We start from the raw sequence: 72,089 nt of genomic DNA on the forward strand, positions 1-72,089 counted from the left end.
GCAAGTTTTTAGTGAGAGGAATGATTGCTCAAACCAGATCACTAATGTCCTATGATCCCACCGCTTGCCACCAATTGTCAGGAAAACTTGGTCAGACCTTGCAGCACTCTGGCACCCCCTTATCCTGCTGGTGAAACACGGTATTGACCGAGGATAAGCAACAGGGCGCAGCTGCTCTCATTTATGTCGACTATTGCGGCACGTGATGTGACAGGATGTATATATACCACCAGTTCCGTCCAGGAACGTATATATACCTCAATCCCACCACCCTCAACCACAATATCACATAAATACACCGTATGCTGCCACCACCGATCTCTTAACAGGTGGATCGGGTACCCGTTCGGTAACGTGAATTAGCGGGTGAGGAACGGGTTTGCTCAACATAGGACAAGAAGAACGAAGCTAGTAAATAATAATTTACTCCTGAAAGTTGGCAGTGTTTGCAAAAGATATACAAGATATTATAAAAGACAATTTACATATATGCACAAAACAGTTATTAAAATAAAAGGGGTAAATAATAGCAAAACCTGCGCCACGAGGTGATGGTCTCAGATTCTGTGGGGGGGGACGGCTCCCCGGAAATTAGGTGCGATTCCTCCACGCAGCTAGGAGTGCTTGCATCTGACGTCCCTTGGTCGGAATGAGCCAACATGGACGTTCTGGTTTTTAGTAAGGAGGCAAAACACTAGGACACACCCATGTTGTTTACCTCACACGGGGGCTCGGTTTTGTGAACCCACCCAGCTGCACAAGACATAAAAATCCTTCATCTTCCATATCTTGGTATGGGGGGGCCCACATCCAAGATGGATACATCATGTTTGCCGTCACCAATATTCACGGAGATTGATATCAAATTTGATATTTCTATGATGTTCAGAAGCTCAGAACCCATTTCCTAGGTTTCTGGTGGTTTCCCAGTTATGAAAGATACATCATAACTGGAAAAAGGTGAGCATCCCAAAAATGTGGTCCATGTGTTTGTGACAGTCATGTGCATTGTTAACCCCTTAACATTTGACGTACTAATACGCGTCTGTGCCCTGGGACTTAAGAGCCAGACCCGTATTAGTACGTCATGGCGATCGCGCGCGCATACAGGCTGTGCGGGCGCGATCGCCGCCGGGTGTCAACTGATTGTCACAGCTGACACCCGGTACTATGTGCAGGGAGCGGTCACAGATACTCACCTCCTCTTCCGGCTTCCAGCGCTGTCTGCCGTGGCTTCCAGGATGTTGCCATGATGACCCGATGTCATGACAACATCCGGGTCACCAGACAGCAGGAAGATTTTTTGGACATGCGCAGTGCATCTCCAAAAATCTTCTCCCTGTCCAGCGCTGACAGCCTGCATGACACAGGGATGGTGCTGCATTCCTGTGCCATGCAGGCGATCAGAGAAAAAAAAGTGAAAGTCCCATAGTGGGACAAAGTAATAAAGTATAAAAACTATCAGAAAGTGAAAAAAAAAATAAAAAAAATTGTAAAAATATATATATAAAAAAATAAAAATAAAAAAAAATAATCCACCAAAAATAAAAATATAATGTACCCATCAATGAATATTATTATATATTAAAAAAAAAAAAAAACAATAAAAGTACACATATTTGGTATCGCCACGTCCGGAACAACCAGACCTATAAAACTGTCCCACTAGTTAACCCCTTCAGTGAACACGTTAAAAAATAAAAATAAAAAACGAAGCAAAAAACAATGCTTTATCACCATACCGGCAAACAAAAAATGGAATAACACGCGATCAAAAAGACAAATATAAATAAAAATGGTACCGCTGAAAAAGTCATCTCGTCCCGCAAAAAACAAGCTGCCATACAGCTCCATCAGCCAAAAAATAAAAAAGTTATAGCTCTCAGAATAAAGCTATGCTAAAAAATAATTTTTTCTATAAAATTGCTTTTATTATGTAAAAGTGCAAAACATAGAAATACGATATAAATGTGGTACCGCTGTAAACGTACTGACCCGAAGAATAAAGCTGCCTTATCAATTTTACCACACGCGGAACAGAATAAAAAAAAATAAAAAAAATTCCTGAATTGTTGTTTTTTGTTTATTCTGCCTCCAAAAATCGGAATAGAAAGCGATCAAAAAATGTCACGTGCCTGAAAATGGCACCAATAACAACGTCAACTCATCCCGCAAAAAAAAAGCCGTCAAATGACTGTCTGCCAAAATCTGGAAAAATTATAGCTCTCAAAATATGGCGATGCAAAAACTAGATTTTACAAAAAATGCGTCTTTTAGTGTGTGACAGCTGTCAGTCATAAAAACCCCATATGATTCTGGTATCTCTGTAATCACACCGACCTGAAGAATAAGGTCATCTAATCACTTATACCGCATGAGGAACGGCGTAAAAAATAAACTCTCGAGTTGTGCTAGGGTTAGGGTTGTGCTACGGTTAGGGTTGTGCTACGGTTAGGGTTGTGATGAGGTTGGGATTTTTTTCAAAAGTAAGAAAAAAAGATGACGATATGGCGACTAGTGTTGAGTGCAAGTGCTCGCTACTTGAGTTTGCATCGGGTGTTCTGGTATGCATTGAGTATCGTGGGTATTTGAGTGACATGCTCGAGTCTCCGCCCCATATGCTTCACGGCCCAAAAAACTTTGCGGGGATTGCCTGCCATGCACGAGCGATCCCTGCATGTTTTTTTTTGGGTGTCTAATAACCGTGAAACATCCGGGCGGGGACTCGAGCATTTCACTCAAGCACACGCAGTACATGGTGCATACCTGAGTACCCGATGCAAACTCAAGTAGCGAGCACTTGCGCTCAAGACTAATGACAACTTATTCAATATGATGACCTAATGTTATCAAATTCTGTGTCGTACCTCCAAATGCAACATGGTGTCCACTAACAAATTGTCGGCTCAAATTGTTAGCGGACACCATGTTGCATTTGGAGAGTCCCTGTGTGCCCAAACATTGGAGCTCCCCCACAAAGTGACCCCATTTTGGAAACTAGACCCCCCAAGGCACCTATCTAGATGCATAGTGAGCACTTGGAACCCTTAGGTGCTTCACAAATTGATTCATAAAAATGGAAAAGTATTTTTTTTCCACTTTTTCATTTTTACGAATCAATTTGTGAAGCACCTGGGGGTTCCAACTGCTCACTATGCATCTAGATAGGTGCCTTGGGGGGTCTAGTTTCCAAAATGGGGTCACTTTGTGGGGGAGCTCCAATGTTTGGGCACATCAGGGGCTCTCCAAACACAATATGGCGTCCGCTAATTATTCAAGCAAATTTTACAATCAAAAAGTCAAATGGCGCTCCTTCCCTTCCGAGCCCTGCCGTGAGCCCAAACAGTGTTTTTTCCCCACATATGGGGTATCTGCGTGCCCAGGGGAAATTGCACAACAAATTTTATGTAGATACAAGTCTGTACATCAGTACAGGGGAGAACACAAGAGCGGTGTATGATCCGAGCTGCGGTAATACATTATACCTGTATAACAATTGGCGCAGGCTTTGGCACTTTCCGGTCTCCTTTCAGAGGCTGCCCGTTCTTCTGGGTCATTACTTGCTTGTTGCCATTTCCTAGAGCTTTTCTTGATGTTTTCCCACATGATACAGAACCGCGCACTTTGTCCTGGTGGCTTTTGACAAGTGACTTTACTTTAGGGAAATATAGATCATGTGAGGACGGTTCCTGAGCCAACCATGTGGAGCATCAATGGGCATGAAAGTGAAAGATTGCCAACACCAAAGCTGCAGAGGCAAAAGTCTTCCAATACACAAGGAACAGAATTATGCCCACCTGGATGTCAGGTGTACTAGTAATCCCAGCACCCAACCCTCATGCCCAAAAGGACTACGTCATTTCTGCACTAAAAGTATTTCACGTGTCAAAACCCCACTGAAGTGGCACTTTAACCCCTTACCAACATGATTTGCAGTTACATCATATGCCAGCTCTGACTTCTTGCCTGGAAGATGATGGCTGTGATATTTAGCCATCTGCCTTTAATAGCCACATGTAGAGCAGAGCTCCACCTGTTAGAGATGGACAGCAGCATTAACAGCGAACTGAGAAGGGAGTCATGCCATGTGCCCAACTGTGCCCCTGTAACACGATCGTGGGATGCCATCACTGCCAGGAAGGAGTCTGCTGAAAAGACCCATGCCTGTCATGACAGATCTGTGAGTGCTGGCTATATACTGCAGTATTGCTGTACATAACACAAGAAATCAGATGATTGCATGTTCACGTCCCCTAAGGCTATGTGCCCACGATGCAGAAATGCTCCGGATTTTTCCTGAGCCTTTCTGCATCTCTCCTGGCAGACAAAACGCATGCGGATTGTACATGCGGATAAGTACATGCGTTTTTCCTGCCAGGGACATGCGGATGTGAAGCGTTCTTCACATGCATTTCTGCATGCGGGTTGACAAGCGCTTTTCAAGCGATTTTAGCATCACTTGGAAAGTGCTTGTCAACTTGGTCACACTATATAAATCCATGCAAATGGAGTGTGACCCGAGAGAATGTCAAAAAAATAAAAAATAAATCTATACTTACCTTGCGATGGCGCCCGGAGTCTTGCTTCACTCGGTGCTGACTGCCGGCAGATCGCGGTACAGTGCACTGAAGGACCTGCCGACGTCAGCGTCGCGTGACCAGTCACAAGAATATGACGTCAGCGCAGGTCCTTCAGTCCATCGCGATTTGCCGGCATGAGAGGAGGAGCGCAACGGGGGCCGCCAGAAGGTAAGTATCATATTTATTTTTTATTTTATTCTTTTTTTCACAGTTTCTATAGTACCTGGGTCTGGAGGAGAGTCTTCTCTCCTCTAGACCTGGGTACCATCCGCACATTGGAACACGTGGATTGTGCATCTACATATACAGTGATGCGTAGTCCATGCGTTCTAATGCAAGTCAATGGCGTATAGCAAATGTGGTGCCAATATTCAAAAAGGGGACAAAAACTGAACTTGGAAATTATAGGCCAGTAAGCTTAACCTCTACTGTGGGTAAAATCCTGGAGGGTTTCCTAAGATATGCTATGATAGAGTATCTGAAGAAGAATAACCTCATGACCCAATATCAACATGGGTTTATGAGGGACCGTTCCTGTCAAACTAATCTGATCAGTTTTTATGAGGAGGCAAGTTCTGGACTGGACCAAGGAAATGCAGTGAATGTTGTGTATATGGACTTTTCAAAAGCTTTTGATACGGTTCCACACAAAAGGTTGATACATAAAATGAGAACATTGGGGATAGGGGAAAATATATGTATGTGGGTTAAGAATTGGCTCAGTGATAGGAAACAAAGGGTGGTTATTAATGGAAAACACTCAGACTGGGTCTCAGTTAACAGTGGGGTACCACAGGGGTCAGTATTGGGCCCCCTTCTTTTTAACATTTATTAATGACCTTGTAGGGGGCATATAGAGTAATATTTCAATATTTGCAGATGACACTAAACTCTGCAGGGTAATCAATACAGAGGAGGACAATTTTATATTACAGGAGGATCTATGTAAACTAGAAGCTTGGGCTGATAAATGGCAAATGAGCTTTAATGGGGATAAATGTAAGGTAATGCACTTGGGCAGAGGAAATAAAATGTATAATTATATACTTAATTGTAAAACACTGTGCAAAACTGGAACTGAAAAAGACCTGGGTGTATTGGTGGACGACAAGCTCACGTTTAGTGGCCAGTGTCAGGCAGCTGCTGCAAAGGCAAATAAAATAATGGGATGCATTAAAAGAGGCATAGATGCTCATGAGGAGAACATAATTTTACCTCTATACAAGTCACTAGTGCGACCACACTTAGAATACTGTGTACTGGTCTCCGGTATATAAGAAAGACATGGCTGAACTAGAGCGGGTGCAGAGAAGAGCGACCAAGGTTATTAGAGGACTGGGGGGTCTGCAATACCAAGACAAGTTATTACACTTGGGGTTATTTACTGTGGAAAAAAGAAGGCTTAGAGGTGATCTTATTACTATGTACAAGTATATGAGGGGACAGTACAAAGACCTTTCTACTGATCTTTTTACTCTGAGGCCTGAGACGGGGACAAGGGGGCATCTTCTACGTCTGGAGGAAAGAAGGTTTAATCATAATCACAGACGGGGATTCTTTACTGTAAGAGCAGAGAGACTATGGAACTCTCTGCCGCATGATGTTGTAATGAGTGATTCACTATTAAAATTTAAGAAGGGCATGGATGCCTTTCTTGAAAAGTACAATATTGCAGGTTATAAATACTAGATTCCTTGATAGGGCGTTGATCCAGGGAACTAGTCTGATTGTCGTATGGAGTCGGGAAGGAATTTTTTTCCCCAATGTGGAGCTTGGTGTTTGCCACATGGTTTTTTTTTGCCTTCCTCTGGATCAACATGTTAGGCTATGGGTTGAACTAGATGGACTTAGTCTTCCTTCAACCTTAAAAACTATGTTACTATATAATGGTGGCGAAAACGCAGCACTTCCGCAAAATAATTGGTAGTGCTGTTTTTTTTTCCGCAATGATAATCCGCAGCGGAAATTTCCACAGCATGTGCACAGCACATGCGGATCATCATTGGGGAACATGGCAGGCCTTCTACCATGCGTTTTTTAAGCATTTCTGCAGCGTTTTTGCCGCTGCGGAAACACTTAAAAAGGAATCGTGGGCACACAGCCTAAGGGGACAAAAAGGAAAAAGTTTAATCTGAATATTCAAATCACTCCTGCCCCTCTATGACCCATTTTAAAATAAAACATATGGGCGTTATCCAATCAAAATATAAAAATAATTAACCTGATCAGTGAACGGCATAAAAACAAAAACCCTCATATGGCTGTATGGACAGAAAAATAAAGCTACTGCTCTTAGAAGAATAAGAAAAATGCAGAGCCGGGAAATAACATGGTCAGGAAGGGGTTAAATTCTGCCACTTCTATAGAAAATTGAACCCATTTCGCTGACTGCCTTCAATGGCAGCCAAATAAGGCAGAGGGTTAGAGGAATACCGACCTTATATTGTAGACTTCTAGGATGCTTAAGAAGTGGACAATCCCTTTAAGCTACATTGTGCAGACAAAGCCATGGCAGTGCAGAAGGCCGACAAGATCTCAGTGGAAAGGCTGCAGGTTTGCGTCTGCATTAGGCAAGTTATAGAGGTAGAAGTGTTGGGACCTTGTTGCTGTGCAGGTAGAATCTGGAGCCTCGGCAGCGTCCTGCGGAGCCCATACTACAGGGAGGAGGAGCAGCGCCATGTGTAGTAATCTGAGCAGGATAGTCAGTGTTCAGCCAGCACTGATGGAGACTGACACCCCAACTCATTACCCAATACATGACCGGCTTAAAGACCCTCTCCCATCAGAGCTTATCCTCTTACTATATTGTAATCAGATTATACAGCACTGCACTTACAGCTGCTCATTATACCTTTCTACTGGGCTAATTATTCTCTTTTCTCTGCTCTATGTAGAATTAGCTGGGTCCCCTCCTGACCCAGCCGCTCTCATCCCCCTGCCAGGGACTTTTGCAGGGACTTATGACTCATACAAGGAAAACTGACCTCCTGTTTCTACATACAGCTTATAAATATTAGCAAAAATGTCCAATCACATTGTAAATATAACGACATCCAAAAATGTGTGCGTCCAATGGACATTCCACACGGACAGTGTAGAGCAGGGGCCTCAAACTCGGCTGGGTATATGGGCCGCATATGGAAAAAATTGGAATTTGGGGGGCCGCATTCTTTGCAGGTCAAAGTGACATTTTTAGTGATGCCATTTTTTTTGTATACACCGTCTGAACATTTTTGCTGTGTTTATTTTATTTTTTTATAGCTTGGGTCGTTACGGATGTGGCGATAATAAATGTGCACTTTTTGTGTTTACTTTAGTTTATATATAAAGCAGCATTTTTAGTGGCAAAATATTTTTTCATGCTTTATTTTTATTTTTACAATTTTGTTTCCCTCTTTTGGCCACAGAGTAATATAGTTTCAGAATTAGCACCATATATAGTAATTCTGGCAAACATCTAGTAATTTGCCCCATCCTGGTCCCCACCTTGTAGTAATATGCCCCATCCTGGTGGTCCCCATCTTGAAGTAACGTGCCCCATCCTGGTGGTCCCCATCTTGCAGTAACGTGGCCCATCCTGGTGGTCCCCATCTTGCAGTAACGTGGCCCATCCTGGTGGTCCCCATCTTGCAGTAACGTGGCCCATCCTGGTGGTCCCCATCTTGCAGTAATGTGGCCCATCCTGGTGGTCCCCATCTTGCAGTAATGTGGCCCATCCTGGTGGTCCCCATCTTGCAGTAATGTGGCCCATCCTGGTAGTCCCCATCTTGCAGTAATATGCCCATCCTGGTGGTCCCCATCTTGCAGTAATGTGCCCCATCCTGGTGGTCCCCATCTTGCAGTAATGTGGCCCCCATCTTGCAGTAATGTGGCCCATCCTGGTGGTCCCCATCTTGCAGTAATGTGGCCCATCCTGGTAGTCCCCATCTTGTAGTAATATGCCCCATCCTGGTGGTCCCCATCTTGCAGTAATGTGGCCCATCCTGGTAGTCCTCATCTTGCAGTAATATGCCCATCCTGGTAGTCCCCATCTTGTAGTAATATGCCCCATCCTGGTGGTCCCCATCTTGCAGTAACGTGGCCCATCCTGGTGGTCCCCATCTTGCAGTAACGTGGCCCATCCTGGTGGTCCCCATCTTGCAGTAATGTGGCCCATCCTGGTGGTCCCCATCTTGCAGTAATGTGGCCCATCCTGGTGGTCCCCATCTTGCAGTAATGTGGCCCATCCTGGTAGTCCCCATCTTGCAGTAATATGCCCATCCTGGTGGTCCCCATCTTGCAGTAATGTGCCCCATCCTGGTGGTCCCCATCTTGCAGTAATGTGGCCCCCATCTTGCAGTAATGTGGCCCATCCTGGTGGTCCCCATCTTGCAGTAATGTGGCCCATCCTGGTAGTCCTCATCTTGCAGTAATATGCCCATCCTGGTAGTCCCCATCTTGTAGTAATATGCCCATCCTGGTGGTCCCCATCTTGTAGTAATGTGCCCCATCCAGGTCCCCATCTTGTAGTAATGTGCCCCATCCAGGTCCCCATCTTGTAGTAATGTGCCCCATTCTTGTCCCCACCTTGTAGTAATGTGCCCCATCCTAGTGGTCCCCATCTTGTAGTAATGTGCCCCATCCTGGTGGTCTCCATCTTGTAGTAATATGCCCCATCCTGGTGGTCCCCATCTTGTAGTAATATGCCCCATCCTGGTGGTCTCCATCTTGTAGTAATATGCCCCATCCTGGTGGTCCCCATCTTGCAGTAATATGCCCCATCCTGGTGGTCCCCATCTTGCAGTAATATGCCCCATCCTGGTGGTCTCCATCTTGTAGTAATATGCCCCATCCTGGTGGTCCCCATCTTGCAGTAATATGCCCCATCCTGGTGGTCCCTATCTTGTAGTAATATGCCCCATCCTGGTGGTCCCCATCTTGTAGTAATATGCCCCATCCAGGTCCCCATCTAGTAGAATTGTCCTCTGCGCTGTTCTTCACACACCTAAAAAAGTAAAAAAAAAAAAAAAAAAAGATTCCTTTCACCTGTCCTCCGTTCCCTCTGCTTCCTTTGTGCACATGTGGCCCGTGGGCCGCATGTTTGAGACCTGTGGTGTAGACGGTTATGTAAAAGAATGGGAAGCCACTAGGTGGCAGCACAACGTCACATAACAGGATTTTTTATCCAGATGGCTGTGAATCTACTAGTCATTAGGTTACCTGACTCAAGTAATCATTCATAGATCTCCACAGCCCAATGTAGATGTATTGAAGTAGAACAGTGAGACCAGAACCAGTTAGGCTTGTATTTTACCATGGAGATTCAAAAACACAATTTAAACTTCCTTGACATTACAATAATAAATACCAACCAAGGCCGGTTACCACAACACTGAAAACTGACAGCCACAAGTGGGTTACTATCCTGGCAGAGCTACCATCCGGCTCCCCTATGTAGAGGAATACCGAAAAGCCAATATATACGCCTAAGGAGAAATTGGTCAACGGTGAATGAGTACATGATAAAATCGAGGGAATTACAAAAACGCTTCCTACAAAAGGGATGTCCTAAAAAAGTGCTAGGCCAACGCCCTTACAAGAGACAGAAATTCTCTATTGACCCCTAAAGCACGAGAACAACAAGATAATGAGATCCATCTAATAGGAACCTACGACGACCAAAATCAGGGGGTGATGAACATACTCTATGATCTTTGGGCAATTTTGAGATCAGATAAAGATCTGCAAGATGTGGTCCCTGAGAGCCCCAGGGTCACATACAGGAGAGGCAGGAACCTTAGAGATCACCTTGTGCGCAGCCACTTTGTGGAGGACAACACGGGCAAAACAACGTGGCTGAGCAGTGACACCACGGGGACTTATAGATGTGGTGACTGCAAAGCCTGCAAATACATCTGTAAAAGCAAGAAATGTATCAGTGCCACAACCAAACTAGAAGACCAAAATCGTGAATTCACAAACTGCAAGACGCAAGGAGTAATCTATATGGCAACTCGCCAATGTCCGATGAACTACATCGGCAAAACCAAAAGAGTTCCGGAGACGGATATTGCACCATATCGGTTATGTCAGACGTAGGGAGGACACAACTCTCTCGAGACACATGCTTGAGAAACACACCTTGGACCCGTTTTCTTTATACTTTCAAGCCATCGAAGTAGTACGCCCCCCCGAGAGGAGGTAATTGGGACCAACTGCTGCTTCAGAAAGAAAGTAGATGGATCCATAGAATGAAATCCTATAACCCACACTACATAAATGAAACATTGTCCTTCTCATGTTTCATTGACACATAATAACATTTTCACCCCCTATGAAACCTCTTGAACCTCGCTAGACCTAAAAACTCTCTAAAATATAATATGAAGAATCCAGTCCATGTTCTTCATAATGGATATTGGTCCACATAACTATCAAATCAGCGCCATATAGGACCAAAACTATTAAAGTTATTATACTTTAAAATCACAAAATGACCTCTTGAACAAATTGAACTTTGATAACAATTGGACAAATTTCATCAGAATTTCTTCCTTTGTTTTTAGATTATAAAATACTCATCTGAAGACTTAATACAGATACATCGATACAATCAGACACACTGATACAATCAGAATAAAAGTCATCCCAATGTCTATTATTATGGACATATTGATACGATCCAATGAAATGAACTTTGAGGAAATAGACGTCCGCAAGCGTTTGCTGGTGTGGAAGCAGTGACATAGCCAGATGGCATTTGTCACGATGAAAGGAAGTTCTGCATCGATCTAAGTGTAGGTGGGACGAGGTAGCACATGAAACAGGCAGATCTGTCTGTAAACCAAACAAATGACAAACTACGAACAAACACTATTAACAACTCATATCGCAACAAACTCGTAGAGACGACATTATAAGATGCAATGCAATATACCAGTCTCCTTCCCTAGATATAAAAGACATATTAATACTGTGAGATCGCAGTGCAGCCAAGACATCTGTGAGAAAAAGATCCTACTGGAAGAATGAGACGAGTCCCTGCATGATTATATGATCGCAACATGATACGCCTGCAACGCACCCGAGTCACTCGATTGGATGACAGAAGGGGGGCGCACAAGAGGTGGCACCAACTTTCCTATAAAGTCACGCTGGTTTAGCCGCCAGACGCTGCCGGCAACCCTGCCGATAAGTTTATTACAAAACCATCGTACTATCAAACCAAAAAAGATCATAGACTGTGAGCCCCTGATGACCATGAGAGTCTCATATAAGAATGATGAAACACGTAGGGCTGAGCATTTCTATAGAAAGTCCTACAAGAGATGATTAGCCAGGCTACCTCAATATAAAGCTCCTAGATCAGGAGAAACAAGCACCGCACCGGTATATGACGGCAGCACTATAAAGCCGTTCTGAAGAGAATAGCACAGGACATGGTAAAATGAATATTATTAATGCCATTATCAGACTGCAGACTCACAATGAGGAGAAATGAGATGGCATGATTTCTAATAGCCAGAGGCTAAATTGAAAAGGGAGTTATACATATAAATAAAGAGATACCCCTAGGAATTGTGACTAATCCCTGGCCTCCCAACAAGACCATATATATAAATGGTTAGCCGGTGAGATAAATTAAAACCATACACAATAGTCCTATGTTTAGGATAATTTTAGGAAATTTGTCACGGATTTTGGACACTTAATATCTTTTTAAAATATTGAATAAAGGTTATTTTTTATATTTTACTCCCATTGGATTTGACTGTGAAATACTGCAGAATTATCTTGGAGCATATTTATACTATATAAAACAGTGAGGGGTCAATATTGGTTTAGTAGTTTCCATATTACTCTGGATAGGCTTCTCAGTGTCTGCGGCATGGCAGGCTGGATGGCAGCGTTCTGCTACGATCCAGCCTGCCATCTCAATGTAGCAGAGCTGGAGCCATCGTGGGAACCATGGAAAGGTAAAGATGAGGTTCGTTAATTATTTTACAGCTATTGCAGGAGACATTGGCTTCAGCTGGAATGGGCGTGACGGTAAGTAGAGTTTAATTTAGGATATTAAAGTATTGTGTTTATTTCAATTAAAAGATTTTATTCTGGGTGTTGGTGTTTTATTCACTTTCACTATGGGGTTAGTAATGGGCGCGTCTTATAGACACCTCCTCATTACTAACCTGGGCTTGATGTCAGCTGGCATTATAAGCCGACATCAACCCCAGCCCTATTACCCCACTGCCACCGCTACAGGGCAGTGGGAAGAGCGAGGCTAAGTGCCAGAATTGGCGTATCCTATGGATGCGTCATTTCTGGGGCGGCTGAGGGATGGTGTTTCTAGCCTGGCAGGGGGCCAATATTCATGGCACCCTTCCTGGGCTATTAATATCAGCCCCCAGCTGTCTGCCTAGCCTTTGCTAGCTATTAAAATAGGGGGACCCCACGTCATTTTTTTTTGGGTCTCCCATTTTAAGATGGCGGATACACAGGTGCAAAATACTGATGAAACAATCACTCACAACCTACCATTTCATGGAGGGGGTGACTGCCTAGTATTAGAATTGCACAAAGATAGGCTTTTATAGGGTGCTGTTCACACTAGGGTAGTGCACAGTATCCGGCTTACAGCCTATTAGTTACGCCCATACTATTCGACTAGGCGGGCTTCCCGGTACTAGGGGGTGCCCACAAGGGACAGGTGATCGGGGCCCGTCTGCCCACAAGGGACAGGTGATCGGGGCCCGTCTGCCCACAAGGGACAGGTGATCGGGGCCCGTCTACATGGTGGGCGCTTCTAGAAGTACTCCTAGTGTGCAGTTCTAGAACTACCCGTAGTGCCGTGAGCAGTTCTAGAACTTCTAGTGTGCAGTTCTAATACTGCTCCCGGTGGGCGCTTCTAGAACTACCCCCCCGGTGGGCGCTTCTAGAACTCCCCCCCCGGTGGGCGCTTCTAGAACTCCCCCCCCCCCCGGTGGGCGCTTCTAGAACTCCCCCCCCCCCCGGTGGGCGCTTCTAGAACTACCCCCCCCCCCCGGTGGGCGCTTCTAGAACTACCCCCCCCCCCGGTGGGCGCTTCTAGAACTACCCCCCCCCCCAGTGGGCGCTTCTAGAACTACCCCCCCCCCCCCGGTGGGCGCTTCTAGAACTACCCCCCCCCCCCCCCGGTGGGCGCTTCTAGAACTACCCCCCCCCCCAGTGGGCGCTTCTAGAACTACCACCCCCCCCCAGTGGGCGCTTCTAGAACTACCCCCCCCCCCCGGTGGGCGCTTCTAGAACTACCCCCGGGGGCGCTTCTAGAACTACCCCCGGGGGGCGCTTCTAGAACTACCCCCGGGGGGCGCTTCTAGAACTACCCCCGGGGGGCGCTTCTAGAACTACCCCCGGGGGCGCTTCTAGAACTACCCCCGGGGGCGCTTCTAGAAGTCCTCTTAGTGTGCAGTTCTAGAACTACCCCTGGTGCCGTGAGTAGTTCTAGAACTTCTTTTAGTGTGCGGTTCTAATACTGCTCCTGGTGGGCGCCTTTAGAACTTCCCCTGGTGGGCGGTTCTAGAAGTACTCCTAGTATGCAGTTCTAGAACTACCCCTGGTGGGTGGTTCTGAAACTACCCCTGGTGCCGTGAGTGGTTCTAGAACTTCAACTAGTGTGCAGTTCTAATAATGCTCCTGGTAGGTGGTTCTAGAAGTACTCTAGTGAGCAGTTCTAGAAATACCCCTGGTGCCGGTGGGCTCTTCTAGAACTATCCCTCGTGGGCGCTTCTAGAACTACACATAGTGCCGGTGAGCGGTTCTGAAGCTACCTCTGGTGGGCGCTTCTAGAAGTACTCGTAGTGTGCAGTTCTAGACCTACTCCTGGTGGGCGGTTATAGAACTACACCTGGTGGGCGGTTATAGAACTACACCTGGTGGGCGGTTATAGAACTACACCTGGTGCCGTGAGCAGTTCTAGAACTTCTTTTAGTGTGCGGTTCTAATACTGCTCCTGGTGGGCGCTTTTAGAACTTCCCCTGGTGGGCGGTTCTAGAAGTACTCCTAGTATGCAGTTCTAGAACTACCCCTGGTGCCGGTGGGCGCTTCTAGAACTACCCCTGGTGGGCAGTTCTAGATCTACACCTGGTGCCGGTGGACGGTTCTAGAACCACTCCTAGTGTGCAGCTCTAGAACTGCCCCTGGGAGCGCTTCTAGAACTACCCCTCACGGGCGCTTCTAGAAGTACTCCTAGTGTGCAGTTCTAGAACTACCTGCAGTGCCATGAGCAGTTCTAGAACTTCTAGTGTGCAGTTCTAATACTGCTCCTGGTGGGCGCTTTTAGAACTACCCCCGGTGCCGTCGGGCGCTTCTAGAACTACACCTAGTGCCGGTGAGCGGTTCTGAAACTACCCCCGCTGGGCGCTTCTAGAAGTACTCTTAGTGTGCAGTTCTAGAACTACTCCCGGTGCCGATGAGCGCTTCTAGAGCTACCTCTGGTGGGCGCTTCTAGAAGTACTCCTAGTGTCCCGTTCTAGAACAACCCCTGGTGCCGTGAGCGGTTCTAATACTGCTCCTGGTGAGCGGTTTTAGACCTACCCTTGGTGGGCGGTTCTAGAAGTACTCCTAGTGTGCAGTACTAGAACTACCCCTGGTGCCGGTGTGCGCTTCTAGAACTACCCCTGGTGCCATGATCGGTTGTAGAACTTCTTCTAGATTGCGGTTCTAATACTGCTCCTGGTGGGCGCTTCTAATACTATCACTGGTGGGCAGTTCTAGTACTACTCATTGTGCTGGTGGGCACTTCTAGAACTACCCCTGGTGGGTGGTTCTGAAACTACTGGTGCCGATGGACTCTTCTAGAAATACCCCTGGTGGGCAGTCATAGAACTACCTCTGGTGCTGGCGGGCGCTTCTAGAACTACCCCTGGCGGGTGCTTCTAGAACTACCCGCAGTGTAGTGTGTGGTTCTAATACTGTTCCAGGTGGGCGCTTCTAGAACTACATCTCTTGGGCGCTTCTAGAAGTACTCTTAGTGTGCGGTTCTAGAACTACCCCTGATACAGGTGGGCGGTTCTAGAACTACTGCTAATATGCAGTTCTAGAACTACCCCTGGTGGGCGCTTCTAGAACAACCCGCAGTGTAGTGTGCGGTTCTAATACTGTTCCAGGTGGGCGCTTCTAGAACTACATCTTGTGGGTGCTTCTATATGTACTCAGTGTGCGGTTCTAGAACTACCCCTGGTGCAGGTGGGCGGTTCTAGTACTACCTCTAGTGTGCAGTTCTCGAACTACTGCTAACATGCAGTTCTAGAACTACCCCTGGTGCCCGTGGGGGGTTTTAGAGCTACCCCTGGTGGGCGCTTTTAGAACTTCCCCTGGTGGGCGGTTCTAGAAGTACTCCTAGTATGCAGTTCTAGAACTACCCCTGGTGCCGTTGGGTGGTTCTGAAACTACCCCTGGTGCCGTGAGTGGTTCTAGAACTTCTACTAGTGTGCAGTTCTAATAATGCTCCTGGTAGGTGGTTCTAGAAGTACTCTAGTGAGCAGTTCTAGAAATACCCCTGGTGCCGGTGGGCTCTTCGAGAACTACTCCCTCGTGGGCTCTTCGAGAACTACTCCCTCGTGGGCGCTTCGAGAACTACTCCCTCGTGGGCGCTTCGAGAACTACTCCCTCGTGGGCGCTTCGAGAACTACTCCCTCGTGGGCGCTTCGAGAACTACTCCCTCGTGGGCGCTTCGAGAACTACTCCCTCGTGGGCGCTTCGAGAACTACTCCCTCGTGGGCGCTTCGAGAACTACACCTAGTGCCGGTGAGCGGTTCTGAAGCTACCCCTGGTGGGCGCTTCTAGAACTACCCCTGGTGGGCGCTTTTAGAACTACCCCTGGTGCAGTTCTAGACCTACTCCCGGTGCCGTGAGCGGTACTAGAACTACTCCTGGTGGGCAGTTCTAGAACTGCACCTGGTGGGCGGTTATAGAACTACCCCTGGTGCCGTGAGCAGTTCTAGAACTTCTTTTAGTGTGCGGTTCTAATACTGCTCCTGGTGGGTGCTTTTAGAACTTCCCCTGGTGGGCGGTTCTAGAAGTACTCCTAGTATGCAGTTCTAGAACCACTCCTAGTGTGCAGCTCTAGAACTACCCCTGGGGGTGCTTCTAGAACTACCCCTGGGGGTGCTTCTAGAACTACCCCTGGGGGTGCTTCTAGAACTACCCCTGGGGGTGCTTCTAGAACTACCCCTGGGGGTGCTTCTAGAACTACCCCTGGGGGTGCTTCTAGAACTACCCCTGGGGGTGCTTCTAGAACTACCCCTGGGGGTGCTTCTAGAACTACCCCTGGGGGTGCTTCTAGAACTACCCCTGGGGGTGCTTCTAGAACTACCCCTGGGGGTGCTTCTAGAACTACCCCTGGGGGTGCTTCTAGAACTACCCCTGGGGGTGCTTCTAGAACTACATCTAGTGCCGGTGAGCGGTTCTGAAACTACTCCCGGTGCCGATGGAAGCTTCTAGAACTACCCCCCGATGGGCGCTTCTAGAACTACCCCTCACGGGCGCTTCTAGAAGTACTCCTAGTGTGCAGTTCTAATACTACCCCCGATGGGCGCTTCTAGAACTACCCCTCACGGGCGCTTCTAGAAGTACTCCTAGTGTGCAGTTCTAATACTACCCCCGGTGGGCGCTTCTAATACTACCCCCGGTGGGCGCTTCTAGAACTACCCCCGGTGGGCGCTTCTAGAACTACCCCCGGTGGGCGCTTCTAGAACTACCCCCGGTGGGCGCTTCTAGAACTACCCCTAGTGCTGGTGAGCGGTTCTGAAACTACCCCCGCTGGGCGCTTCTAGAAGTACTCTTAGTGTGCAGTTCTAGAACTACTCCCGGTGCCGATGGACGGTTCTAGAACTACCCCCGGTGCCGATGGGCGCTTCTAGAACTACCCCCGGTGCCGTGAGCGGTTCTAGCACTTCTAGTGTGCGGTTCTAATACTGCTCCTGGTGAGCGCTTTTAGACCTACCCTTGGTGGGCGGTTCTAGAAGTACTCCTAGTGTGCAGTACTAGAACTACCCCTGGTGCCGGTGTGCGCTTCTAGAACTACCCCTGGTGCCATGATCGGTTGTAGAACTTCTTCTAGATTGCGCTTCTAATACCATCACTGGTGGGCAGTTCTAGTACTACTCATTGTGCTGGTGGGCACTTCTAGAACTACCCCTGGTGGGTGGTTCTGAAACTACTGGTGCCGATGGGCGCTTCTAGAAAAACCCCTGGTGGGCGCTTCTAGAACTACCCGTAGTGTGTGGTTCTAATACTGTTCCAGGTGGGCGCTTCTAGAACTACATCTTGTGGGTGCTTCTATAAGTACTCAGTGTGCGGTTCTAGAACTACCCCTGGTGCAGGTGGGCGGTTCTAGTACTACCTCTAGTGTGCAGTTCTCGAACTACTGCTAACATGCAGTTCTAGAACTACCCCTGGTGCCCGTGGGGGGTTCTAGAGCTACCCCTGGTGGGCGCTACTAGAACTACACCTGGTGGGTGCTTCTAGAAGTACTTCTAGTATGCAGTTCTAGAACTACCCCGGTGCCGTGAGTGGTACTAGAACTAGTCCTGGTGGGCAGTTTTAGAACTTCTTCTAGTGTGCAGTTCTAATACTGCTCCTGGTGGGCGCTTTTAGAACTTCCCCTGGTGGGCGGTTCTAGAAGTACTCCTAGTATGCAGTTCTAGAACTACCCCTGGTGCCGGAGGGTGCTTCTGGAACTACCCCTGGTGGGTGGTTCTGAAACTACCCCTGGTGCTGTGAGTGGTTCTAGAACTTCTACTAGTGTGCAGTTCTAATAATGCTCCTGGTAGGTGGTTCTAGAAGTACTCTAGTGAGCAGTTCTAGAAATATCCCTGGTGCCGTGGGCTCTTCTAGAATTACTCCTAGTGTGCAGTTCTAGAACTTCCCCCTAGGGGGTGCTTCTAGAACTACACCTAGTGCCGGTGAGCGGTTCTGAAGCTACCTCCGCTGGGCGCTTCTAGAACTACCCCTGGTGGGCGCTTTTAGAAGTACTCTTAGTGTGCAGTTCTAGAACTACACCTGGTGTCTGTGGGCGGTTCTAGAGCTACATCTGGTGGGCGGTTATAGAACTACCCCTGGTGCCGTGAGCAGTTCTAGAACTTCTTTTAGTGTGCGGTTCTAATACTGCTCCTGGTGGGCGCTTTTAGAACTTCCCCTGGTGGGCGGTTCTAGAAGTACTCCTAGTATGTAGTTCTAGAACTACCCCTGGTGCCGGTGGGCGGTTCTAGATCTACACCTGGTGTCGGTGAACGGTTCTAGAACTACCCCCTGGTGGGTGGTTCTGAAACTACCCCTGGTGCTGTGAGTGGTTCTAGAACTTCTACTAGTGTGCAGTTCTAATAATGCTCCTGGTAGGTGGTTCTAGAAGTACTCTAGTGAGCAGTTCTAGAAATACCCCTGGTGCCCGGTGGGCTCTTCTAGAACCACTCCTAGTGTGCAGCTCTAGAACTACCCCCGGTGGGCGCTTCTAGAACTACCCCTAGTGTGCAGTTCTAGAACTACCCGCAGTGCCGTGAGCAGTTCTAGAACTTCTAGTGTGCAGTTCTAATACTGCTCCTGGTGGGCACTTTTAGAACTACCCCCGGTGCCGATGGGCGCTTCTAGAACTACCCCTGGTGGGCGCTTTTAGACCTACCCTTGGTGGGCGGTTCTAGAAGTACTCCTAGTGTGCAGTACTAGAACTACCCCTGGTGCCATGATCGGTTGTAGAACTTCTAGATTGCGGTTCTAATACTGCTCCTGGTGGGCGCTTCTAATACTATCACTGGTGGGCAGTTCTAGTACTACCCATTGTGCTGGTGGGCAGTTCTAGTACTACCCATTGTACTGGTGGGCAGTTCTAGTACTACCCATTGTACTGGTGGGTGGTTCTGAAACTACTGGTGCCGATGGGTGCTTCTAGAACTACCCCTGGTGGCCAGTCATAGAACTACCCCTGGTGGCCAGTCATAGAACTACCCCTGGTGGCCAGTCATAGAACTACCCCTGGTGGCCAGTCATAGAACTACCCCTGGTGGCCAGTCATAGAACTACCCGCAGTGTAGTGTACGGTTCTAATACTGTTCCAGGTGGGCGCTTCTAGAACTACATCTTGTGGGCGCTTCTAGAAGTACTCAGTGTTCCGTTCTAGAACTACCCCCAGTGCCGTGAGCGGTTCTAATACTGCTCCTAGTGGGCGCTTTTAGACCTACCCTTGGTGGGCGGTTCTAGAAGTGCTCCTAGTGTGCAGTACTAGAAGTACCCCTGGTGCCGGTGTGCGTTTCTAGAACTACCCCTGGTGCCATGATCGGTTCTAGAAATTCTTCTAGATTGCGGTTCTAATACTACCCATTGTGCTGGTGGGCAGTTCTAGAACCACCCCTGGCGGGCAGTTCTAGAACCACCCCTGGCGCCGTGAGCGGTTCTAATACTGCTTCTGGTGGGCGCTTTTAGCACTAACCCTGGTGGGCGGTTCTAGAAGTACTCCTAGTATGCAGTTCTAGAACTACCCCTGGTGCCGGTGGGCGCCTCTAGAACTATCCCTGGTGCCAGAGTGCACTTCTAGAACGACTCCAGGTGGGCGCTTTTAGAACTACCCGTGGTGGGCGGTTCTAATACTGCTCCTGGTGGGCGCTTCTAGACCTAACCCCGGCGGACGCTTCTAGAACTACCCCTGGTGGGCGCTACTAGAACTACCCCTGGTGGGCGCTACTAGAACTACCCCTGGTGGGCGCTACTAGAACTACCCCTGGTGGGCGCTACTAGAACTACCCCTGGTGGGCGCTACTAGAACTACCCCTGGTGGGCGCTACTAGAACTACCCCTGGTGGGCGCTACTAGAACTACATCTTGTGGGCGCTTCTAGAAGTACTCCTCGTGTGCGGTTCTAGAACTGCCCCCGGTGCAGGTGGGCGATTCTAGAACTACCTCTAATGTGCAGTTCTAGAACTACCCATAGAGAGCGCTTCTAGAACTACCCCTGGTGTCTGTGGGCGGTTCTAGAGCTACACCTGGTGGGCGGTTATAGAACTACCCCTGTTGCCGTGAGCAGTTCTAGAACTTCTTTTAGTGTGCGGTTCTAATACTGCTCCTGGTGGGCGCTTTTAAATCTACACCTGGTGCCGGTGGACGGTTCTAGAACTACCCCTGGTGGGTGGTTCTGAAACTACCCCTGGTGCTGTGAGTGGTTCTAGAACTTCTACTAGTGTCCAGTTCTAATAATGCTCCTGGTAGGTGGTTCTAGAAGTACTCTAGTGAGCAGTTCTAATAATGCTCCTGGTAGGTGGTTCTAGAAGTACTCTAGTGAGCAGTTCTAGAAATACCCCTGGTGCCGGTGAGCTCTTCTAAAACTACTCCTAGTGTGCAGCTCTAGAACTACCCGCAGTGCTGTGGGCACTTCTACAACTACCCCCCTTGTGGGCACTTCTACAACTACCCCCCTCGTGGGCACTTCTACAACTACCCCCCTCGTGGGCACTTCTACAACTACCCCCCTCGTGGGCACTTCTACAACTACCCCCCTCGTGGGCACTTCTACAACTACCCCCCTCGTGGGCACTTCTACAACTACCCCCCTCGTGGGCACTTCTACAACTACCCCCCTCGTGGGCACTTCTACAACTACCCCCCTCGTGGGCACTTCTACAACTACCCCCCTCGTGGGCACTTCTACAACTACCCCCCTCGTGGGCACTTCTACAACTACCCCCCTCGTGGGCACTTCTACAACTACCCCCCTCGTGGGCACTTCTACAACTACCCCCCTCGTGGGCACTTCTACAACTACCCCCCTCGTGGGCACTTCTACAACTACCCCCCTCGTGGGCACTTCTACAACTACCCCCCTCGTGGGCACTTCTACAACTACCCCCCTCGTGGGCACTTCTACAACTACCCCCCTCGTGGGCACTTCTACAACTACCCCCCTCGTGGGCACTTCTACAACTACCCCCCTCGTGGGCACTTCTACAACTACCCCCCTCGTGGGCACTTCTACAACTACCCCCCTCGTGGGCGCTTCTAGAAGTACTCCTAGTGTCCAGTTCTAGAACTACCCCTGATGCCGATGTGATCTTCTATAACTACCCTTGGAGGGCGGTTCTAGAACTACCCCTGGTGCCATGATCGGTTCTAGAACTTTCTTCTAGTGTGCGGTTCTAATACTGCTCCTGGTGGGCGCTTCTAGAACTACTCCTGGTAGTATACATCTATTCTATATTTTTCGATTTTAACTATTGTATGTACATTGGTGTGAGTGCCTGTCTCTAGGGTGTCTTACTTAACCGTGTATTTATTATAGGTTTTTTAATTTCCTATTTATGCATAATTTGACAATTTTGTTCGGTTGTTCTTGATTGGTTCTTTGACATTCCTAGTTTGCCTATGGGGTCAATGCACCAAAATGAGTCATCTAGCGTCAATGAACTTTAACCACCTTCACTGCACACGTCAGTGTTGTGCCCTTCTCCCCCGCCCCCCCAAATAGCTGCAAAGTCCCACCTGTATACTGGAGCCCAAGACCACAAGATCACAAGATCACATGCTGGATCTCTGGCACTCATGAAGTCATGTGCAGGGGCCTCAGGAGCCTCCGAACACCACACTGACATCTGTCTGCTCTCCTCCACAACTGAGCAGCATCAGAAACCCAGCTAACAGACATTGCTGTCACTGCAAACACTCATTGGATTAACTGACACGATGTCAGCAAGTTGCTGAAGATCTGGATACTGCAGCCATGAGATCTGTGGCAGCATTAGGCAGATGGGACACTGCAGCTAATAGAGAGTAAGAGTGCAACAGAGATGGCCCTAAACTCCATTTAAAGGGTGTCAGGAAAACTTAGTCAGACTTTGCAGCCCTCTGGCGCCCCCTTATCCTGCTGGTCAAACACGGTATTGACTGAGGATAAGCAACAGGGCGCAGCTGCTCTCATTTATGTCGACTATTGTGGCACGTGATGTGACAGGACGTATATATACCACCAGTTCCGTCCAGGAACGTATATATACCTCAATCCCACCACCCTCAACCACAATATCACATAAATACACCGTATGCTGCCACCACCGATCTCTTAACAGGTGGATCGGGTACCAGTTAGGTAACGTGAATTAGCGGGTGAGGAACGTGTTTGCTCGACATAGGACAAGAAGAACGAAGCTGGTAAATAATAATTTACTCCCGAAAGTTGGCAGTGTTTACAAAAGATATACAAGATTTTATAAAAGACAATTTACATATATGCATAAAACAGTTATTAAAATAAAAGGGGTAAATAATAGCAAAACCTGCGCCACGAGGTGATGGTCTCGGATTCTGTGGCGGGACGGCTCCCCGGAAATTAGGTGTGATTCCTCCATGCAGCGAGGAGTGCTTGCATCTGACGTCCCTGGGTTGGAATGAGCCAACATGGACATTCTGGTTTTTAGTAAGGAGGCAAAACACTAGGACACATCCATGTTGTTTACCTCACGCGGGGGCTCTGTTTTGTGAACCCACCCAGCTGCACAAGACATAAAAATCCTTCATCTTCCATATCTTGGTATGAGGGAGCCCCACATCCAAGATGAATACATCATTTTTTTATTTTTTTTTTAAGGTTGAAGGAAGACTAAGTCCATCTAGTTCAACCCATAGCCTAACATGTTGATCCAGAGGAAGGGAAAAAAAAAACCATGTGGAAAACACTAAGCTCCACATTGGGGAAAAAAATTCCTTCGACTCCATACGACAATCAGACTAGTTCCCTGGATCAACGCCCTATCAAGGAATCTAGTATTTATAACCTATAATATTATACTTTTCAAGAAAGGCATCCATGCCCTTCTTAAATTTAAAAAGTGAATAACTCGTTACAACATCATGCAGCAGAGTTCCATAGTCTCACTGCTCTTACAGTAAAGAATCCCCGTCTGTGATTATGATTAAACCTTCTTTCCTCCAGACGTAGAAGATGCCCCCTTGTCCCCGTCTCAGGCCTCAGAGTAAAAAGATCAGTAGAAAGGTCTTTGTACTGTCCCCTCATATACTTGTACATAGTAATAAGATCACCTCTAAGCCTTCTTTTTTCCACAGTAAATAACCCCAAGTGTAATAACCTGTCTTGGTATTGCAGACCCCCCAGTCCTCTAATAACCTTGGTCGCTCTTCTCTGCACCCGCTCTAGTTCAGCCATGTCTTTCTTATACACCGGAGACCAGAACTGTACACAGTATTCTAAGTGTGGTCGCACTAGTGACTTGTATAGAGGTAAAATTATGTTCTCCTCATGAGCATCTATGCCTCTTTTAATGCATCCCATTATTTTATTTGCCTTTGCAGCAGCTGCCCGACACTGGCCACTAAACGTGAGCTTGTCGTCCACCAATACACCCAGGTCTTTTTCAGTTACAGTTTTGCCCAGTGTTTTACAATTAAGCATATAATTATACATTTTATTTCCTCTGCCCAAGTGCATTACCTTACATTTATCCCCATTAAAGCTCATTTGTCATTTATCAGCCCAAGCTTCTAGTTTACATAGATCCTCCTGTAATATAAAATTGTCCTCCTCTGTATTGATTACTCTGCAGAGTTTAGTGTCATCTGCAAATATTGAAATATTACTCTGTATGCCCCCTACAAGGTCATTAATAAATATGTTAAAAAGAAGGGGGCCCAATTCTGACCCCTGTGGTACCCCACTGTTAACTGAGACCCAGTCTGAGTGTTTTCCATTAATAACCACCCTTTGTTTCCTATCACTGAGCCAATTCTTAACCCACATACATATATTTTCCCCTATCCCCATTGTTCTCATTTTATGTATCAACCTTTTGTGTGGAACCGTATCAAAAGCTTTTGAAAAGTCCATATACACAACATCCACTGCATTTCCTTGGTCCAGTCCCGAACTTGCCTCCTCATAAAAACTGATCAGATTAGTTTGACAGGAACGGTTCCTCGTAAATCCATGTTGATATTGGGTCATGAGGTTATTCTTCTTCAGATACTCTATTATAGCACCTCTTAGGAAACCCTCCAGGATTTTACACACAGTAGAGGTTAAGCTTACTGGCCTATAAATTTCCAAGTTCAGTTTGTCCCCTTTTTGAATATTGGCACCACATTTGCTATACGCCAGTCGTGTGGACCCTGTTATTATTGAATCTTTAAAGATTAAAAATAATGGTCTATCTATGACGTTACTTAATTCCTGCAGTACTCGCGGGTGTATCCCACCTGGGCCTGGGGATTTGTCAACTTTAGTGATTTTTAGACGCCGCCGTACTTCCTGCTGGGTTAAGCAAGTGACATTTAATGGAGAATTTTTGTTATCACTAATCATGTTTTCGGTCACGCGATTTTCTTGTGTAAATACGGTTGAAAAAAAAATCATTTAGCATATTGGCTTTTTCCTCATCCTCATCCACCATTTCACCCAGACTATTTTTAAGGGGGCCAACACTATTATTTTTTAGTTGTTTACTATTTATGTAGTTAAAGAATATTTTGGGGTTATTTTTACTTTCTCTGGCAATGATTCTCTCTGCCTCAATCTTTGCCGCCTTGATTTGCTTTTTACATAATTTATTTAATTTTCTATATTTATTTAATGCCTCATCACTACCTACATGCTTTAGTTCTCTAAATGCTTTCTTTTTGTCACTTATTGTGCCCCTTACAGCTCTATTTAGCCATAGTGGTTTCCTCCCATTTCTAGCTTTATTCCCAAAGGGTATATATTGTGCACAGGTCCTATTCAGGAGGTTAATAAATGTCTCCCATTTGCTTTGTGCAGCTTTATGTCTCAGGATATCGTCCCAGTTTATTGCACTAAGATCATCTCTCAACCGTTGGAAATTAGCCTTCCTGAAGTTTAGTGTCCTTGTAACCCTTCTACTACACCTCTTATTAAAGGTTACATGAAAATGTATTATTTTGTGATCACTATTACCCAAGTGACCCCCAACTCGTATATTTGATATGCGGTCTGGCCTATTGGTTAATATTAGGTCTAGCAGTGCCCCCCTTCTTGTTGGGTCCTGAATCAGTTGAGAAAGGTAATCGTCTCTCATAGTTGTCAAAACCTATTACCTTTGCTTGAAGTACATGTTTGTCCCCCAACGTATTTCAGGGTAGTTGAAGTCTCCCATAATAATGACTTCTCCTTGAGTCGCTGCTTCATCTATTTGCTTTACGAGGATATTCTCCGCTACTTCCATTATTTTTGGAGACTTATAACAAACCCCTATCAGTAATTTATTATTTTTTCCCCCTCCCCTTATCTCCACCCACAGGGACTCTACATTTTCATTAGATTCACATATATCCTCCCGCAAGACAGGTTTTAAGGATGATTTTACATATAAACACCCCCCCCCCCCCTCGCTTGTTTGTACGGTCATTTCTAAACAGACTATAGCCCTGTAAATTAGCTGCCCAGTCATGGCTCTCGTCCAGCCACGTCTCAGATATTCCTACCATGTCATAATTATTTTCCAACAAAATTAATTCTAATTCCTCCATTTTGTTGGTGAGGCTTCTGGCATTAGTGTACATGCATTTTATGTATCTCTCTGTACCTCTATTCCTTCTTACTTTATTGGCTGTTCTAACCCCACCCCCAATTTATTTGTGCCCAGGTCACTATCTGCACTATCTTCCCCACCTATAAAATGAATACCCCCCCCCCAATCCCTAGTTTAAACACTCCTCCAACCTTCTAGCCATTTTCTCCCCCAGCACAGCTGCACCCTCCCCATTAAGGTGCAGCCGGTCCCTAGCGTAGAGTCTGTAGCCAACTGAGAAGTCGGCCCAGTTCTCCAGGAACTCAAATCCCTCCTTCCTACACCAGTTCTTGAGCCACTTATTTATCTCCCTAATCTCCCGTTGCCTCTCTGGCGTGGCACGTGGTACCGGTAGTATTTCAGAGAATACCACCTTGGAGGTCCTTGCTTTCAGCTTGCAGCCTAATTCCCTGAAGTCATCTTTAAGGACCTTCCACCTACCTCTAACTTTGTCATTTGTGCCAATGTGCACCATGACCGCTGGGTCCTCACCAGCCCCTCCCAGTAATCTGTCAACCCGATCAGCGATGTGCCGGACTTGAGCGCCAGCTAGGCAGCACACTGTTTGATGATCCCTGTCTTTGTGACAGATTGCCCTATCTGTTCCCCTAATAATTGAGTCGCCCACTACCAGCACCTGCCTGGCCTGCCCTACTCTCCTATTTCCCTCTTTACTGGAGCTGACACTCCTCCGGCTTTCAGGATACATGCCTTGCTGCAGCAGTGCTACCCCTGTACCATCACTCCCCTCATCTGCCAACTTTGCAAACTTATTGGGGTGTGCCAGATCAGGACTAGCCTCCCTTGCACTCTTCCCTCTACCCCCCCTTCTAACTGTCACCCAACTAACGGCCTCACTGTCCTGCAGCTCCAGACTACCACCCTCCCCCACATCTACCCCAGTGAGCGGCTGCTCAGTGAGCAGCAGACTCCTTTCCATGTTGTCAATGGATCTCAGTATTGCCAGCTGCTCATTTAGATCCAGTATCTGGGCTTCCAAACGCACAACGTGCTCACATCTCGCGCAGCAGTAAGCAACCACGACCGGCTGTTCAGGATTGCCTACATGTGGCAAGATGTACACTGGATAGCATTGTCAATAATGGAGCTCATTTCCTAATGGGGATTGCAATAGACAGAATGTTAAGTAAAAAGAAAAGCAAAGAATTAATGAAATACAGACAGCAATTCAGTCCAAAGTCCTGCCTTCCAAACTTCCTGAATCCAAGTCACTGAAAAATAAGTCACACACTTACTTTCGTTCGCACTTACGCTCTGGTCACACTCCGCTCGTTCACACTCGCAAATTAAGAGATTTAAAGAGGTTTTGTTTTGTTTTTTCCCCTTTTCCAGCAATACACCCTTCACCTCAATGCACTTCCAAAGGCAAGTTTGCCGTCACCAATATTGACGGAGATTGATATCAAATATAATATTTCTATGACGTTCAGAAGCTCAGAAACCATTTCCTAGGTTTCTGGTGGTTTCCCAGTTATGAAAGATACACCATCATAACTGGAAAAAGGCGAGCATCCCAAAAATGTGGTCCATGTGTTTGTGACAGTCATGTGCATTATTAAACTTGACATTAAAAGTTTGTACAGTTACACAATAGGGCTTTGGAGGGGAAATCCAGTGTAAACCAGTATGCTTGCCCTGGGCTGAGGTTTATGGCGGTTATAAAAATTCCTTGTTTGGGGGAAGCAAGAGTAGAGTTCTATGGAGGTCCCTTCCAAGTGAACAGGGGACGGAGATTTAAGACATCTCTGGCTGTCCTTTCAACATTTTTAAAACTAGGACAAAAATACATTTTGCCTGACAAAGGGAATGTCACTAGGTTTATTGCCACCTGATCTGAGCACAGCACAACGTGTGGACAAAGATCCCCAATTCCAACGACATGTTGCTCTCTGGGCTGACTGATGTAGTTTTGATAAGTGATCCTCCACCAGCAGGAGACTGCCACCAGAGGACTAGTAAAGCTGCTGCCATGTAGTCCAACCCTGTCCCCACAACTGATGAATAGCTCTGTACACTGTGCATTGGTAGCTTTCTGCCTATCAGTGGTGTGGGTGGGGTTATACAGAGCCCAGCATTCAGAGAATTAGATCTGCAGCAGACACAGAGTATGTGCCCACGAAGCGTTTTTCAAGAGGATATGCTGCAGAATTTCTGCAGCGTAAAGGCTTTTTTAGCGCTATGTTATCCGTCCCCCATGGTCCCCAATGTGATTACGCAAGTTCAATGCCCATGCTGCGTTTTTTTCCGCAGCGTTTTTCCGGCGGGGAAAAATCCGCAGCACGCTCATTAATTTTGCGTTTCCGCAAGCGGAATTGCCTTTGCAGTGCAATTAAAAACTCAAGGCAATTCCGCATGCGTTTATCCGGGAGAGGACATGCAGAAATGAAGCAGAAAATTTCTGCTTCATTTCCACAGCATGGGAACATAGCCTTACTCTGAACTGCACCAAGCGATCCATCACTGTAATCAGGATCTCTGCCCCTAAATCACCCTGCTCTCAGATGGGGCAGCAAAATCCTGGTGACAAATTCACTAACCCCATCCAGCTTCAGATGCAAGTATTAGAATTGATTCTGATGCTCAAAATTAAATGTAATGGCCAGTGGCTAATGGCAGGCAATAGGTACAGCAAAGTGTGGAAAAGTTACCTGCAGGATTGTAGGGAACAAACTTCTCAGTGTCGGGGTACTGCTGCTCGTCTGTCTTATCAGAAGTGCCAGAAACCTAGTGGGGAACAGGAACCAGGTCACAAGCTTCATTTATCCAGGGTTTACCATTAGGTTCTCCATATAGGATCTGAAAAGTAGTGTTGAGCCACCCCCGTAGTGTTCGAGTTCGGTTCGTCGAACACCCGTATGTTCGCCGAACACCTTCGAACACTGTTAAAACCAATGGCAGGCAAACAAAAACACATAGAAAACACCTTCAAAAGGTGTCCAAAAGCTGACAAACTGCTCAGTAGACACAACTAACACATGGAAAAGTGACAAGTACAAATAGTCATGCGAAAAGAAAAGAGGTGGAGGAGTAAAAGGAGGGGGAGACACAGATATAGGCATGTCATGCCCTTCTAAAGCCAAAAAAATGCGAAGCTAACACGGCCAGTCCGTTCCTGCCCGTGCGACCTCCGTGACGCCGGGTTTGTGCCAGAGCTGCGGTGGACCCTGACGGCTAGCACCCTCTCCCAATACTGGTGCCTGTCCGCTGGTGGGTCGAGCGAGCCCCCCTGCGGTGGAGACAGGTCTAAGCTTTTTAATTTAAATTGTCTCTCTAATTTGAATGAGTACACTTTAAATCCTTTTACAAGGATCTATTGGAGGGCAAGTCTGATGCCAGCAGCCGCGGGAATTCCAGCTCTAGTAGCGTCCACTAAAGCTGCTGCAGTTAAAAAGCTTTTATAAGATCGAGCTCGGCGGTCCACCGCAAGGCGTCCTACCGCCAGTCCCAGGCCCTGTGCCTTGGGGTGCCTCCCCGATGCTCTTCACTGAGTGTCCCGGGGGCCCGAGGCATTTCCTTTGAAAAAATTAAGTGTCCAAACTACAGGTGGTGCAGCTTGCTTAACAGTTGGGATAATCCGCTGACTAGCAGACACTGCTACTAGGTCCAAAGTATTTCCTGGGCTAGATACAGTTAAAAATTTGTAATTAGATACTCTCGTTGGATGCTGAGAAAGCATTCCATAGAGTCTCCTGGCACGCCATATATTATTTTCTTAAAAAGCTTGGGGTAGGGATCTAGGGGACCCTTTCATAGGCAAAATCACAGCCCGGTATCGCAATACGTCACCTAGGCTGAAGATGAATGGAACATTTTCATCACCTTTCATAATCACCAATGGGACAAGGCAGGGATGTCCTCTGTCCCCTCTCTTATACATCCTAGTGATGGAGCACCTGCTCTCATCAATTCGCCATAACCCCAATATTAGGTGGATTGAGGTGGCAGGCACAGAGTACAAGTGCTCTGCATTTGCTCATGATGTCCTAGTATATAGCACTCAATCACATATATCCATCCCTGCTGTTATGGCTGAAATAGATCACTTTGTTACATGGTCAAATTTTAAAATCAATGCAGCGAAGTCTGAGGCCCTCAATGTCTCCCTCCTCAAATCCATACAGGATTCCATCCAGTCCAACTTTCCCTTTGCCTGTCCCTCACAGGGAATCAAATACGTAGGAATTCGTATTCATAGAGACCTCTCCCGTCTAGGTTATCTTAATTTTGGGCCCTTTATTGAACAACTCCATACAGACCACGGTTGGCAAGTTAGAACTGTAAGATTCACTACGTGAACCACTGGTGTTTTGTGGAAAAGCACATGTACACTGTGTTCCAAATTATTATGCAAAAAGTGTTTAGGAGTGATAAGGGAAGAATTTGTTTGTTTGTCAGTTAAACTCATTGATGGTGATGTGTGTCAGGGCTCTTTATATCACTGTAAGCAATTGCAGACACCTGTGCTAATTAGTTTGGCAGGTGTGTCCAATGAAAGGCAAGACTACTTAAGAAGGCTGTCCCACATTATTAAGCAGCCTACATTTTCTGCCAAAATGGGAAAGAAAAAGGATGTGTCGGCTGCTGAGAAGCAACAAATTGTGGATTGTTTAGGTCAAGGCATGACTACAATCAACATTGCCAAGACACTTCATCCTGATCATCGCATAATCAAGAAGTATGAAGCTGATTCACAGTACACATGTGTGCGTGCTGATAAGGGCAAATTGAGGACTCTTTCCTACAGGCAATTACGTCAGGTTAAAAGAGCAGCGGCAAAAAAGCCTTGTCATAGCAGCAGACAAGTTTTTGAAGCTGCTGGTGCCTCCAACGTCCCCCGAACAACAAGATGCAGGGTCCTCAGAGGTTTGCAGCTGTGCGCAAGTTATCCTGTCGACCTCCTCTATCTAATGTACACAAGCAGAAAGGGCTACAGTGGGCCAAACAATACATGAAGACTGACTTCAAAACTGTTTTGTTCACCGATGAGTGCCGTGCAACGCTCGATGGTCCAGATGGATGGAGTGGAGGATGGCTGGTTGATGGACACCCCATGCAAACACTGCTACGGCACCAACAAGGAGGAGGTGGAGTAATGTTTTGGGCTGGAATCATGGGGAGAGAGATTGTCGGCCCCTTTAGGATCCCTGAAGGGGTAAATATGAACTCCATAATGTATGTGGAGTTTCTCAAACAGCACTTCCTGCTATGGTTCAAGAAGAAGAACCGTGTATTCCGCAGCAAGATCATTTTCATGCATGATAATGCACCGTCTCATGCTGCACATAACACATCTGCATCTCTGGCTGATATGGGCATAAAAGGGGACAAAGTTATGGTGTGACCCCCATGCTCCCCTGACCTCAACCCCATTGAGAACCTCTGGAGCATCATCAAAAGGAGTGTCTATGATGGCGGGAGGCAGTTCACATCTAAGCAACAGCTCTGGGAGGGTATTCTGTCCTCATGCAAAACAATTGAAGCAGAAACCATCCAAAACCTGACAAATTCAATGGACGAGAGAGTTCAGAAGCTCCTTTCGAACAAGGGGTCCTATGTGCAAATGTAACATCACCTAGAATAAAGTTTTGAGCTGAAAACTGTTTGATTACAGTTTGTAATAACCGGCTAATGCTTATAATTTCAAAAATGACCATTTTTTTGCTCTTTATTAAAATGAAAAGGTTGATCGTAGAGTGTGGGGGATCTAAGAGTGTGGCAACCCAGTAGTCAGGATTATTTCGAATTCTGACAATCTGAGGGTCATGTTGCAGGTAGTGCAGCAAGAAGGCACTCATGTGTCTTGCGCATCCAGGAGCACCAAGTCCCTGTTGTGTTGGTGGCAAGGTAACAATCATGCTTCCTTCCTCTGCCCTCTCCCCCCAACCTCGCACAACAGAAATGTGATCAAGGTCTCCCTCATCTGATGAGTCTTCCATCAGTTCGTCCTCCACTCCTGCACCTTCCTCACTAGTTTGGCTGCTACCATGCGCCCTGGTAAAACCATCTCCCCCACCCTCACATGCCTGCCGCCTTGGTGCTGCCGACCATCTGGACCTTGCAGATGTTAGCCCTTCCTCATGAAACTCCTCCTCCTCTACTTCCTCCACCTCCTCTTCTGCCACCACCTGACTCCGAATTCTGTTTAACATGTGCTCCAGCATGTAAATCACCGGAATAGTCATGCTGATAATGGCATCGTCAGCACTAAACATCTTCTTCGCCATTTCAAAACTGTGCAGAAGGGTGCATAGGTCCCTGATCTGAGACCACTCCTCCAGCGTGATTTGCCCCACCTCTGGATCTCGTTGGCCCAGGCTATACGTCAGAACGTATTGCACCAGGGCTTGTCGGTGCTGCCACAGTCGCTGCAACATGTGCAGAGTTGAATTCCACCGGGTAGGCACATCGCATTTTAGCCGGTGAAGTGGCAGGCCCAACGACTTCTGTAGAGATGTAAGTCGCTGAGCTGCGGGATGCGAATGGCGGAAGCGAGCACACAGCGACCGTGCCCTCTGCAGAAGGCCATCTAGTCCGGGATAGTGGGCTAAAAGTTGCTCGACAACCAGGTTCAACATGTGAGCCATACAAGGCACGCGTGTGACATTGCCTCGGCAAAGGGCCGCACCCAGGTTTGCAGCATTGTCGCACACGACTTTCCCTGGTTTCAGGTCCAGTGGAGACAACCATTCATGAAATTGGTTCTCCAGAGCTGACCACAACTCCTCAGCTGTGTGACTCACATTTCCCAGACATTTCAAAGTAAAATCCGCCTGATGACGTTGAGCCCTGCTGCCAGCATAGTAAGGAGGTGTGCAGGATCCCTTCTGCGCAGTTAGAAAGCTTGTGGAATGACCAGACAGGCTTTGGGTGCAGGTGGAGGACCGAGAGGAGGTTGAGGAGGCAGAAGCAGTGGAGGAAATTCGAGATAAAGAGGATTGACGCACAACTCATGGGGACGGCAAGACTTGGACAGCAGCCCCTTGTCCTGCTGTCACCATAGTTACCCAGAGCCCAGTCAGCGACATGTAACGCCCCTGTCCATGCCTACTCATCCAAGTGTCTATGGTGAAATGCACCCTGTCACACACAGTTTCTCAAAGAAGCGGTGATGTTGTGTGCGACATGCTGGTGGAGGAGCGCAGGCACACCTTTCTTTGAGAAGTAGTGCCGACTGGGCATCTGGTACTGGGTCACTGCGACAGACATAAGGTCTCGAAAATCCTCTGTGTCCACCAGGCGGAAAGGCAGCATTTCTGTAGCCAAAAGCTTGCAGATGGTGAAATTCAACCTCTTAGCTTTCTCATGGCTAGGAGGAAATGGTCTTTTACTTGTCCACATCTGAGGGACCGAGGGCTGGCTGTTGTGCTTAGACGAGGTTGAGAAGGGTGTCCCCGGCAAACTGCCGGTCCGTGAGGAAGATGCAGGCGGACATGTTAGGTTGCCTTGATCCAAAGGTGGTGCTATCGATGTCGGACAGCGCTGAACACCAGCTGGTGTTTCCACCTAAAAAGAAAATGATGACCTGCCAATCACGCTGGCTGTTGCAGGTAAAGAGGTGGCAGGTCTGCGTCCCAAAACAGGTGTGACTGCTGTCCCCCCAGTCACAGAGGATGAAGAGGCCGCGGATGCACAAGATGTGGCAGACGGCGGTTGGCCCGGCCGGCTAGGCCGCATTGTAGCACAGTGAGCTTCCCACTGCAATTTATGCTTCATATCCATGTGCCGGTTCATGCATGAAGTGCTCAGACTATGTATTTTTTGGCCTCTACTTAGCTTTTGCTGACAAATGTTACAGATAACACAAGTTGGGTCATCCTTATCGATCTGAAAAAATGCCCAGGCTATGCAAGGCTTAGCACCCATGCGACCTGAAGAGCCACCACGACTTGTGGTCAGAGGCAGAGTTGTGTTTGAGGATGCAGTTGTTGACGTGCTTCCAGTACTACGTCTGTCCAGGAAGGCGCAACCTGACCTCGTCGTCACTAGCATCCTCCTCCACCTCCTCTGCTGACCTCATCGACTGGCTAACTGTGGGTTGACAGTAAGTGGGATCTCCAACCTCATCATCATCACCCTGTGTGTTATCACACCCGTCATCCTCAGAGCCAACCTCTTCCTGCCCTGACAAAAAACTAAAGTTGTCTCTCCAATCAGGTATACGAGTCTCATCATCATCTTCCTCATTGTCTCCACCAACAGGAGTTACAGTTTGGGAACGAGGGTCTACATTATGGTCAGAACCTTCTGCCTCTGGTCCTGGATCCGACTCAAAGATTCTGGGCATCAGTGCAGATCATTTCCTCGTCTGGATTCACAGAAGCTCTGCAGCCGACCTCTAATTCCCAGGCTATAGTATGAGTAAACAGCTCTGCAGACTCCACCATCTGTGTTACCCCATACTAAGACGGGCAGCTGGAGACTTGGGAGCTGTGAGGAAGCAAGTGCGATTGGGGTGACACCTCTGAGGACTGGAGTATTTGTGATGTTGAAGTTGAGGTGGAGGAGAGCCCACTTAAAGGAGCACTTGATATCTGTTGAAGCACATGCTGTTTTTGTGCCTCATCTGGAATTTGTAGCGATTGGCGTGGCCGTAAGAAAGGGATCTTCTCACATTGTCCGCTAAAAGAAGTAGACATCTTAGTTTGGCTGGAAGATTGTCTTTCTTCAGCAGATGTTACTGTTGCTTTAACACCTACCCCATGGATACAACCTCTTTCCCTTCCCAACATGCCTATTCCCCTTTCCACAAGCAGCAGGCCTTTTTCCACTCATTTTGGTGGTTAACTAATTGACAACTCTGGAGTTGTTTGCACAAAAACAATGAATGGGAACCGAGCAAAGCTGAGTGGCCAAACTGTGGTATTAGCCCAAAAGTATTGGCTGGGTTAGATGCAGAAAAAAATTATTTTGAATTTCCAACCTGGTGTAGGTAAGTATAGATGGACTAATAGAATGATGCTATGCCCAAAAGGTTTTCCTTCACTAGGTGCAGTAAAAAAATTTGCATTCTATACACAGGTGGTGTAGCTTGCAACACAGATAGGCTACTCCACTGACTAACACACACTGCAAGAGGCCAAAAAGGATTTGCTTTGCTAGATTTAGCCAAATGCTGTGAAAAAAACTTGCAGAGCACTAGTACAGACCTGCCTGGCAAAAAGTGATAGGAACTGATGTAACCTAGTCCTCAAAAGGACTGCAATCACAACTATTCCCTACTCCCAAGCTATCTGTAGATTTGTGCGAAAATTGGCTTGAAATTAACACAAAGTATAGCGCACACAGCAACAGCAGTGCAGTCTAACACGCAGCTGCAGCAGTGAGAAAATGGTGGTGACGGGGAAAATGGCTGGGTCTTATAGGGCAAGGACATGTGACATACACTGCCAATGACATGCCCTTGCTTGTGTGAAAAAAAGCAGTTCGCTCCATGTGTGCGCTGCTGATAGGCTGACAGATTGCACCTCCCTACTGTAAATGCGGGAAAGAGAAAAAAAAATGGAGATCTTCATTATTTATGCAGAGATCCATCCCCTGCCCCTCCCCCCACCCCACTGTACACTCAAACTGCGTATTTACATTAATTTTCAGCATTACTGAGAAAAAATCCAGTTATGATTTTGGTGCACGAACAGTTATCGAACATAACCTCGAACAGCCGAATTTTTCTCAAATTGTTCGTGTTCGCCGAACGGCTCGAACACCGCCCAAAACAGCTCGAAGTTGAGATTGGCGAACAGTTCGAGTCGAACACCGCTCCTCTCTACTGAAAAGGAGTCAGCCAAGTCCTTGTGGCATAGCTGTGGCCTGGCCATACACTATTTGGCTAGCAGCCATCTCTCCCAACATACAGATGAGTTCTCATGTGTTCTGTGGGGAGGAGGGTAATCGCCTGCCTCTAAGCAATTTGTGCCTAGAGAACAAGGAGCGGGTATTTGAACTGAACATTTGTTAGGGCAGCTAGATTAGCCAGATATTAGCCCACTTTAATCAAACAGAAAACAATGGGACTTGTAATTGTGGTGCCCCTGATGGTTCAGTCACCACAGAGATAGTGCACCTCACCCAGAGGTGTGGAGTCTCCTTCTCTCAGGTGAGGAGGGAGTGCTGCCCAGAACCCCAACACCCGCATTCAACACTACACTGCTCCAGGCCGGCTGGAGGGGCAACATGCATGAGCGCAACTGCTGAGCCCTGTCCCAGGCTGGAGTAGGGGGAACCCAGAGGTAGGGGGAACCAGTAGTGGGTGTGGGTGGAGGAAGTAGTTTAAGGGAGCACTATAGTAGTAGGTATATAAAGGGGAGCCATTTTAGGGTGGCAGGAGAGTTCGGTAGAGGAGTCAGTGGAGAACAGTCAGGGATCAGAGTCTCTTTAGGAGCTCTGCTCCACAAGCAGGGCCCAGTGCTAGAGGCCCAGGAGGGGAGCAGAGGAGTAGGCTCCGATCTAAGGAAGGGATCCTAGGGGGTACGGCGAGTGCAGGACGGCACCCGTATGCCCCGCATCTGTCAGAAGACAGGGATCGTAAGCCGCAGGAAGGGGACGGACCCCTGGTCCAGCCGTGTAACTCCAGGTCTTGGCTGGGAGGCTTCTGGCTTATATAGTCAGTTGCTGAAGCCTCATTCTAATCCCCGTGAGGGACAAGCAGGTCCGGGAACTCCAACGTACAGGAGGGGCTTCAGAGCACCCAAATGGGATTGAGAGTGGGAAGCACAGGGCAGGAGGGAGACAGACCCAGTGTGAAGACTGTCTAGCTAGGAACACAGAAAGTGGAGTTCTGTCAGGTGCTCCTAATCTACCTGAGGAAGTGCTGAACCCCTGCCTGGTGAACGCAGCGCGACGTGGGGAGGCTGACAACTGTACAGTGCACCAATGGAACTGTCATAAGAACTGTGAGAAAAGACTCGGATGACTGCATCGCACTGCCTCAGTCCATTCTTTATCTGCGCCATCTTTCCCTCCCTGCACTACAACGCCCAGTGCAACTTTCACTGCCTTACACTGCCCAGGAGCAAGCTCTACCTGTGGAGAGCCACACCATCCCTGCTGCCGTAACATCAGCTCCAGAGGACTGCTCCGCAGCGGCAGCTCCCTTTGGCTGCATTCCACAGGTGGCGTCACAAACACTTTCCCCAGATCCTCCAATATCTTCCCCTTTTTACTGACCGCCCTGGGTCACGGACCGGGCCAGCCACGGTGATATCCCCTATACCGGCATCCATAGGCCCAGCTGCCAGGGGGCGCGTCAGCTCTGGAGTCATGAACAAGATAAGTGACCAACCCGTTATCGGTGGGTGAAGTGTGCCTAAAGAACTGTGTAATGATACTGATGTGGTGCCCGCCCCAGAAGAACGGGCGCCATTATGTGCGTGATCAAAGACAACAGTATGGAACCTCCCATCGTGGGCCGGGTCCCAGAATGGCGCCAAAAGCATACCCTGCCCCTTGCAACAGTGACTGTCCGCATAGATGTGTCCGTCAAGGCAGGGAGGCCGTCACAAGGAGTGACCGACAGCAGATTGCCATGGGACCGACCCCGAAAGAGGAGGAGGAGGAGGAAAGAAGGAATGGAGACAGGGTGTGGTCTTAACCAGTCTAGACCAGGGTTCCCCAACTCCAGTCCTCAAGGCCCACCAACAGGTCATGTTTTCAGGATTTCCTTAGTATTGCACAGGTGATGGAATTATTGCCTGTGCAGGTGATGCAATGATCACCTGTGTAATACTAAGGAAATCCTGAAAACATGACCTGTTGGTGGGCCTTGAGGACTGGAGTTGGGGAACCCTGGTCTAGACAGACCGCACCCGGCAGACAACATGGACGGAAGTCAGGATCAAGCCTCCGCCTCTGGCCTGCTGCCGTGGCAAGCGACCCCCCTCACCCTGGAGGGAGAAGCCAGTAAGTTATCCCCGGAGGACGCGGAGTTCCTCCAGAGTGAGATTCTGGAGCTGAGCCAACAAGTGGACCGGGCCCAGCAAGCACCAGTTACCAAGTGGAGGAGCGAGCTGTTGGAGAAGTTTGCAGCACGGTGTAGAGCAGCACAGGATGCAAGCAGCGGCAACCCAGCGGAACCCGCTGAATACCAGGAGGCCGTGTGCAGCACAGGAGCAGGTGGGAAGAAATCCCCTGTCCCAGACGCTGCAAGCGCCGACCTGCTCCTGGGCTTCCTACACCAACACTCTCCGTACCCCGCCATGCCCTCCCTGGAGCAGCTGCTCAGCCCGGAACCTCCACCCCAGGGCACTGACTGAGGACCTTCCACTTGTTGCCCTCCCGGAACCTCCACTCCCAGGCACTGAAGTCAGGAACCTTCTGCTGGGTTCCCTCGCGGAGCCTCCACCTCCGGCACCTGAGTGGGTGTACGGCGCGCCGGGCTTCGATTGGTCCACCCGGTTTGAGGACCAGCAGCCGTGCACGCTAGTGTTGATCGAGCACTAAAATGCTCGGGTGCTCAAATCTCGGGCCGAGCTCGCCGTGATACTCGGGTGCTCGACCCGAGCAACGAGCCCAATGTTAGTCTATGGGAGACCTGAGCATTTTTGGCATGGCACTCCCGGCCGTCTTTTAAAAGCCTAACAAGTGCCCAAAACGATAGTGACAGTGCTCAAATGACATGGGGACAGCATGGGGATCGCCCCAGGAAGCATTTCTGATGCCCAGGTCACTGCTGTCAACAACGTGGTCAGAGGTATTAAGCCACTTTTAAGGGCTCACAATAAAACATTCAAAAATGAAACTGAAACTGCTTTCCTGTGAAATATGTTAAGGAACTTCCTTTCCAGGGTAAAGACTTGTGTATAAGGTAAAATAAATAACCCCCCCAAAAAAATACTCCTCCACACCTTGGGCTATGTTAACAAGTAGCATTTTTTAGAAGTTTTTGCACTTTTGTATTGCTTTCAACCGTGACAAATGCATTCACCGGGAAATGTCATTTTAACATTTTACAACCTTATCTGACCATGTGCTGTGTGACACATGCATACAGTGCTGAAAATACATGGGAACAGCATGGGGAATACCCCTGGAAGCATCTCTGACACCCAGGTCACTGCCTAAAAGTGTGCCCATCAGAAATGATCCTTGCCACGTCAGAAGATGCAGACTTGCAACTATCCCCGTGCAAGTTCTTGTCCCAGGGTATTGTTCAATTGTACCTCCCCCATTCCTTGCAATGCAAGCGCAAGTATGCAGCCTGCCACCCACCCACCCCCAGGCTGCAATACCATACTGCTTGCTTGCTTTCACTTGAAATTGGGCCTTTTAGGCATATGGAGGCGAAATCTGGCCACCACGTCATGGCTGCGTTGGCGGCCTGGAATCCATACTCAGTCCCCAGCCGCCAGGTAGCCGGGCATCCACACTGGGTCCCCAGCTGCCCCGCGGCCGGGTGTCCACACACGGTCCCCAGCCGCCTGGGGGCAGCCGGGTGTCCATAAACGTTCCCCAGCCGCCCCTATTTCTCCTGTCAACTTCCCCCCACACACTTTTCTTAGCCCAGCCTGCTTTAGGGCAGCATTGGACGACACCACCAGAGAACCAGACTCCTCTGGTAGGCCCTGGCTTCTCCATCAGGGGAGTTGAGAGTGCCAAGGTGAGGAGCATGATGATGATGAAAGTTAGCATCTGCTTTGTTTTCTTGGAATGCAAGCATAAGTGTGCAGCCTGCCACCCACCCACCCCCAGGCTGCAATGCCATACTGCTAGCTTGCACTTGAAATGGGGCCTTTTAGTTTGGAGGAGGCCGAAGCTGGCCACTACCTCATGGCTGCTTCGGCAGCGAGGTATTCAAACTCAGTCCCCAGCCGCCCCTATTTGTCCCTCTGTGCCTTATACATAAGATTAAGCGCGTATACCAAAACATTACCTGTGCCCTCCCCAGTGCATTTAGTGGGAAGGACAGCCTATTCCGCTGTAGTGTGTGCATGCCAAACCCCTGTTCATGGTACATGCGAAGATGCCTCCCACCCTGCACCTGTCGTTGCAGACTTGCAACTATACCCGTTCAAGTCCTTGTCCCAGGGCAGTGTTCAATTGTACCTCTCCCATTCCTTGCAATGCAAGCGCAAGTATGCAGCCTGCCACCCACCCACCCCCAGGCTGCAATACCATACTGCTTGCTTGCATAAACGGTCCCCAGCCGCCCCCATTTCTCCTGTCAACTTCCCCCCACACACTTTTCTTAGCCCGGCCTGCTTTAGGGCAGCATTGGACGAGACCACCAGAGAACCAGACTCCTCTGGTGGGCCCTGGCTTCTCCATCAGGGGAGTTGAGAGTGCCAAGGTGAGGACCATGATGATGATGATACAAGTTAGCATCTGCTTTGTTTTCTTGGAATGCAAGTGTAGCACCCTGAGGATTCGGCTGCTACAGGGGTATTGCACCTCAATCCAGAGGTGTGATATTCCACTCCCGGGTAAGGATGGAGTGTGGATCTGAGCTCGGTAGGCTGCATGCACTACATACATCCCATTTCCGAGGAACAGGCCGACGGTACTCCCACTTAGAAATGTGCAGGTACGACCGAGTCTGTTCCTGGCTGGAGTGGGAGGGGGGTGGTACATCCCATGTAGTGTAGGGGCAGATAGGGGGAGCAGCCTGGGTAAAGATAGGAGCTCATTGGGTGCTGGTCACCTGAGCTCACACATAGAGGGTGTATATAAGGTGGGCACCATCAGAGATCAGGGTCAGTCAGTCTGTCAGCCTTTGCAGAGGAGTCACAGGAAGAGGAGCAGAGCAGATCCAGAGAGAGAGAGAGGAGAAAGAAAGAGAGACCCAGAGGGGGAAACAGAAGAAAGGACTCTAAGACCCCAACTAAAAGCACCGGGTGAAGAGTCGGCATCAGGGTACCGGAACCCAAGCTGGTGGGGGCAAAAACACACCCCAGCCAGAGACCGGAGGCCGTGGGCAGCGTCTGCCACGGCCACCCACCACATCCACCACGAAGGCATACCACATGGAGGGTCAGGGAACCCAAGGCCAAGGGTCACCCAACAGAAGGCCCGAGGGAGCTGGACCTGGGTGGATCAATAGTGGGGACGGCCGGAGAAAGGACAGAAGGAGAGCTCAGGGTCACGCTCCGGACTCGCTTGGGGGTTGGCTGGATCCAGGACCTGGTGGACGCAGCACGGCTCGGGAGGTCACTTGAAGCTGGAGTGACCGGAACATCAGCAGTGAGTAAATACCCTAAACTGCACAACCCGACTCTGTCTTCCTTTAACATCTATGCTGCACCACTACAACCCCCATCCTCTGCACCTGACCCCCTGAGGCTATACCCCACCCGTTGGGGGTTATACCATCACAAGCTGCACCTACACCATCAGCCTCAGCGGACCCTGCTGCAGCGGCGGCCATAGTGACCGCAACACAACGGGTGGCGTAGTCGACATTAAGAACTTAATAACATCTGTAGGACTGCCACATACAACTGAGCTTGACGCCCTGGGCACGGGCCGGGTCACAGCCGCTCGGAGACTACAAACCCCCCCATCTGATCCGGTGCCGGGTATTCCCCTCAAAAAGGAATATGTCCCAGGGGGCGCGTCAACTTTGGCGTAGTCGGCAGGATCTCGTGCCCGCAACACCCGGGTACTGCGTACCTGAAGAAAAGAACGAGTTTACCTCAGAAAGAAGTCTCCCGCCGGTTCCGGAGGGTCCACGCCATCGGACTCCATCACCAGTCGTTTCCCGCCGATTGTACGCCATTTCCAACTTGTTCCCGCCATCTGCAGAGTTTCCCGCCACTGGGCGACGCTTCCCGCCAAAACCGCAGATTTCCCGCCTTGGAAGAGCAGTGGACGCCATTATGGGCGTGCCAAAGGAGGGCAAGAGGCCACCTCCCATCGTGGGCCAGGACAGAAAATGGCGCCAAAAGTGGAAACCGCCCCCACCAACAGAGACTGTGATGCTGGAGGTGTCTGTCAGCGTGAAAGAACTACCCCTGGAGCTGACAGTCACCGAGTTGCCCCGGGACCGCCCTCGAAGTGGGAGGAGACGAAAGAAAAGAACAAAGATGGGTGCCGCCTGGAGCAGTCTGGAGCGAGCGCACCCGGAGACAAGAAGTCTGGAGAGGAGTAGCAGAGAAGCTCACCCGGAGATGTCCAGAGAGCAGAGCAGCACCGGCCCGCTGGCCAGGAGCCTGCTGGAAGAAGAGCAGAGCAGCACCGACCCGTTGGTCAGGAGCCTGCTGGACACCACGACCCCACTAGGCCTAGTGGAGGTCCTTGCACAGCTCCCCCGAGACCGGGAGTGTGCGCAGACTGCCCTGGAGGGCCTCGCACGGAGGATGGCCCGGGTACAGCGCGAGATATTGGCGGAATGGAGCCGGGAGATGGCCCAGCAAGCTGAAACCAAGACGCAAGCTGAAACCAAGACCCGGAGCACGCCAGCCGAGATGAGGAAGGAGACCGCCTCTGAGGATGGCGCGGGAGGACCCAAGGCCGGAGACGGCGCCGAGGAGGGAGCCGAACGCATGGAGGCAGGTAAAGGGGACGCCTATACCCCAAGCCGTGACACCGCTTACCTGCCCCAGCTCCCCGTCGCAGAGCCCGAAAGTCCCCCTGCTGTGCCCGAAAACGCCATGTCACCGACGCAGACTAGGCCCCAACCGGAAGCCGCCGCCGCGACCCCTGTGACGTCACACGCCTCGACCCCGAGCGTGACCAAGCAGGAAGTACCACCAGCCTGGTCGCAGGGCCTAGAATTCCCGGGCGCCGCAACACCAACAGCGCCCCCTACCTCTGCGGAGCCTCCGGCCTGGTCGCAAGGCCAGGTAGCCCAGGGCGCCGCCGTATTAACGGTGCCCTTCACCTTCCAGGTGCCCCAGGCCTGGCCGCAAGGCCTGGGCAACCCGGGCGCCACCACCACCGCGCCCGCACCCGTAAAACCAAGGGTGCCGCGTCTGGGAGAGGACTTGTTTGCCCAGCACACGTGGCCGGACGGGCAGCCTTTCATCTGGCCCCAGAAGTATTACGAACTGGAGCACCAGAGGAGGGTTGGGGCCATGTGTGCACCCCTGATTCCGGCTCCGAAGCCCGTAATAAGGATCTCGCCCCCGCTAGCGGAAGCACAGTTTGAGTGGGACCCCACCGGAGAAGATCTAATGGGGTTCACTCAGGAAACTAGGGCAGCTGCAGCAGAGCGTGCGGAGTGCTGCCGCCAACAGCTCGAGGAGTTTGCGAGGGAGCGGAGAGAGAGGCGGGTCCGGGAACAACAGGCCCAAATAAGGAGCGCCGAGCAAAAGAGCCGGACCAGGAGGGACCCCCGTGCAGCGCACAGTCCCCGTACCACCGGGACTGTAATCAAGTTTAACCAGCAGCACGGGTGGGGCTTCATCAGAGACAACAACACCCCCGGCGACGTCTTTGTCACGCGCAGAGACGTGGAGTCCCATCTGCCGGAGGGGCACAGAGGTCGTGACCTCTACATCGGAGACGAGGTCACCTTCACCCGGCACAAGTGTGCCAAGGGACCTTATGCCCTCCACGTACACCGCCTGACGGAGGAGGAGTTGCGGTGCGAGGAGGAGGAGCAAGAGGACCCGGACGGGTCTGAAGTAACAACCAGCTGTAAGCAAAGAGCAGGAGGAAGACGCCGTTGAGTGCGGCAGAGCAAGTGATGTAAATAGTTACCCGACCGGGTACCAAAGAAACTGTTGATATATATATATATATAGTCCCCGTTGGGACCAGCTGAGTGAACTGTTTACCCGTTAACCCCTTAATCCCACAGGCTGAGGACTGTGAGCAGCCATTCCCTTTCCCTCTTTACCTGGCCGAGGACTGAGAGCGGCCAACTATCCCTTGTAAATAGTTGCGCGTCCTAAAGCGCCCCTACTGGTTTTATAGGAAAGCCACGAGTTCCAAAGACTGTCGCACTTTACCCAGTCACACGTTGCACAGTGACCGGAGGAGGAGCTAGAAGCGAGGAAAAGTCTACAAGAATGTTATTAATATGAAAAGTTTTATTGATATATATATATATATATAATGTTTTATATGATGTTTTATATGTTTATGAAAAAAAAAAAAAAAATGTATGTTTTGGATGTTTTATATCTTACAGCCCGAGGACGTGCTGTGATTTACCAGGGGGGAATGTAGCACCCTGAGGATTCGGCTGCTACAGGGGTATTGCACCTCAATCCAGAGGTGTGATATTCCACTCCCGGGTAAGGATGGAGTGTGGATCTGAGCTCGGTAGGCTGCATGCACTACATACATCCCATTTCCGAGGAACAGGCCGACGGTACTCCCACTTAGAAATGTGCAGGTACGACCGAGTCTGTTCCTGGCTGGAGTGGGAGGGGGGTGGTACATCCCATGTAGTGTAGGGGCAGATAGGGGGAGCAGCCTGGGTAAAGATAGGAGCTCATTGGGTGCTGGTCACCTGAGCTCACACATAGAGGGTGTATATAAGGTGGGCACCATCAGAGATCAGGGTCAGTCAGTCTGTCAGCCTTTGCAGAGGAGTCACAGGAAGAGGAGCAGAGCAGATCCAGAGAGAGAGAGAGGAGAAAGAAAGAGAGACCCAGAGGGGGAAACAGAAGAAAGGACTCTAAGACCCCAACTAAAAGCACCGGGTGAAGAGTCGGCATCAGGGTACCGGAACCCAAGCTGGTGGGGGCAAAAACACACCCCAGCCAGAGACCGGAGGCCGTGGGCAGCATCTGCCACGGCCACCCACCACATCCACCACGAAGGCATACCACACGGAGGGTCAGGGAACCCAAGGCCAAGGGTCACCCAACAGAAGGCCCGAGGGAGCTGGACCTGGGTGGATCAATAGTGGGGACGGCCGGAGAAAGGACAGAAGGAGAGCTCAGGGTCACGCTCCGGACTCGCTTGGGGGTTGGCTGGATCCAGGACCTGGTGGACGCAGCACGGCTCGGGAGGTCACTTGAAGCTGGAGTGACCGGAACATCAGCAGTGAGTAAATACCCTAAACTGCACAACCCGACTCTGTCTTCCTTTAACATCTATGCTGCACCACTACAACCCCCATCCTCTGCACCTGACCCCCTGAGGCTATACCCCACCCGTTGGGGGTTATACCATCACAAGCTGCACCTACACCATCAGCCTCAGCGGACCCTGCTGCAGCGGCGGCCATAGTGACCGCAACACAACGGGTGGCGTAGTCGACATTAAGAACTTAATAACATCTGTAGGACTGCCACATACAACTGAGCTTGACGCCCTGGGCACGGGCCGGGTCACAGCCGCTCGGAGACTACAAACCCCCCCCATCTGATCCGGTGCCGGGTATTCCCCTCAAAAAGGAATATGTCCCAGGGGGCGCGTCACAAGCGCATGTATGTAGTAGCGGCTAGGCCTGAGGTGGTCAGCGTTTTGGCGCATATCCTACCTCCTCCGAGGATTTCTGGATGTTTTCCTGCTACTATCACAGTTCTATGACTCCCATTAAAACAAAGCTTCAGGTGAAAAATGATGGATGAGGTAGTGGCAAAGGAGAAGGAGGAACAGGGACCATTCACATCAATATCAGGCCAGTCAACCACATATGTCTTGTAGGATATGTTTCTGTAACAAAAAGGAGCAGTTCGGCTACACAGTTATAGGGCATACAGTGAGTGCAATGCCTACCAAAAATTTTGAGGCACTCCAATGCCCCTTGGAAATGACATGGAGGTCAGAGGGCCTTAACTAAACAGTTTTTTCCATTTATACCAACTGGGTCTCCTGTACACTGTTAGCCTAAGCAGTGAATGGAAGGCTTTCCAAAAATTATGAGGAACTTGCAATGCCCCTTACAAGAGCCATGCAGTACAGCATATTACAAACATAAGTCCCATTATTGGGGAGTGGGTCTCCCATAGTATTTGCTTATGCCTTCCAAGCAAAAGCTTCAAAAAATTAGGAGGAAATGCAGAGCCCGTTCAAAGACTCGTGGAGGTCCCAGTAGCTTAACAAGACGGTTTTAATGCCCCTTACAAGAGACGTGGAGGTCAGAGTGGTATAACAAGATGCTATTAATGCCCCTTACAAGAGCCAGACAGTACAGCATCTTAAAAATAGTATTCCCATTATTGGGGAGTGGGTCTCCCACAGTCTTTGCTTATGCCTTCCAAGCAAAAGCTGACAAAAATAAGGACGGAGAAACTTTCAATAATGGCAACACGGACCACGGTCACCCTGGTGGTATAGTGGTGGTGGAGGCTGAGGATAAGGAGAAGAACATAAAACAGCCGAAATGAGGAAGCGTATACCCATGTGTGGGTGTGAAGTGCATGGGAATACACCTCCCGAAATAACACCGTGGATTTGACTTTATGTTACTCTGCTGTCATTTGGTGGTGATGAGAAGTCTGGCCCAATCTAGCCCTTGTTCATTTTGATAAGGGTCAGCTTGTCAGCATTGTCAGTTGACAGGAGAGTGTGCTCATCAGTTATAATTCCCCCAGCGGCACTAAAAACAAGCTCCAATAACATGCTAGCGGCAGGGCAGGCCAGGACCTCCAAGGCGTACAGAGCGAGTTCATTCCAAGTGTCCAGCTTGGATACCCAATAATTAAAAGGCACGAAGGACGCTGGTACGGTCGGCAAGGTACTCCCTCACCATCTTTTGAAACTTTCCACTCCTTGTGAGAGTACCCCATGCCTCAGGGTCTGAGAAAACTGTCCCAGAACGTTGACAGTGTTCCCCTGCCTCTACTAGATTGGAGTTGCCTCTCTCTCGCTTGTACGCTTTGGTTGGTCAACGAACTGTGACCTCTGCCGCTAGCGTGTTCAGATGGGAATTTTTTTTTAACAGTTCTGCAGCAAGGGCCTTCTGGTACAGGCCCATTTTTGTAGACCTCTCCACCTCAGAAATAAGACAGTGAAAGTTCTCCTTGTAGCGGGGGTCTACAAGTGTCACCAACCAGTAATGACTGTCACCCAACATTTTGACAACGCGAGGGTCACAGTTAAGGCAGCGCAACATAAAGTCAGCCATGCGTGCTAGACTGGTAAGGGGCAAGATTTCCTTGTCCTCACCAAGATGACGACTGACCATGCTCTCCTCCTCCCCCCTGTCCTCAGGCCACCCACGCTGAACCGACGGTATAACACTTGTACAGGTACTACCATCTACAGCACTTGATAGCAGCTCCTGTTCCTCCTCTCCCTCTGTCCCCCAATGCACGTTGGGATGAGATGAGGCTGGGCTGTGTGTAATCGCCCACTACGGCTTCTTGATCCATCTCATCATACTCTGGCTGCAATGCCTCCTCTTTAATTCTCTGCAGAGAGCGTTGCAAAAGACAGACAAGTGGGATGCTGACACTAATGATGGCGTCATCGCCACTCACCATCTTGGTGGCCTCCTCAAAGTTTGTCAGGATGGTACATATGTCAGACATCCAGGTCCACTCCTGAGGTCTTATGTGTGGAGTCTGACCTGAACATCGACGGCCTTGTTGTATCTGGTACACCACAACTGCTCTCTTCTGCTCACAAATCCTTTGCAACATGTGGAGGGTAGAGTTCCAACGTGTGGGGACATCACACACCAGTCGGTGTGCTGGAAGCTGCAAACGCTGCTGCAACACAGCAAGGGCGGCGGAAGCTGTAGCAGACTTGCGAAAATGAGCTGACAGGCGGCGTACTTTCACGAGCAGATCTGGCAACTCGGGGTATGATTTAAGAAACCGCTGAACCACGAGGTTAAGCACATGAGCCAGGCATGGTACGTGTGTGATCTCACCTCAGAGCCGCCACCAGGTTACGGCCATTGTCACACACGACCATGCCGGGATGTAGGTTCAGCAGTCTCAGCCACAGATCTGCCTGCTCTTTCACAGCTGTCCACAACTCACAAGCAGTGTGAGGTTTATCACCTGAGCTTATGAGTTTCAGCACAGCCTGTTGCCACTTGGCGGAGGCAGTACTGCAGTGCTTCCAGCTTGTAACTGATGTGGTGATATCTGAGATGGAGATGGAGGCTGAACAGAAGGAGGAGATGGAGATGGAGATGGAGGCTGAACAGGAGGAGGAGATGGAGATGGAGATGGAGGCTGAACAGGAGGAGGAGATGGAGATGGAGATGGAGGCTGAACAGGAGGAGGAGATGGAGATGGAGATGGAGGCTGAATAGGAGGAGGAGATGGAGATGGAGGCTGAACAGGAGGAGGAGACTGAACAGGAGGAGGAGATGGAGGAGGAGGCTGAACAGGAGGAGGAGATGGAGGAGGAGGCTGAACAGGAGGAGATGGAGGAGGAGGCTGAACAGGAGGAGGAGATGGAGATGGAGGAGGAGGAGATGGAGGAGGAGGCTGAACAGGAGGAGGAGATGGAGATGGAGGAGGAGGAGATGGAGGCGGAGATGGAGGAGGAGATGGAGGCGGAGATGGAGGCGATGGAGGAGGAGGAGGAGCTATAAACTATGGGGGCAACTATGACTGACATAGGGCCCGCAATCCTCGGTGTGGGGAGGATGTGTTCCGTCCCAAGGTCCGACTGGGTCCCGGCTTCCACTATGTTTACCCAGTGTGCCGTCAGAGAGATGTACTGTCCCTGGCCACAAGCACTTGTTCATGTGTCTGTTGTCAGGTGGACTCTCCCAGTAACTGCGTTGTTGAGGGCACGGCAGATGCTTTGGGACACGTGCTTGTGTAGTGCGGGGATGGCACACCGGGCAAAATAGTGTCGGCTGGGGACCGAGTACCGAGGGACGGCCACCGCCATAAGATTGCGGAAGGATTCCATCTCCACCAGCCTAAAAGGCAGCATTTCCAATGCAAGCAGTCGTGAAATGTGCGAATTTAGGACTGTGGCCTGTGGGGCGTTAGCTGCGAATTTCCGCTTTCGTTCAAAGGTCTGGGATATGGACAACTGAACGCTGCGGTGGGACGTGGACGTGGATGCTGTTTCTTGAGAAACTGCCATAACAAGTGAAGACCGAGAGGAGGGGGAATCTTTACATGCAGTATGGACAAGGGATTGCCTTGCACACACAACAGGGGGTTCTATTGCACGCACAACAGTAGAAGAAGCAGTGGTGACACCCGCTGACACTGGTCGTGGACCCTGGGTTTCGCCCCACAAAGTCGGGTGCTTTGCTGCCATGTGCCTGATCATGCTGGTGGTGGTCAGGCTGGTAGTTTTGTCACCCCTGCTGATGCTGGCATGGCAGGTGGAACATATGACCTTTTTGGGGCTATCAGCAGAGTCTTTAAAAAAATTCCAGACTCTGGAAGACCTACCGCTTGTACTGGCAACGTCCCTCGTGTTGGTGTTACGGGAAACGGTTGCCTGCCTTCTGTCTGCGGCCACCACACTGCTTCTTCCTGCCTGTTGAGGTACTCTGCCTCCCTCCCCCTGTGTGCTGCTGGCCTCACTCTGCATCTCCTCCTGCCACGTTGGGTCAGTTACTAGATCATCCACCACCTCCTCCTCTTCCACTTGCGCACCACGATGCTCCTCCTCACTTCCTGGCAATTGTGTCTCGCCATCGTCCACCTCTTGTGACAAATTGGCAGCGTCGACTTCCTCTGGCCGTGGCTGTTCAAATATTTGGGCATCGCTACATGGGATCTCCTCTTCCACCACAAGCGTATCAGGCGAGGGGCACAAATATGGAAATGGACCAGTGAACAGCTCTTCAGAGTGTCCAAGTGTGGGATCAATTGCTGTCTGACGACACTCAGCATGGTGGGAGGAAGGAGCATCAGGGTGAGGAGGAGTATGCGGTCGAGACTCACAGCTACTAAGAGCTGACTGTGTGGAAGACAGAGCGGAGGTGGTGGTGCCCATGTAACTGGAAGTATTATCTGCTATCCAATTAATAACCTGTGCACACTGATCAGTTCTCAATACTGGTGTTCTGTGCTTCCCTAATAATTCGGTCAAGAAGTGGGAGCGAGAAGATGTGGCGTTGGTTGTGGCACGTTTTCACCTTGGCCACGGCCCCGTCCTCTGCACAAACCATCACCAGAACGTCCAGTTCCACGTCCCTTGCCACGCGCCTTGCCCATTGTAAAGGAAGTAAAATAGCTTACACTCACACTATCAATGGAAAAAGGGTAATAAAAAGTAGATTAGATCCGTGGAAGAGGAAAACCACAGTTCTATTTCTCTGGCCTACACCCGACTCTTTTAAACAATCTGAACAATCAGGGAGAAACTATTACTGTTTTTCTTTACGTAAAAACTACTAAAACCTGAATAATAGAGATTTTTTACCGTGGGATGGCAAAACCACAGTTATTGTTTACTTGGGTATACCAGACTTTTTTAAATCGATATAATTGCGGCTGAACAGTGAGCGACACACTCAAACCATGTTTTTTTTTAGATACAAATGGGCCAAAGTGGATAATACAGAGGTTTGAACCGTGGAAGTGCAAAACAACACTTCTGTTTCTCTAGCCTACACCTGACTATTTTCAACAGATATATTTGTGTCTGAAAAATCAGACACGCTTTTTTTTTTTTTTTTTGGGGGGGGGGGGGGGGACAAAAGGTTAATAAGATGGGTATTTGTACAGTGTGAAGGAGGAAAAAAAAGAAAAAAAGGATTTTTCCTGTCCCCTGAGACCTGGAGCTAAGTCCAGCAATTTCAGCAACAGGAGCACACAGGACTGTAATGCAGCGTTTGCTGGTATAACCACTGTGTCTCCTATACAGCCTGCCTGCCTGGTATCTGGGATGGATATTAGTCCTGAGAAGGACTGTTTGTTTGATCTGGCAGCCTTTACAGACCCTACACTATCTATTTCGCAGTTTATATCTCTCCCTAAATCAGCAGCGCTGTCTCTACACTGTCTGATCCGGAGCGACTGTTTCCAAGATGGCGGCGCCCGGTTTTAAATACTCGAGGTGACGCTGTGCGGCCAACCAATCACTGTAATGCCCACAAACATGGCTGCGGCATTACAGTGACTGGCTGGCAATCCCTGCATGTTCATTGGCTCTGTAAAGAGCGCCAAACATACAGGGCGGAGACCCGAGCTCCCGCCCGAGTAACCCGGAAATGCTCGGTGCTCGCCGAACATCCCGAGTAGTGAGATGCTCGGGCGAGTACTGAGCAGTGTCGAGCATGCTCGCTCAACACTAAAAATGACCTCTTGAACAAATTGAAGTTTAATAACAATAGGACAAATTTCATCAGAATTTCTTCCTTTGTTTTTATATTATAAAATACTCATCTGAAGACTTAATACAGATACATCGATACAATCAGAATAAAAGTCAACCCAATGTCTATTATTATGGACATATTGATACGATCAAATGAAATGAACTTTGAGGAAATAGACGTCCGCAAGCGTTTGCTGGTGCGGAAGCAGTGACATAGCCAGATGGCATTTGTCACCATGAAAGGAAGTTCTGCATCGATGTAAGTGTAGGTGGGACGAGGTAGCACATGAAACAGGCAGATCTGTCTGTAAACCAAACAAATGACAAACTACGAACAAACACTATTAACAACTCATATCGCAACAAACTCGTAGAGACTACATTATAAGATGCAATGCAATATACCAGTCTCCTTCCCTAGATATAAAAGACATATTAATACTGTGAGATCGCAGTGCAGCCAAGACATCTCTGTGAGAAAAAGATCCTACTGGAAGAATGAGATGAGTCCCTGCATGATTATATGATCGCAACATGATACGCCTGCAACGCACCCGAGTCACTCGATTGGATGACAGAAGGGGGGGCGCACAAGAGGGGGCACCAACTTTCCTATAAAGTCACGCTGGTTTAGCCGCCAGACGCTGCCGGCAACCCTGCCAATAAGTTTATTACAAAACTATCGTACTATCAAACCAAAAAAGATCATAGACTGTGAGCCCCTGATGACCATGAGAGTCTCATAAGAATGATGAAACGCGTAGGGCTGAGCATTTCTATAGAAAGTGCTACAAGAGATGATTAGCCAGGCTACCTCAATATAAAGCTCCTAGATCAGGAGAAACAAGCACCGCACCGGTATATGACGGCAGCACTATAAAGCCGTTCTGAAGAGAATAGCACAGGACATGGTAAAATGAATATTATTAATGCCATTATCAGACTGCAGACTCACAATGAGGAGAGATGAGATGGCATGATTTCTAATAGCCAGAGGCCAAATTGAAAAGGGAGTTATACATATAAATAAAGAGATACCCCTAGGAATTGTGACTAATCCCTGGCCTCCCAACAAGACCATATATATAAATGGTTAGCTGGTGAGATAAATTAAAACCATTCACAATAGTCCTATGTTTAGGATAATTTTAGGAAATTTGTGACGGATTTTGGACACTTAAAATCTTTTTAAAATATTGAATAAAGGTTATTTTTTATATTTACTCCCATTGGATTTGACTGTGAAATACTGCAGAATTATCTTGGAGCATATTTATACTACACTGCTCAAAAAAATAAAGGAGACACTCAAATAACACCTCCTAGATCTGAATGAATGAAATATTCTCATTGAATACTTAGTTCTGTACAAAGTTGAATGTGCTGACAACAAAATCACACAAAAATCATCAATGGAAATCAAATTTATTAACCAATAGAGGCCTGGATATGGAGTAAACCCCAAAATTAAAGTGGAAAAACACACTACAGGCTGATCCAACTTTGATGTAATGTCCTTAAAACAAGTCAAAATGAGGCTCAGTATTGTGTGTGGCCTCCACGTGCCTGTATGACCTCCCTACAACGCCTGGGCATGCTCCTGATGAGGTTGCGGATGGTCTCCTGTGGGATCTCCTCCCAGACCTGGACTAAAGCATCCTCCAACTCCTGGACAGTCTGTGGTGCAACGTGACGTTGGTGGATGGAGCCAGACATGATGTCCCAGATGTGCTCAATCTGATTCCGGTCTGGGGAATGAGCGGGCCAGTCCATAGCTTCAATGCCTTCATCTTGCAGGAACTGCTGACACTCCAGCCACATGAGGTCTGGCATTGTCCTGCATTAGGTTTCACCCAGGGCACCAGCATAAGGTCTCACAAGGGGTCTGAGGATCTCATCTCGGTACCTAATGGCGGTCAGGCTACCTCTGGCGAGCACATGGAGGGCTGGTAGGTCCTTTCACAAGCATTTTGGTCGTACTATCACTTCTGGTCGGCCTGGGCTCGCGTCATTGTCGTGCACCAGCTGTGCCAAGGCCTGCATTTTGTCATGGAAGCGTAAGACATTCAATGACTGACACTCCAGGGGAGGCCAAGTCCCCTTCCCAGACCTCCTTCACCAGAGCCAGGCGCCCCGCGCACGCCAGTCGTACAGGAGCTCAAAAGGGAGAACCCCGTTGAGGCCCGTGGAACCTCCCGGTAGGCAAGGAGCAGGTGTGGGAGGTACCGCGCCCAGTCGTGCCCCTAGGAGTCAACCAACATCTTAAGCATCTGCTTCAGAGTGCCAGTTCGCACAGGCCATTGGTCTGTGGGTGGTATGGGCTGGTCACCAGATTTTGCACCTGTATTTGCTTACAGAGGGTCTCCATCAGCTGCGACATGAACTGGGTTCCCCGGTCGGTGAGCATTTCCTGGGGAAAACACACTCGGGAGAACATCTTCAGTAAGGCGATAGCCACCTTGTCTGCCCGAATGGATGACAAGGCTACCGCTTCCGGGTACCGGGTGGCATAGTCTACTACCATCAGTATGAAGTGTTTCCTTGAGCTGCTGGGAGTGGCCATCGGGCCAGCCAAATCCACAGCCACCCTCCTGAAAGGCTCTTCGATGATGGGCAGAGTTACCAGTGGGGCTTTGGGCCACCGCCCCACCTTCCCCACCCTCTGACAGGTGTAACACGAACGGCAGTAGACAGTTACCTCAGCCCCCAACCTTGGCCATTAGAAATGCTGGGCTAGCCTGGCCTTGGTCTTATGGATCCCTAGATGTCCAGCCATCGGAATTTCGTGTGCCATCTGCAACAAACTCCACCCTGAACGGATAGGGTACCACTAACTGTCGATCCCTGGGCCACGCCTCCGGTGAGCCTCGCTGGACTGCTACCCGGTATAGCCATCCTTGGTCCCAGACCACCCACTGGAGGACCGAGTTCGAGGGAGGCTGTGCCGCCCGCTCCTCACGAGGCTTCAGGCTGTCAGTCTCTAACGCCACCTGAAACCCCTGACTGGACATGGCCAGAATAGACAAACCTGCCACGTCTCCTGGCCTCCGTCTGACCCGGCAGCCACTTGGTCGGAAAGGGAGAAGCCGTCGGACTCCCGAGGGGCCACTAGGGCCCGGGTGCCGCCACTGCAAGCAACAGTGGCTACGGCCACTGAGACCACGGGTAGCGCCCGTTTCTCCTCTGCTTCTGACCAAGCATCTGGTCTAAAAGGACTACCCTGGCCCTCTAACATCCTGGTTGTGGAGGAACCCTACCATGCGGCCTTACCTGGGAGCCCTATCTCTCCTGGAACTGCCCCGCCCTCCATGGCATGCTCCCCCTCTGCAGCTGTTTGCCCCTTGTCTGCCCCCTCTGCAACAACCTCACAGGACAAATTTCTCCAGTCTGCCGTATGGCCACATTCTGAGGCCTCATCACAGCTGACTTGATTGATCTTGTCCCCCATGGGGAGAGAGGTGTTAGGGACTCAGGGTGGTAGTTGTGGTGAGGGGCTGCTGTGTTCCCACACTCTGGCTCCCTGATAAAGACACATGTCCCAATTCTCCTGTGCTCTGTATGTGGTGTGTAACACTCACGTTTTGGTCGCAGATCTCTGCTGTCTTCGGTTCTTCCACCTCAGGAACCACCGCACACACATTAGGGAACTTCCACTCCATTTTATAAAAAAGAACTTTACTTGAACGTTTGAATACAACTTCATACAGCATGCAGAATTGATCACATACACCTTGGCGATGGACAGCGCCGGCTTGATGCCTCCAATCCCGGAGCCGGCGAAAGTTTTATCAGGTATCAAATCCTAGGGTGACACCAGTTCGGGCCGCACAAGGGTCATCTCAGCACCGGTGTCTCACAGTCCCATTGCTCTGGCGTGGCCTATGGTAACAGTCTGAAAGTTGTCAAGGGACCTCCCACCACCCCCACTCACACACAAAACAGTGGACAGATTCTGGGACGAGGATCAACTGCTCTCATTAGGGCCCACATGTGATCGACCCAGCAGTCTGCAGGACACCACTGCATACTCTGGAGCTTCTTCCGGTATGACTCAGGAGTCAAGTTGTACTGCCAGACCAGAGCCTGCTTGAAGTCCTCATAGCTCAGGGTGGTCTCACTGTGCAAGTACCCAAAGATTTCCAGGGCCTTACCCCTAAGCTGAGGGGTTAGGAACCGGACCCACTGTTCCTCAGGCAGATGGTACTGATGGCAGTTTTTTTCAAATGCCAGCAAGCAAGTGTCCAAGCCCCCTCCTTTGTGCAGAAGGGAGAAGTCATTCGTCCATAGCTTCGGGACTCGGATCTCAGGGGACTTGTGACTGGCTGGGGCCTGCAGTTGGAGCTGGAACACATCTTTCTGGTGCTCGTGCTCCCGCTGACGTTCTGCCATGAGGGTCTCATAGGTGGCCCTGTCTCCAACCTGGAGACTCGCTAGGGAAACTTGTATGAGGGGGTCAGGTGGTGGGTAGCCCACTGCGGGACCGACCACTGGTGAATCTCTCTCTGGGGGGCCTAAGTTGGACTCCCCTTCTCTTAGAGTAACATGGTCTTCCACCTCCTCAACACCATATGGTGCATTGGCCATCTCCTTGGTTTTGGCCCTGGTGCCACTGGCCATCCTCTATGGTCAGTGACACCGAACTGCCACCTGATGCACCCACACACACCTTACAGTATTTGCACTCGGACTGTCTAGTGCTGAGCTGATCTTAAGTGTCTGAGTATGCGTTACACACACACACTATTATCTTGATCCCACCGCTTGCCACCAATGCAAAGAAATTGGCAGCAGGAGGGACCCCACAGAATCCTACCACTGTCGGAACTGATGAATCCACACCCCACCACCTGCCTGACGTCACAATTACGTGAGACGGAGCACGTGGTACGGATCTGTCATTTGCACCATCATGACATTCCGCACCCCCTCGAGGACGTGTAAGGTCAGATTGGTACAGTTCTACACAGACAATGGGACCTCTGCTTATAAAATATATAATTCCCGGCATGACTATATTCTCAACTACAGCTGGAACTTTTATGCTGAAAGGGGCCCTGCCCACACATTCCCCTGTCATGACTTCACTGTGGGCTTGGCACCACTTCATGGTTTTATTAAGATCTCTAACTTCCACAATAACTCCTCGCTGGTTGATCGCAGAAGTTTCCATGTAATATCACATTTCTTATTACAAATTTACCTTTCTTTAGAGACTAGACATGACATATCTTCGGTTGGTCATTCCTGCCTTCTTGCATCATAGCGCACCCGTACTGTTCTCAGATAAGGAAAAATATGTATATTGTTCCTTAGCTAACCCTGCCACTAAAAATATGTATCCTATCACAATCAGTGTTATAGAAACTCTGATATTCCATATTTCATTTCAGTGCCTACCAGACTGCAGCTTGAATACATGTGCAAATGGAGATGAGCTAAGCTTCAAAGGAATTCTAGGAGCTGTATCCTTTTCACCCAGGTGTCAATTCATCACTCCTGTCTCCATTTTATATGGTGATTAGCCTGAACACTTGGTGGATCCCGCTATTTGCATATGGGCAATTGGGAAGAGTGTAAGCTCTTGCTCCTTTGACAAATGGTAGATAGGGGAGGAGGGAAGAGTGAGTGGGATTTCGGAGGGGGAGAAAGAGATTCTCAATATTTCTATGACCGTGACATTTCCCATTCTCTTGGGATCTCGAAAATCTAGATTATGAATAACTAGGACATGCTATAATTCAATACCGAGTTATGGGAATACTGTATCTGACACAAAGGGCATGCTGCATGGCTGGGGTCCAAAGGGGGTCTTGCTGTGGCAGCTTCTTGGCTAGAGAGCTGCTGTGACACATTTGTCACTCGCTGTCTCTCTGCCCCCTCCCTTCTTAGCTGCAGAAGTGTCCAGTTACAACTGTATGCTGTAGACCTCTATAATCCCGCCAAACAGGGCACAATGATTGACATGGGGTTAAATTTTCAATATTCTTCTCAAGGCAAAATCACAATAAAAAAAGATGGCATCACTTGCTAACTTCTGTGATCAACCAGTGAGAAGTTATTGCAGAAATTATAGATTTCATAAAACCATGAAGGACAGAGATGAGCCCACGTGAGGTCATCACAGGGGAGTGTGTGGGCAGGGCCACCCCTTCAGCATAAAAGATCCAGCTGAATATGGGTCTATACTCATGCCGTGAGATACATATTTGTAAGCACAGGTCCTGCTCCATAACAGTCCATTGGAGCACCTCTCCTCCAGGTAAATTGAATAGTCTCTGATCTGTCTAGCAAGTTCTTCCATTAATACCTTTTATTTTGTGTAACTGTATATGTATTGTACTGTCCCTCTTTGTAAAATCCTTTGCATATTTTTTCATAAACCCTGCCTCCTTTTGGATTAAATATAAAATGTATTAGTCCTGTTTCTTCTGTTCTGTAATCGTTCCTCCCCCGAAGCCATACGCTACCAGAAAGCAGGAGTCCGATCAGGCCTGTATTTAGAACTGATCGGTGGTGGCAGTGAATACTATTAATTGGGTTATCGTGAAGCTGGCAATGATCGTTTGGGGGCATATACACATTCAATGCGTTGAAATTCGGAGGCGTGTACGCCATACGCTCACGGCTTGCTTGCCGGTAACTACATAGTGAGTAATCAGGATAGTCTGTGTGTGCAAATCCCTGACAAATTGGTGGCAGCGGTGGGATATTGTAAGATCTCGCCGATGCCTTCCCCCATAGTTCACTATCCAGCTACATCTAATTTTCCTACTTGTCAACTGGGCATTCTGCATATGGGCTGCTTAGATTGCCCTCTTTTGTCCTATTGCAAAAGAGGAGGTGAGAGGGGTGAAGGAATGCTCCTTTACTAGTGGCTTCAGAAATTGCAATATTTTCTATGACACGGTGCAATACCACATTATTATGCTATATAGTGAAAATACCAGTTTCCTTCAAAGCTCTGATTCAGATCAGTTCAAATATAGTCGAGACAGGGACCTTCAGCATGCCACCAGCTTTCATTTTAACTCATCGGCCTCATCCCAGAGCGCCAGTGGGAGCCAGTGGCATTTAAATGGTTAACAGCTGCGGCCGAAACGAAGCTCTGACTGCGACTGTTAGAGATAAAATGTCAGCTATATAGAAAGGGTTGTCCACTACTCAAACAGCTCTCAATCACAATATTTCCTACATATAAAACAGCTATAATCACCTTTTGTGCTGTTGCTGTTCTACCCAAGTCTGCGCTTAGTCTCCCAGGACTCGAGTGACCTCATATCACGCAGTCAGTAGCCATTTCACTCTCACTTCCTTCAGACGAAAGGGACACCCTAAAGAAGTGTAATCTGCTGCTGCTCTCTGGCTGTCAGTTCTGTTCAAAGGATGAGAGAGTGATGCAGTTGTAGCGCCCAGAGGGTTCGGTCGCTACAGGGGTATTGCACCTTAACCAGAGGTGTGATATTCCACTCCCAGGTAAGGATGGAGTATGGACCAAGGCTCAGTTAGCTGCATACACACACTCCTCATTTCCGGGGGACAGTTCGCAGATGCTCCCATTTATTGCAGGCACAACTGACCATGTCCCTGGCTGGAGTGGGGAGGGGGGAGAGAACCCGGTGATGCAGGAGCAGAAGGGGACAGTTTCTGGAGCATAGGAAGGAGCTCATTGGTTGCAGGTCACCTGAGCTCAGACACAGTGAAGCAGATAAAAGGTGGGGGCCATCTTAGGAGAGTGTTCAGTCGGTTAGTTCAGAGAGGGAAGAAGTTCAGCCAGAGAGGGCTGACAGGGAGCTGAGGCTCAGCTTGGGCTCAGCTCCACGAGGCAGGCCTAGAGAAGAGGCCGGGGCCAGGAAGGAGAAGAGGAGAAGGAGAAGGAAGGAAGAAAGGTGGAGAGAAAGAGGAGTAGAAAGGCTCCAGAAACAAGAAGGCAGAAGGGACCCTGAGAGAGAGAACTACATAACCGGACACTGGGATCCGAGGCTGTCAGGGTTGCAAGCCCGGCAGCAGATAACCTACCTGCGAGGGATTTTAGGTCCCTTGGCCTGAGAAGCCTGGAGGCTCCGCCACACAGAGGGACTGGTACAGCACAGAGAAGCAACAGGTACCTAAGGCCCGAGTCGCAAGCCATACAGGTGTAGTACACTGCCAGCTCAGGGACGTGGGCTATCACACCACTAAAGGGGGAGATAGTCAGCAAGGGCAGAGAGAACGGTAGGCCTACCCACTCACCCTGACCAGTGGGGCTCGCCTGAATGTTCTCAGACACCCAGGCCCATTCCTACCCTGTACTCCTGTTGGGTCATAAGTACCACCTACAATAAAGACCCTGGACTGTTTGAAGTAGACTCTGGACCTTTATTATTGCGGCCTGCACCATCACCCCCAGCATCCTATTACCTGCTCTGAGGCTACACTCTTCCCGTGGGGAGTTATCCTATCCCTGTGCTGCATATCTACATCAGCCTCAGCGGTCTGCCTTGCAGCGGCGGTCCTCCCTGACCGCAATCCACGGGTGGTGTAGTCTGACATTCAAAACCCTACAAATAGATTGTCACAACATTTGGTCTGACCACCCTGAGCCACGGGATCAGGTTGCCACTACTACCCCCATCATCACACTGAAGCCCGGTTCCAAGTGCCCCACGGCCCAGGGGGTGAGTCACAGTCACTGATTGGCTGCAGGGATCCTATGATTAGTCATGCATGTGACTCGCCCCCTGAGCCGTGGGGTACCCGGAACTAGGCCTTCTAGTGTACGGTGCTGATGGGGGTAGTAGTGGCAACCCGATCCCGTGGCTCAGGGTGGTCAGACCAAATGCTGTGGCAGTCTATTTATAGTTTTGTGAATGTCCGACTACGCCACCCGTGGATTGCGGTCAGAGATAACCGCCGCTGTGAGGCAGACCGCTGAGGCTGGTATTAGTGTGCAGCACAGGGATAGGATAACTCCCCATGGGAAAAGTGTAGCCTCAGGGCAGTGAAAGTGAATGCTGGGGGTGATGGTGCAGGCGCAGCATAAATGACACAGAGTCCAATGATGCAGTCCAGGGTGTTTTACTCACAGTTGATATCCAAGTCACTTCTGTCAGCAAGGACTGCCCGAGCCGTGCTGTGTCCACCAGGTGAGGAGCTCGGTCAACCCCCAGGCAATTCAGGAGTATGGCACAGGACCCCCTTCTGTCCTTTCTCTGGCCTCTCGTGCCCCACCAGTGTCCTGACTTCTGTCCGGCTACCGCGGACCGTGTCGGGTAAGCATTGGCCTTCACTTCCCGCTATCCTATATGGTGCCTCCCTAGCAGGTTTAGCGGGGGGGGTCGCACTAATAAATGGTCACAACCTCCGGTTCTTGGCTGAGGGTAGATTCGCCTCCACCAACTTAGGGATCCGGTACCTTTCCACGGCCTGACCCTTTCACCCGGTATAATGGGGTTTGCAATGGTTGCTGGCCGTTCTGCACTCTTAGGATCCCTCCTGCCTTCTTGTTTCTGGAGCCCTTCCACTCCTCTGTCTCTTCTCCTTCCTTCCTTCTTCTCTTCTTCTCTCTGGCCCCGGCCTTCTCTCTAGGCCTGCCCCATGGAGCTGAGCTCAGGCTGAGCTGCTGCTCCCTGTCAGCTCTCTCTCTTACTACTCCTACTATTCTCCTAGACTTGAGATGGCTCCCACCTTATATCTGCTTCTCTGTGCCGAGCTCAGGTGACCTGCACCCAATGCGCTCCTTCCTATGCTCCAGAAACCGTCCCCTTCTGCTCCTACACCACTGGGTTCTCTACCCCCTCCCCACTCCAGCCAGGGACATGGTCAGTTGTGCCTGCAAAAATGGGAGCACCATCGAGCTTTCCCCCGGAAATGGGGAGTGTGTGCGTGTGCAGCTAACTGAGCCCTGGTCCACACTCCATCCTTACCTGGGAGTGGAATATCACACCTCTGGTTGAGGTGCAATACCCCTGTAGCAACCGAACCCTCGGGGTGCTACACATGCCCCAGGAGACCAGACACAGACATCACTGGAATGGCGTTGGCTGCAGGGTTCCCGTGATATGTCATGCATGCTCCAGGAGACCAGACACAGACATCACTGGAATGGCGTCGGCTGCAGGGTTCCCGTGATATGTCATGCATGCTCCAGGAGACCAGACATAGACATCACTGGAATGGCGTCGGCTGCAAGGTTCCCGTGATATGTCATGCATGCTCCAGGAGACCAGACGCCGACATCACTGGAATGGCGCCCGCACCAGAGGAGAGCATAGCTGCTATTTCACATGATTGAAACCGTAATTAAGAAGGGGTTGTCTGAGTAATGGACAACCCCTTTATTTCAGTCTGCATCAGACACGTGTGGAAGGAGTTCAGCTCCTGAGCCCCCTCCACATGCGTTCACCTCAGCGCGGACGTACAGTTACGCCCATATATGCAAAGGGGTCAAATTCATATAAAACATTAAATGTTATTCTGAATTTATCTGCCTTTCATTCATTTCTAACAGTAAATCCTCATAGTAGTTGGTGCTCAGTTTTTCAGATTCAGAGCTCCAAATTTTCATAAGCAAAATTAAAGGGGAGGCATCATAAAAAAAGTTTACTTTAAATGCATTCAAAAAAGTTGGCGATATTTTCCCATATCAAAATTTATATTTAAAATTAGAAATCTTAGAATTTTTTACACTGACCCCTGAGGCTATTCTATGTTCATATGTCCTGTTCTTTCAGGAAATCTACATTAACAGCAATAAACTCACTTAGACACTATGGGCCTCATTCAAAGCCAGAATACTAGTGTAAAAAGCTTTGAAAAGTCACAAAGTTTTAGCGCAACTCGAAGCTGGGCTGAAATTGTGACTTTTTAGCGTTCACACTCCATTTTCACCCAGCCCTGATAAAGTGGGCACCAGCAAAATTTTATAAGCTGTGGCATTCTCTGTGCGACATATCTTACTCCAGTCACTGACTGGAGTAAGATTATTGGCAAGGCACACATGGAGACACACAAGGCGCTCGCTAGTTCTCTGATAGTCCTGATTCATTGACCTCTGCATGACTCTAGCACACCGACCTCATCAAGATTAGCATGAACACCACCGGTCTGAAGTCAGGGCCTCTGTTTTGCATTGAAGCGTCCAATGAGCTTGTACAAAGATCATTGGGTGAAGGGGAGTAAGGTCAGGTGTGACATCAACTGTGATTGGTGGAACCTGCGTTATCAGCTGTATGTTACCGGTCATTGTAATCCGGCCTCTGATAAAAAGCTTTGCTGAAAATTCTTCCAGAAAGGACAGAAGTAAATGTCTAAAATAGCCCTGGTGGCCAGTGTGAGAACTGCAAGATTGTGAGAAGAAAGTATGAAAACATTAAAAAAACACACGGAAAACAAACTAATTTAAACATTTTCTGATGACTAGATCTGAGCAAATCGATTCAACGGGAATCAAGTTCATGTTAAATTTTTGTGCCTAAAATGAATGTCACCTTTTGAGACATTGCAGAAGATTGCATCAGTCAGAGAAGACGGGCTTTCCCAGAATGCCTTGCTGCCATCATATTAGGTCTCATCTGCATTGCACGCACGAGTTGTAGCAGTTTTAATGGATACAACGTGTACTCAATGTATGGTGCTATTCACACACCAGTGTTTTTTACACACCCCTTGTGTCCATACAGAACACACAGAGCCATGTCCATTTTTTTTCCGGCAGCACAGATGACACGGAGGTCCAATAGTGGTCTATGGGTCGGTCAGTGTGCCATCAGTGTCCTGTACAAGTTTAACATTGTATAGGAGAAGCTTTGTAATTTCTTTATCCATCGGTGAAAAACACTGATCGAAAACTGAGGACACCGGTACCATTTTTTCACGTACAGGTTTAAACCCTGCACATGTGAATGAGGCCTAACATAGTATAGCTCAGACAATTAAGAAGGACTATTATAGCAAGTATAAAAGCAGAAGCAGGAAAGGAAGCAGCCATTTTGTGGTGAACCTGGATAGAGAAAAGTACATCACAGCTCACAGCCTAGCCATAGAAATAGGGAGAGAAAGCCATGAAACATGATAGAAAACAGACAGAGAGAGAGGGCGACATCAATGCAGTGAAGGGGATTAGTGTGTTAAGGAAAAAAGGGAATGGCGTCATACATGTTTTTCAGGGCAAGTAGAGGCTTTGGAAGACATTTGCAGAGAATGGAATTTCCTGGGAAAACTCTGCAAATGTAAGTTTCAAAAGTCTTGCTCATCTTTACTGATCGGTCATTATCCATTGGTGGCAGTTTTACCTATAGTACGTTCCCCTCCATACAGGGCAATAACTCCCCTGTGGGCCTCATTGTTCCAGTTACCTTACACATCTTCCTTCCGTGTAGTGCACATTCCCATCATCTTCATGCTTTCCCATCCTGCACAGCCGGCTGCAGCGGAGGAGGATCAGGACAAATTCCTATCCTCCTCCTTGAGGGATAAGAGGGAATGTGGAGCCATCACCCTGCTCCATGCTGCTCTGCTCCTCCAAGCTAATTACTCTAAAGGCAAACCTGTGACTGAGCTTTATATTAACTCTTCTCCTCCCGCCTTCTGGATGCTACATAGCTAATCTGTTGGGTTAACCCTGTAGTGTGTAAAGTGCTGAATTATACAACAGTGATATGTCTTCTACTCACAAAAATGGTGTAAGTGTGATGAGTGTTTTTGATCAGTTTCATCACAGTTTGGTCAGGGTTCATTAGCTTTTCTCAGCTGAAAATAAAACTGATGAATGTTTCTCCCCCTTCTCATAACCAACAGTCCATTTCATGACTGGCACACAGATGACATCCAAATGCTGTCCACATTTTTTGCGGCCTAATAGACTTGCATTGGTGATACTGTATATAATTTTGTGTGGACCACTTAGGCCTCATTCAGACATCAGGTTTTTTCATGTACGAGAAAAATGGAGCGAGTTTAATCAGTGATTTTTACCTTAGGTTGGTCAGAATTACATCAGTACTTTTCCCATCGGTCAGTCAAACACGGACAAACTTCATCCGAGTTCTGGCCCATCTTTTAACAGACCCGGACACTTTCATTGATGAATTTGATCTGACACTTGAATCAATATAAAACATATCTCAATGAAAAATCATGGGCATGTGAGCATCCCCATAGACTGTCATAGGTACACATGCTACCTGTGAAAAAAATAAAAAATAGCACAGAAACTAACAGGTGAATGAGCCCCAAGACTGTGAAAATACACTGGCATGTAAACAGGCCCATAGACATGGGTGTACATAGAAATCATGGGATCCCATAGCAGAAGTGCTAGTTGCCCCCCACCCAACAAAAAAAATAACATTCGACGGGGTCACAGAAGAGCAGATCTCACAACTTTCCAGCCTTTAGAAAGTAATTTTCCTCCTACTGAAGCCCCAGATTCCTCTTTCATTGCATGTTTAAAGTATGATACCAACAAAAGTGCCCATCAAACACAGTATGTGAATTCTTTCACAGTACCCTGGACATGCACATAATGATGACCCTACTGTACTCTACTTCAACTCCCCCGGCAAAGTATGGTGACCGTGACACAGTGTGATCCCCCAGCTTTGGCCCCCACACAGCCCTCTATAAAGTATAATAGGTCATCATACAGTATAATGGCCCCACACCTCGCCATGCTGTATAATGGCCCCCACTAGCTCTCCAAACAGTACAACCAAACAGTGCAATGACCCCCACGGCCCTCCACATGGTATGATGGTCCCCACTCAAACCTTCACACTGTATAATTGCTTGCATACAGTATATTGGCCCTCACATAGCCCTCCACAAAGTATAAAGGCTCCCACATAGCCCTCGAAATATTATAATAGCCCCCACATAGCCCTCTATATACTATAATGGGCCCCATATTCCTCCATATTGTATAATGCAAAATCATAATCTTTTATATAGTGTGCTGAACCCTATAGTCCTCCATATAGTATCATGCACTCCCCATAGTCTTCCATATAGTATAATGCACTCCCCATAGTCCTGCATATAGTATAATGCAATCCACATAGTCCTCCATACAGTATAATGCACCCCATATTCCTCCATATACTATAATGCACTTCCCATAATCCTCCATATAGTATAATTCACTCCCCATTGTTCTCCATATAGCATAATGCACTCTCCATAGTCCTCCATATAGCATAATGCACTCCTCCATATAGTAAAATGCACTCCTCATAGTGCTCCATACAGTAAGATGCACTCCTCATAGTCCTCCATATAGTATAATACACTCCCCATAGTCCTCCATACAGTATATGGCACTGCCGATAGTCCTCCATGTAGTATAATGCACTCCCCATAATCTGCCATATAGTATAATGCACTCCCATAGTCCTCCATATAGTATAACACACTCCCCATAGTCCTCCATATAGTATAATGCACTCCCCATGGTCCTATATAGTCCATACAGTATAATGCACTCCTCATAGTCCTCTATACAGTACTATGACCACCACAATGTGTTCATTGATTTTAAAAAAAAATACTCACCTCTCCTCCATGTTCTCCGCTGCTCAGGTCTATGCAGCAAGCATTCTGAAGTGCTTGCACATCTCAGGGCAGTGGATGCCATGTAATGATGTCATAGGGCCCGCTGTACTGAGACGTCAGATGCTGAGGAAGAATGACGAAGTAGGAAGTCACAGGCCCCATAGTACTCGCGTGGCCTATGTTCCAACAATGAGCTTTTGGTTTGCTTTTGACACTAATTATTTTCTGTGGCAAAAACTGAGTGTTTTACAATTCAAGCAAAGTGGATGGAATTTATAGAAACCTCATGGCCACTGTGCTTTAATTTTATTCAGCGTAAACTGAGCTGCGGTGTGTGTATCAAATCCACATCATGTCAATTTCTCTTGTGAGTATGCTGAGTTTTATGTGTGGATTTTCCCCATAGATTTTCATTAGATGCCGAAAATCTGCAGGTAAAAACGCACATACATAGTCCTGCATATAGTATAGTGCAATCCACATAGTCCTCCATACTGTATAATGCACTCCACATAGACCTCTATATAGTATAATGCACCCCATTTTCCGCCATATAGTATAATGCACTCCCCATAGTCCTCCACATAGTATAATGCACTCCCATAGTCCTCCACGTAGTGTAATGCACTCCCCATAGTCCTCAATGTAGTATAATGCACTTCCATAGTCCTCCATATTGTATAATGCACTACCCATAGCCCTCCATACAGTATAATGGCAATATGGCAAAATGCTTGAGGTGTTCTACCAATCCATTGTGGCTAGTGCCACCTTTGCGGCAATAATTTGCTGGGGTAACAGTGTGCGTGTTGCTGACGCCAACAAGCTCAACAAACTTATAAAGAAGGCTAGCGCGACGGTGGGCCTACAGCTTGGGACTTTTGAAGAGGTGGTAGAGGATAGGATTAAGAAGAAGTGCAGAGCTATAATGGGCAACAACACACACCCGCTTTATGAACTGTTTGCGAAACAGAAGAGCACATTCAGCAATCGCCTAATACAACTAAGGTGTAAAAAGGAAAAATACAGGAGATCGTTTGTTCCAACAGCTATGGGGGTGTTTAACAAATGTCTGAAAAGCAATGTCTAAAGCATTCCAAATGTTATGTTATTATATGTGTCATGTTCGAGATCTGTGTTCTGCTGCTGTGATACCGCAATTTCCTCCGGGATAAATAAAGTATATCTTATCTTATCTTATCTTATCTTATAATGCACTACCCATAGTCCTCCATATAGTATAATACACTCCCCATAGTCCTCCATATAGTATAATGCACCTCCATCGTCCTCCATACAGTATAATGAATTCCCCATGGTCCTCTATACATTACTATGACTACCAAAATGTGCTCATTGATTTAAAAAAAAAAAATACTCACCTCTCCTCCTTGTTCCCCGCTGCTCCGGTCTATGCAGCAAGCATTCTGAAGCGCCTGCACATCTCAGGGCAGTGGGTGCCATGTAGTGATGTCATCAGGCCCGCTGTGCTGAGACGTCAGACGCTGAGGAAGAATGATAGAGGAGGAAGTCACAGGCCCCATAGTACTCTTGTGGGTTATGTTCCCACAATGAGCTTTCGGTTTGTTTTTGACAATATTTATTTGCTGTGGCAAAAACAGAGTGTTTTGCAGTTCAAGCAAAGTGGATGGGATTTTATAGAAACCTCATGGCCACTGTGCTTTAAAGGGGTTGTCCACTACTTTCACATTGATGCCATATCCATAGGATAGGGCATCAATTTATGTTTGCCCGGGGTCCCGCACACAGCACCCCCGCCATCAGCTGTTATCGGTGCCGGCGGTGGCCGCCGGCCGGAAGTGCTTACCTTCCGGTGACTGGTCGCCATGTTGTAGTGGTCGGCACTTGTTAGTGCACATCAAACTGCCATTCAATTGAATGGGAGGCGGATGTGCAGTACCGCAGGCAAGTACTTCCGGCCGGTGGCCGCCGCCGCCAGCACCGATAACTTCTGATCGGCAGGGGTGCTGCGTGCAGGACCCCGGCCGATCATACATTGATGCCCTATCTTATGGATATGACTCGCCCCCTGGGCCGTGGGTTACCCGGAACCGGGCAATAGGGCAATAATGGGGGTAGTAGTGGCAACCCGGTCCATGGCTCAGGGTGGTCATACCAAATGTTGTGGCAGTCTATTTGTAGGGTTTTAAATGTCCGACTACGCCACCCGTGGATTGCGGTCAGGGTTAACCGCCGCTGCAGTGCAGACCGCTGGGGCAGATGTAGGTGTGCAGCACTAAGTAGTATAACTCCCCACGGGAGGAGTGTGGCCCCAGGGCAGTATATAGATGGATGATGGAGGGGATGATTCTGACCGCAATAGCCAGGAAACGGAGGCCTCTTAAACAGTTCAGGGTCTTTATTAGAACAGGTGAGACGACCCAAAAACAGTCCCGGCTAGGAGGGGGCCTGGATGTCTGAGAACAAGTGGGAAGCTGGCCCTGGTCAGGGTGAGGGTGAAGGCCTACCATGCTCTCTGCGCTCTTTCTGGCTATTTCCCTCCTTGTGGTGTAACAGCCCACGTTCCTGAGCTCACCGTGTCTTCTCGCCCGTATGGCTTGCAACTTGGGTCCCTTTCTACTCTTGGCCTGGTGCAGCTTTGCTGGTCCCTTCTGCTGTGGCGGAACCTCCGGGCTTCTTAGGCCAAGGAACATACAGTCCCCTGCGGGCTGGTTATTTGCTGTAGGACTTGGATTCCTAACAGCCTCGGACACCAAGTCCAGTAGATCAGTTTCTCTCTCAGCCAGGACAGGCTCTCCTCGCCTTCCGTCCCTGGCTCGTGGCTCCTCTACTGCCACACGACCTCCTCAGCTTCAGCTGAACTGGCTCTCCCTTCTCTGGGACACCTCTCACTCCAGAGACAGGTCGTCCAGAACTCTCTAACCCTGCCCCCAGTTCCAGCTTTTATAGGGTCAGCCTGCTCCCCCTACTGACTTGGGACAGGAGGTGCTGCATGCTAATGGTCCCTGACCGGAGAACCTCCCCCTTGCTCTCAGACACAGCTTTATTATACATTTGTGGCATCCAGGCCAGGGTGACACATTCCCCCCTAGTAAAACTTAGTACTCCGGGACTAACAGGAAACACAAATATAGGTTATAAATCTTCCAGCGAGCTGGCATTTGCCCCTTAGTGCTTCGGGTTGACCTACGTAACCCACTGTCTGGTGGTGGTCTAACCTGGTTTTTCTCACTAGCGCTCGGGGTGCAGTCACTGGCTAAACTTACAGGCAGGGCAGGCAGCTGTCTGCGGGTCCTCTGGCTTACCGCAGGCATGGCAGGCTCACTGTCAGCAGAGGGTTGACTCTCCTGGGCTGCTGGTACAGGCCCTTCTGCCTCTGGAACTGCTTGTTCTTCTCCACCTTCCTGCTCTGGTGTAGGTTGTTGCTGAGCCGGTTGCAGGAAATGCAGGACGGGTACCACTATGGCACCGTTTATTCGAGTCCAGGACTGAGGGAATTCTCCGAGAATGGTGCTGATCATTTCTTCCTTGTCCTCTGCGGGTTCAAGGTCACTTTGATCCTCTTCTGCACTACGGAGTTGCTCGGGGCACATTTTTAGGTGGTCTCTGGAGACGGTACTAGTGGTTTCTCCTCCATCCTTAGTGACCACGCACACCTTCGGGTTGTCGTGATCAGACTGCAGTACTGTGTAGGGTTCCCTTTCCCACTGGTCATCCAGCTTGTGTAGCCTTCTCTTTCGCTTCAGAACCTGCTCACCAGGTTCCAGGGGACAAGCAGGGACGTGTTGGTTGAAGAGCCTCTCTTGCTTTTGTCTCGCCTGGGCCAGGCTCTTCTCCACACTCTCCTGTACCTTCTTGTACTGCAGTCGCCTTTCCATATCCCAGTCCGCATCTGGGGAGGTGTCCTTGGGTGTTAGGACTCCCATCTCCAGGTCTATGGGCAGCTTACCTGGTCTGGCTCTCATCAGGTAAGCCGGGGTGCAGTTTGTAGCATTCACCGGGATATGGTTGTATAAGTCTATCAGGTCCGGCAGTTTTTCTGGCCACAGGCTGCATTCCTCCAGGGGCAACGTCTTCATGAGATCAATGACTATATTGTTCATTTTCTTACACATCCCGTTGGTTTGTGGGTGGTAAGGCGTTGTCCGAATCTTCTTACAGCCATAGAGGTTGCAGAACTCTTGGAAGATTTTGGCCTCGAATGCAGGACCTTGGTCTGTCAGGACCTGTTCTGGATACCCGTGTGGGTGGCAGAAGGTTTGCTGGAAGGCTCTGGCCGCCGTTTGAGCTGTCAAGTCTTTTACCGGGACCACCACTAGAAATCGGGAATAGTGGTCCATGATTGTCAGGGCATAAACGTATCCTGACCGGCTTGGAGCCAATTTGACGTGGTCCAGAGCTACCAGCGCAAGAGGCTGCTTGGTGACGATGGGCCTCAAGGGTGTCTTCTGGCTGGTGCGGTCCTTCCTCCTTAGATTACAAGGGCCACAGTCTCTGCACCACTTCCCTACAGCCCCTCTCATGCTGATCCAGAAGAACCGTCCTCTTAGCAGGAACTCCAGTTTCTTCCAGCCGAAGTGCCCCGCTCTGTCATGGTAAGCCTCCAGGACCACAGCTGCATCTCGCCTTGGGACGACTTGCCAGGTCAGCTCGTGCGTCCGGTGGTTGACGAGTCTTCTGCACAGCTTACCTTCATAGAGGAACAGCCTGCTCTTCTCTTTCCATAGCTGCTTGGCTTCCTCTGGGGCATCCGGATCTAGACGGACGTCTTCTCGGGTCAGCAGGTCTTTCACCATGCGGACTGCAGGGTCACTATCTTGGGTCTTGGCCCAGCTGTGGTGAGGTAGGGGATTGATCATGATGGTTGTTAAGTCTTCCTCCTTCACGCGGTGGGAATATTGAGTGGCCCCATACCGGTGGAATGCAGGGAGCTGTTATGAACTGCTACAAACACTAAGGAAAGAAAGGAAAACTGTCCCTACCATAGGACTAAGCTGATTCCCTACGATGCAGCGGGGGACCTGTTCCTTGTGAACAGACCCGCCTAAGTCCTCGGCTAGTCCGAACGCTGACCTATAGATATAAGGGAGGGGTCCCTACAAGAACTAAGGACTGGGATATAGTTGGACACCTCCTAGCAGAAATTGTAGCAGAGCAAAGACAAACAAACAAACAAACAGAAGTACTAGTGGTCAAAAGACCAAGCAAAATACAGAGTAAGGTACAAGGCACCTGGCTAGCTTAAGAGTAAATGTAACACTGAAGTCCTGCAAGGCCAGGAGGGCGGAGCTGGATAATATAGGCAAAAAGTCATGTGACCAGCAAAATAGAACCCTCCTGTTAGTTTTTTCTAACAGTACCCCCTCTTCAATGAGGATCCTCCGGATCCTCCAGGCCCAGGTCTATCAGGAAACCTCCTGTGAAACGCTCCGACAAGTCTAGGAGCAGAGACATCATCCGCCCTTACCCAGGAGTTATCCTCGGGACCGAAACCCTTCCAAGCGACGAGATACTGCAATCTCCCTCTATGCCATCTAGAATTAAGAATGCGAGAAATTTTATATTCACCTTCTTCCTCCACCGGAGGAACAGAGACAGTGGCGTCCCTATCAGAAACATCAGCTTTTTTCAATAAGGAAACATGAAACACCGGATTAATCTTCCAGGAGGTAGGAACCTCCAACCTAACAGCAGATTGGTTAACTACCTGAAGCACCTTAAACGGACCTACAAACTTCGGGCCCAATTTCTTAGAAGGAATCCTCAACCGCAGATTCCTAGAGGACAACCAAACCATGTCACCAACAGTATCAAAACCTCTTGACGTTTCCTGTCAAAGTACCTCTTGGATTTTTTGTTGGCCTCTTGAAGGTTACGACGTACATCAGTCCAAACTCTCTCCAAATCATCGGAAAAATTCTCCTCCTCCGGCACAGCCGATACCAATTTGGAGAATGACCCAAACGACGGATGTCTCCCAGTACAACAAAAAAAAGGAGAACACCCAGCAGAAGAGGATGTATGGTTGTTAAGAGCAAATTCAGCCAGTGGCAGAAACTCAGACCACCCCTCTTGATTGTCAGCCACAAAACAACGCAAGAACTGTTCAACATCCTGGTTCTTTCTTTCTGTCTGTCCATTAGACTCAGGATGATAACCAGACGAAAATGACAAATGGACTCCCAACCTGTCACAAAAGGCATGCCAAAAACGAGCCACGAACTGAGGTCCCCTATCGGAAACAATGTCGGAAGGAACGCCATGGAGCCTGACAATTTCTTTAACAAAAGCCTTAGCGAGTGTCCTGGCGCAGGGCAGTTTGATGAAGGGAACCAAGTGACACATCTTGCTAAAACGGTCCACGACCACC

Source organism: Phyllobates terribilis, unplaced genomic scaffold (genome assembly GCF_046119375.1).
Source record: "Phyllobates terribilis strain yellow unplaced genomic scaffold, ASM4611937v1 Scaffold_139__1_contigs__length_4784569, whole genome shotgun sequence".
NCBI classification, from domain to species: Eukaryota; Metazoa; Chordata; class Amphibia; order Anura; family Dendrobatidae; genus Phyllobates; species Phyllobates terribilis.